Below are 72,089 nucleotides of genomic sequence, written 5' to 3'. Positions count from 1 at the left end.
TGTGGGAGGAATACACTTTACCCCTATCGCATTTACTGCAGGTCTGGTAAAGAAAAAGAAAAGAGGCATTTAGAAGAGAACGAAATATTCTCTTTCATAACAAAGAGCAATATATTTTTAGACTTTAAAAATGATATTATTTCTACATGTCAATCTTTCAGAAAATTTTTTATAATAGATATCTATTTCAAATGAAGTCACTTCTTTTTAAAAGTTTTGATATTGTGCATTTACTTTTCTTACATTCTGTGGATGTTTATCCTGTAGGCAAGTAATATGCTGCATTAATCACATTATAAGTGTCTAAAATTGCACATTTCTTTTTGTTTATTTAATAGAACACTACTCTTGAGCCCTATGGCTATAACCTTTCTTTCCACTAATTAATCTACAGCTTTAATACTATTTTCAGTATTATCAGTCCCCCAATTTACAAAGTCTGTCAAATGACAAAAAAAGCACTGAAGAACCTCCAGGTACACCAGAACTCCACTAGCAGAAAAATTTGTAATTATTTAGAAGTCAGTAACTTATAGTGCATTATTTTGTGAGTAAGTCGAGCAGTACTTTCTATGTAACTTCAGATTTCGGCCTTGTTGAGTGGAGGTTGGGTCAAGTGACCTTCAGAGGTCCTTTGATATCAGAATTTCAATAATTACAATTTAATCTGAATAAGCAAGTGGTTACTGCAGGTATTTCATCCTATCTTAGTATTTTTTTTTCCTTCTTGGAAAAACATATAGGGAGAGAGAAATTTTCCTTTAAACTGTCCGGCCTAACAGCCCTACAATCACCACCTGTGCTCTAAATCAGAAAACATACAAAGAATTTACCACTTTCTAGACAGAGTAATAAGAAAGGAAGAATTGTAATTCTAGAAAGCATCCAAGATATTCTTCCTTCATTTGCGCTTCTCCAAGGAGCTTTTGAAATGCAACGTGATAGAGGTGGAGCTGCTTACAGTATGTCTTGTCTTGACTGAGTGGGGCTGTCCAGCCAGTGAGTAAGCTGTCCTGATGCATATGTGCTCTATGGAGATCCAGAGAACCCTTGCGTGACAGAAGGAAATAAAGGCTCGTCCCTTTACACACATCTGACAGCCTCTAAGTCTCCTTCCAAACACTACGCCCTTTATTAATGTCACAGCTAATTGGGAAAAGTACCATCCGCCAGGCTCCTCGGAGCACAGGAGCTTGCCTTGCCTGAGGATGCATTGCATCTTTGCAGCCTCTGCTGGTGTGCGACCCCAAACCTGTGGCCACCCAGTGTCCGCCTGTCCCCACAGGGTGATGGGATGGCTCTGAAGCCATGGCACAGCATGAGCAGCCAGGGAGACACAGCCCCAGCTGCAGCACACAACCCCCTCATGCTCAATGTGTGAAATCTGACATCTTGCTGCCCGTGCCACTGGGCAGTCTGAAAAGATTAAATTTTCACTCAGCAGGGTGCGAAGAGGAAGATATGGAACCTTTCTTATGCAAGAGGCACAACAAAGGCATTTAAAATAAAAGCTATATTAATCCAAGTAAAAAACAAGAGTATATGAGAAAGAAAGGATGTTTTAAAAAATCATTAAAAACAAAGGAAATAAACATACCCCTACAGTGCCAGGAATTCAGAAAATTCCAGAATATCTTTGGGAATAAGAAGATCAATATTTTTGAATTCTCAGAAAGAAAGCTGAAAAAAAGCACTAAAAAATCCCAAAACAGTAATGCCAGAGAAGAGCCCATTTTACTGTATTTACTTCCAGTCTATACATTAATAACCTGAAATATTATTAGAAAGAGTTTCATACTCTAGAGGTCTGGGAACTTGATCTAGTTTCATATTTTAGAGGCAACGAAATGGTGGCACTGAGAAGGGCTGGAGCCCCTCCCCGTGTCTGGCAGGGAAGCAAATGTCATCCAGCTGGGAAGGGAGGGTGGGTGTATTCCAGAGACTATTTGAAACGACCCTATGGAAATCAACCAGGTTGGTGGGGCTCTTACACTTAAATCTGTCTATACTGACAAACGAGCCAAGGCCAGGGAGTGAGCTCAAGCATGGGATCACAGATCCACCATGCAGCTTTAATGGTTGGCATGCTCCTTGGAAGGGTTTTGACCTATGTCAGCTAGCACAGCGCCTGGACGCCGGGGCAGTTCCCAGTGGGAGTATAGACAAGGCTGCAACCTGCCTAGCTTCCTATGCCCCGCAGAGTCCTCCAGCACTACATAGCAGGTTTTTCCCCAACCAGCATCTCCTCGTGCCACAGCCCAGGGCACACAATGCCCTGCCCCATCTTCCTGCTATAAAACCATCAGGCTGCAATGTGGACCAAAGGGCCTGAAGTCACCTGAGAGCAGACCCCCCCCTCAAACCACCACTCAGACACCAATCCCGACGTCCCAGGACCAGTGGCGCACAGCACGGGCTCACGTCAGATGCAGGCCCTTGGGCTATGTAACACGCACCCGGTGGTCTGTGCCACCTTGTCTTGGGGCTGGAGAACTAGCCCTGAGACATTGTATTAGCAGTACAGAGGTAACCTGAGGCAATTTTACTCTGACACCGATGAAGACTGTATGTTCATCAAATAACGGGGTTAGGATTTCTTCATAAGGGACATCATTTCAGAGATCTCTTCATATAAGGGATATCATCTGCCACGTTCATTAAAAGGGGGGAGGGGGAGCACTCCTCCCTCAATTTGGTAACAAATTTCTAACTGATTAAATTTCTGCAGGGTAAAACAGCTTTCACAGACTGCTCTACAGAGCTGTCAATGAACACCATTACAAAACAGATTGACAGGTGCTAAACAAAGCACTTTTCAAGAGAAATTACACCCAGTTTCCAAAATATCCATAAAGCTACTCATCATATGAACCTATTACCACAGTCTGAGGTCTACTGTTTAGTTTTCCTTACTCTGCCATCCACAGGGAAAGCATTTCAAAGGATAAGACTAATTACCCCATTTTCTATAAAGCTTTCTGAAAGATTTCAGGGTATTTAAATTAGTAATAAAAGACAGAGACAACTAACACAAGCTAAAGGACAAAAAGATAAAGAAATATGCACTGGTTGTTAACTGTAAGCAGTGTAATCTAATGCTTCCACCAGATGCCAGCAATAATGATAAAACCTGCCCACAAAAAGGATAATTCCCATTTTATGGTCTAGATATGGTTGACATTCACAATATCTAAGCTGTCAGTATTAGTGATGGAAGGGGGAGAGGATAGCAAAAACATCTGGAAATAGAAAACATTGAAATAACTAACTTGGATTGACAATGATTAGAAACTCAAGGAGAGAAGATTTTTATTCCCTAGATCTGCAAGTCTAGATATTTAGAAATGAAATTAAGACAGCAGATTTCTGTTGCAGAAAATATTCACAAATGAAAGTATAAAAATTTAAAATAGATTTTTTAAAATAGATTTTCCTGTACTGTACCAACTTGAATAAAAAAAGTCCTTAAATATTTAAAACATTTAATTTAAAGTCTACTCCTATTGATGTATTGTTATAACCTAACTAAAAGTATTTGGTCTCTGTATCAAAACCTGAAGTTTTTAAGTTCCATGCATTCAACTACTATGTTAGATGTAAACGATCTTTGCTAACTTCTGTCAGCCTCATCCACTTGATCTCATTTAGTCAAGTAGTTTTTATAGCTTTTATTGTTCATCAGTCCAGAAAATGGCTGTGTAAAAATTATGTGCAAAATGAAATATTCTCTGTACATACATACATTCATACTCAAAATGAAAACCAACCTTCACTAGCAGAAAACAAATTTCTACTTCTAGTAATCTTGAAAAAAGCATATTTTTACTGTTCTATGCATTGAGAATATCATCAACTAATTACATAATTATACAACAGAAAAAGGACATGATTACTTAGCAGATTTTTGCTGAAGGTGGGCAGGGAATCAAAGGTGTTTTGTTTTGTTTTTCTTCTGTTTTTATGCACTAAACTACAGGAAAGCAGAAAGATAATAGCAACTCATACCCATATCCTTAACGTTGAGTATCTCAAATCACTGAGAGGTCTAGTTTGGAGCTGTTCTGAAAGAAGATGTTTGCAAACATCAGATGTAGCTCTCACACAATTTTTGGAGACAGAAATCCACACAAGCCAAATACTGTATTCTGTGAACACTATTCAAACAGAACCACCTGGAAAACATATTTTTGGACTATAATAAATACAGTAATTATTCTAAAATCATCAGCAAACGTCATGTCTTACAAAATTAAAATAAAGATTATAAAAATTTTGCAAACTTCTGAATTTGCATTTCCTTAAGACCAAACATATTATTAAATTAATTTTAGCACACTATTAAATTGTTTGTTGATTTAATAATAACATTGAGATATTCAGCTATGCTTACTATTTGCAGAAGATTCTGTTGCATAATCATTTTATGCCAGAAATGTATATATAGCATTTGTTATATAAATATAACAAATGAAAGAAAAATAAATATTTACCTAACCAGGACTAATGTTTTCTTTATCCTGCCACCAAACCCTCTACTGATGACAATTATACAATGAAATCTGAGTAGAGCATAATTGGGCATATAAACTATGATGAGATGATACCACATCTCCAAAAGTCATTCTTTGAAACATATTTGGAAAATGTATTGCAATTCTGAGTTCTCCATTTTTTCACCTTTGTTAAAAGAAGAAGAAAAAAGGCAAATTTACTAAAGAAGTTCAGCTGAGCTATTTGATGCTAAAGAAATGAGATGGAATAAAAAATACCAACATGCATTAGTTCCCTCAATTTCTGTTGAGAACTCTTTTTATGATGAGATTACATAAAACTTGTACCTTAGAAACACAGAGAAGTGCTTTAATCAGTCTCTTTCTGCCTCTGACAAAGTTGAATATATCTTTCTTCAACAATGCAGCCCCTTCAGATCAGCCCTTCCAAGTGGCTTTCTACTGCCCATACCCTCCAAGTGGGCCTCTAGTAAAAATGGAAAAAACAAAACTTAGTGGTTCTGAGGTAAGAAGGAAAATAGGAAAAACAAAAATAAAAGACAATAAGATAAATTATTTCAGGCATTTATACATTATTAAGCAACTCACTGATGTTCTCAGTGCCCCAAAGGAAAAACTTGCAGCTCCTTTTCCAGATCACTATACATATTCTGAACCTACATCTGCTCCAGACTCAAAATCAAGTCAAGATGGTTTAGATTTTTATAAATGACCCCACCAGCTTTTTTTCATTTCCTGCCTGCCTTCTGCTCTTATGCAATGCACTGCCATATACATTCATATTTTCTCATTTCCCAAATGAAATGTTCAGATATCAGAGAAATCTGCTGTTTGGGGAAATTTAGTGACAAGTTTCCCAAGTCATTTCAAATTTTCCATGCACGTATGATTAAAACATTAAGATTTTTGAATCCAAAGTGTAACTATATTACACAGTTAATAAATACTCTCGAAAGCTTTCTTCTAATTCTAAAGAAGAATTTAATCAAGGAGTGACTGAGCGAGACTGAGAAAATTGTTGGACTCAGTTTGGTTGTTTTGCAGACAGGCCACTCTACACAAATCATTTGAGAAAATAACCTTCCTTTAGAGAGAGAGAGTAATTCCCTACCAGGGGTATGCAATCAGACCGCTGTTACAAGTTACTTACTAAGTAATAATAATCTAGCAGCTCCAGAGACATTCAATATTCAATAACCTGGCAAACTACAAGTCTGCACAGGTTCAGATCTGTTTAGGACACTGAAGATTACACTATAAATTGAATTTCTGAAGAGTCTGATGCTTGTTTTATATTTTGATACTTAAAAAAGACAGCTCTGAAAACCATAGCTCCTGGGTGGAGGCTTGGAAATGGCTGAATAGATAAACTTTTGTAAAATTTACCCTTACTTTCTCACAGTGCAAGAGGATGAGACAGTTTACAAAAGCATTTGCTAATGAATTGGAAAAGGATCTAAGCCTTGATCCATGTTAAAGAATTCTGCTCTCTATATTGAATATTATATTACAAATATATTTATATTATATATTACATTACATTGTGTCCTATTCTCAGATTCTAATAACTTGTAGTTTTTGAATTCTTGTTTCAGACCTAAATTTCAATGCATAGTTGATCACAACTTAATACGAATTTGGCTTTTAACTTTAATTTGAGTTTCAATTAGTGATACCAGATCTCTAAAGATCAAAAATCATTTTTGTTATCGATATCCAAGCAGTCAGGGTGTGAAACCCAAAAGAAAGCATAAATGCATAAATTAACCTTATTCAAGTCAAGTTTCTTCTACTTAGCAAGGAGCATTGAGGAGGGCACTACAAGCACTGATACAGAACTACAAGTGTTTCCTACCTTTAGACATATTTCTAGTCTTAGGATTGCCTATGCCATCTGATTTTCATAATCACTAAGGAAGAATACTCCTAAAGAATTCCACGTCATCCACATCTTCCTTTCCTAACATCCACTATTAATCAGTTTTTTTCAGGCATTTGTTTCCTGTTCTAGCTTCCTTTCCAGCCCCCCTCCTCCCTCCCCCCCCACCCCCCCCCCCAAAAAAAAAAAAAAACACGAAGCATCTGAGAGAAAGAAAACATTGAAACCATTAAGTGAAAAAGACTAAGAAGCCAGAGAAAAACTTAGAAGTGGAAAAAAAAATACAAAGCTACAAATCTTAACTCCTTTTAGTGTATCCCCAGCTTCTTCTACCAAGCTTGTGCCACTTCTGTGCATGTCCCATTAAAATTTATAAATCATTTGGCTGCATTACATGCTCGTGCTGCAACAACTTCTCCTACCAGAAAAACAAAGATTGAAATGTTTTACAATTATTTTGTTTGCATTTTGTGAAAATAAAATGCTTCATTTTAACACACACCGTATTTAGAACTTATGTCTGACTCCCTTTAGGTTTTAATATAATGAAATATTTAAATTCTTTCATACAGCATTTTGTCAAAACAAGGTACTGAGGAGATAAACAAGCCAACAGGAAATGGGGCACATTTTCATCAGAATTTTCAAAATCACCATATTTTCCATAGCAAAAACCTATTTGGAATTAGTAAAATGCCCTGGAAAGACCAAGTGTTTTTACAGAACTGAAAACTTGATCTGAGTAAAGTTTTCACAGCAAAGGCAGTTTTGCACTATGTAGAATCATCATGGAATCATTTAGGTTGGAAAAGACCTTTAAGACCATTTAGTGCAACCTTAAAATTTGCAAAATCTTATCAACATATGTGGAGGATTCTTTGTCATTTGGTGCCTGCTATTTAATTCTCAATGTCTTTCTAAAGAGCTGCAGCAGCACAAAGGGAAATTATGGACTTGAGACAGGAATCGGAAAACTCGGTTTGCCTTATGCAAAAAATTGGACTAAGGTATTGCCCTGGATCATTTGGTTCTAACACTGAAAAATGACAGTACAAATATTTTTCCCTGTATTTACAGATAAATGAGTGACCCCTCAGGAAAAGAAATACACACAAAGAGATGAAGACTCCTAGCAATAGCTTATAACTGTGGTGCACATAATCCAGGGATCTCTAGACAAATTTGAAAGCAAACAAAAATGCAAGTGCTAGAAGGGGTTGTGACAAAAGGTGTCTGTAGCTCTACTTAAATGTCTTGAGAAGACCAAAAGCAAAAATATTTGATAGCCACCAGTTACCACTGCAGTAACAGGTATCACGTTATTCCATAAGTCTATGCAACACACAGGTTTTTACAGCTGAGATTTATGGCATCCAACATCCAGCTCAGCAAGTCTGTTCCTGGGTTCCACCAGCACCATGGCCAGTCAGTTGTCTAAAGCAAGCACTGATTTTGCCATCTGCTCTTATTGTGCTATTCTGCTGTTTTCCCAGAGCTAACTGCTACATTTTCATTAGAATATGTAAATATCTATAAGTATGTATAAGGATATACATACATGTTTTATATTTTGTGTAATTTTTTTTTAAGGAAAAAAAGTCTGTCTCTGAACAAAACAGCTGTAGAGACAATGTGTTAGTATGGGAACAAGTTGCCTAGAGGGGTTGCACGGTCAGTGGATTGAGGCCTGAGCTAGCTGGTCTCATCCAAGAGCTTACCCTGCTTTGAGAAGGAAGTTGGACTAGGGACCTGCTGAAGTCCCTTCCAACCTGAATTACTCTATGTTCCTACAAAAAGGCACTGAAGAGATCTGGTCACCTTTCATTTCACACCTTTCACTCCTCTCAAGTATCACTAGAGTATGTCTTGCTATTTAATTTAGAACAAATTCCCATCATATTTACATGTGTTTCTATACAAACATAACGACTTCCAAGTTGATTGTAATTTTTTTTTGATTTTTTTTTTTTTTTTAAGAATTCCAGGAGGTCTTCAGAAAAGTTAAGTATCAAGAGTCTTGCAGAAACAATTTCAGGAGCTGCTAAAATATTGGTGCAGAGAAATCTAAAGGCAGGTTGTGTCTCATTCCCATGATTGCATCCATGTAGCTTTTCAGAAGAACAGGCTAAAACTTCCACCAAAAAACTGTAGGGATATTTGCTTGCAGATTGATTTGAAAAGTTCAATGGAAACAGAAAAGGAATAGCAGGCTTCTGTGCATTTATTCTCTCTGCATTTTCCTACCCTTTCAATTTTCAGGCTGAAAGGGTAAATTCTTCATTATTGCAGAATTTGATACTGTTAAGAAAGGAACACCTACAACTGAAATACAGCATCAGAATAAGGCAACTACATAAACACTTATCAGAAATCCTTGTACTTTAGCTGCCTCACCCTGCATTTAGGGGACAAAAGAATCAAGAAGCTATTCTGTTTGTTGTCATCTATTACAGAATGAATACAGCCTTCTCGTAATGTTGTTGATTTGCTAAATGTCCCTGTCTAGCACAAAAGCCTGCCATCCAGTTTGCATGCCCACAGGTGTTGCAGCCTTATGGCATAAGGCCCAAGCTACCATTTTGCGACATTCTGGTAGTGATTTCAAAGCATTCTCCGAGGTCTAAATACGTTTTTGTTGCTTATCTCTGTAAAGATACCATTTCATTTTCAGGCAGCTTCTAGGCCTGTGTTTCTCAGCACAATATACCCATATATTCTCCACTTGTTTTTGCATTCCTACCTTATGTACTTATTTTGACTTAGTGGTCAAGCAGCTTGCTGAACTCATGCCTATCAGCTCTTCTGGATGTGTATTATTCAACCTCGATAACTCATTTTTTGCACTTCTAAGTGTCTCTGTGACGTACTGCAAGCAGTTCTGGTTACTTTACATCTCTGAACATCAGCTGCACAGTCCTATCGAGCTGCTCCCTTGCTTTCTCTCTCTCTCTTTTTTTTTTTTTTTTTAAATCAAGCTGCTGAAGCAAAGCCTGTATTGCTATGGCCTTGCTTCTTTTGGATTGCTATGCAGCAATACTTCACTCAGCTGGTTGTTAAAACAGGCTGCACTTCACAGCATGGACTACGTCTCACCTACTTCCTGCAGTATCCTGTTTCTTGTTTTACTTGGTAAAGACATATTTTTCTATGTCTGCATTATTTTCTTTTTCTTGTTAACACAAACGTCAGTGCCAATGGAAGTGTTGGACTGGCAGTTTAGAGAGAGCAAATGTAATGACCAAGCACAGTCTTAGAGTCATAGAATATCCAAGAACATCCCCAGTTGGAAGGGACCCACAAGGATCATTGAGTGCAATGCCTATCTTTCTCCTGCCTCGCCCCTGGCCTCAAGTGGCTATCTTTGGGGGATGATGAAGCTCTCACAGCTCCCACTGCGCTTCCCAGACCTCTCTGGTGCTGAGACAGCCCAAGAGGACTCAAGGAGTGACAATACTTCTGATGCTGAGGAAGGACACATCAGAGTTGGATTAAGACAAGAAATAGGTTGGTTACAAATTGCCAAAGCTCCTTTGCATGACAGTGGCTTTCAGCTACAGTTTGCTAGGCCAAACTTACAAGAATTAAGCCATCTGTGACCGCAGACAGAGATCACACCCCACACACCCTCACCAGCTCTGAAACCTACACAAAATTTTCTTCTTTCTCTACCACTTTGAACAGATGAAAACAAAACCAAAGTGCCCCTTCATCACTAAAAAAATGTCTCCTCCACTGCAGGAACCAACATCAGCAAACTGGAGAGAACAGGGCAGTGATGAAAAGCTGGCTACAGTTCTCCCCATCAAAAGGGTGGAAGTCTGTGCTGTGGGCAATATCAGCAGGGAATTAGAATCATAGAATACCCTGAGTTGGAAGGAACCTACAAAGGTCCCTTCTTTCTCTCTCTCCCCTCCACTCTTGTGAGACCCCACCTAGAGTACAGCATTCAGCTCTGGGGCCCTCAGCATAAGACAGACATGAGCCTGTTGGAGAAAATCCAGAGGAGGGCCATGAGGATGATCAGAGGTCTGGAGCATCTCTCCCTGTGAAGACAGGCTGAGGGAGCTAAGGTTGTTCAGCTTGGAGAAGAGAAGGCTCCAGGAAGACCTTATAAAGGCCTTCCAGTGCCTAAAGGGAAGCTACAAGAAAGCTGGAGAAGGACTTTTTACAATGGTTTGCAGTGACACGACAAGGGGTTAGAGATTTAAACTAAAAGAAGGAAGATTTAGATTAAATATAAAGAAGAAATTCTTTACGCAGAGGGTGGTGAGGCAGTGGAACAGGCTGCCCAGAGAAGCTGTGGATGCCTCATCCCTGGAAATGTTCAAGGCCAAGCTGATTGGGCCTTTGGGCAACCTGGTCTGGTGGGAGGTGTCCCTGCCCACAGCAGGGGGTTGGAACTGGGTGGTCTTTAAGGTACCTTCCAACCCAAACCATTCTGTGATTCTATAATCATTGAGTCCAGCTCCTGTTTCCACATAGAAACCCCCAAAATCAAATCACATTTCTGAGAATGTTGTCCAAGTGCTCCTTAAACTCTGGCAGGTTCAGTGCTGTGACCACGTCCCTGGGGAGCCTGTCCCAGTGCCCGACCACCTCTGGGTGCAGAACCTTTCCCTAACCCCCAGCCTGACCCTCCCCTGTCCCAGCTCCATGCCGTTCCCTCGGGTCCTGTCGCTGTCCCCAGAGAGCAGAGCTCAGCGCCTGCCCCTCCGCTCCCCTCGTGAGGGAGCTGCAGGCCGCCATGAGGCCTCCCCTCAGCCTGCTCTGGGCTGGGCTGAACAAACCAAGGGACCTCAGCTGCTCCTCACACATCTTGCCCTCTAGGCCCTTCACCATATTTGTTGCCCTCCTTTGGACACTAATAGTTTTATGCCCTTCTTATACAAAACAGCACGGTACACAAGGTGAGGCTACACCAGCACAGTGGTCCATTCAGATACATCAGGTCCCTTTAGATCTTTTCTTACAATACTGGAAGTTGCTGAGTGGCATTTTCACATTACAAGTTTCTTTAGCTGATTGTGACATCTTTGCTACCCTACCCCCATCCTTCTGAACAGAGGATAAGCCCCAAAGGCCACCTTTTCCAAAGGTGGGCCCAAAGGCCCACCACTCCCAAACCGGAGTATTTTCTTCTGAGCCTTCCGAGGCTGAACATTATCACAGATCTGTAGCACGAGCGCTGACGTTAGCAGCAGCCCCTCTCATGATGGAGGAGGTTTCAGCTTACGTCTAGCCTGCACTTCAGATTTAATCGGAGGTAGCTGGTGGCACTTGAACTACATCTCTGGAAACCTGCCCACTTTCATGGCAACAAGGGAAGGGGCAAGGACATAGCCATGTCTCTCCTAAGTGATGCTTGCTATTCAAACCGCTACGAGGTGGGGAGTTTAGGGAGGGGAGGCAGCGAGGGGGAAAGAAGAACCATGTACAAACAAAAGGTGCATGCTGACGTTAATCTCCGTTAATGAAGCCTTTACAGAGCCTGTGTGTTCTGAGTCACCCAGCTCAGCGGCAAGCCGAGAGAAAGCTCATGAATCAAACCGCACCACGGCAATGAAACGGCGCAGAGGGGGACAGGAAGGAGAGCAGGGCAGGGAGGAGAGCAAGGCAGGCCTTGCGTCAGACCCACAGCCTGTGCCCCTGCCTCTCTCTCCCTGCCCAGCTCCTCTACACGCCTGGGGTGTTCCTACCTGCCTGCAGCATAGCCTGCCGGTCACATACCCTGCCTGCCACTGCCACAGCACCATTAGAGCCTCTGTAGAGGCCCATGGAAACAAAAGCTCACGGCAGTGGAGCAGATTGAGGAGGGCCCAGCAACCACAAGACTCGTGCCACCGCCGCGTGTCAGCGCTGGCACAGGCACATGCCATGCTCCCAGACTGCTCTCAGCCAGAATAGCGTGCAGCTCAGTGCAGGGCAGGAATCGAAGCCAAGGGCCTACAACAGAAATTGCAGGCTTCTGTACTGGCAGGAGCAAGGGCCTCTGCTCCCAGCTACTCAAGCTGCTCCTTGAGGGGGAGAAAAAGAGATTACACTAACAGGAGATGCACTCAAAGCCTACATGCCCTGCAGAACTGGCACACAGCACAGAGCAAATTGGCTTTCAGTAAGGACTGAAGGACCGCAGTCAGGTTTTTCTTTTGTTTTTCTTTCATTTCTTTCCTTTAAAAAAAAAAAAAAAGAAACTAGGCCGTCTTGCTGACTGGTACTGAGGGGCCAACTATACAAACTCCATAGCAAAGCACACCCTGGCAGCCAAAACAAATGTGCCTTGGGAGCAGGAGAAGCATCAAGAGCTCTTAGCTACTGTTTCTTGGCAAGGATCTCAAATGCCAGTAAATATTACCCTCTTCCTGAAGAAGGGCACCACAGAAGTTATCGGGAAGGAGTTGGGAACTCTTCTGTGTGAACGTGGTGCTTTAACACTCACCTGCAAGACCTGCAAGTGTTTTTTGTGACTACTAGCAAGCATAAGAAGCCTTGCTTGGGGGATGTTCGCTTGATAGATACTGGTTTACTAACATTTTCAGAAGACACAAGCAAGAAGGAAACGGACTGTCATGAAAAAGCCTCTTCTCTGCAAGCATTTGAGAGCCGTTAAGACAGTGCTAGAAGACAACCATGTGCATTTGAGATCAAAGGGCTCCAGTGTTTAAAAGGGCCTCTCTCAGGGGGAAGAAGAGTTGCAGTTGCACATGGAAAAGAAACACAGACAAGAGTACATGAAAGCCTGCTTGGGTTACCTTCATGGAATGGCAGATCCTCAGGAACAGCTATTCACATATAGTTTTTAACTGTCTGGTTTCAGTGCATTATTAAAATCAAGTAATAGCTGCATGGTATCATTTAAGTTCAACTTAATCTGCAGACAGAGATCACTTCACTCTGTCCAGTCCTGAGCTTGCTATAAGATGTTTGGCTCAGTTATTGTAGTCTCCAGCAAAAACTATATGCCCTACCTCTCAGACAGTTTTGTTAACCGAGGCTCAGTAGTTCACTGACTGCCACTGCATGGCTTTCTTGTAGAATGAGCTCACATCTGTCCCACAGATCCTGCAGGACAGATGGGTCCGGCTCACTGCTCGTCCAGGACAGCAGGAAGAACTGCAGGTATCTGAAATTAACTGGACCTAATGGATCAACAGAGTTGATCTATAGCATGGATCTGTCTACGAGCCAGGGTAAATGAACATGAGGGAGATTTAGACTAGAGGAACGCAAAAGATGTAGCCTCATTCCTGACAATGACAGTGTTCGAAGTGAAACTAACTGCAACTAAAATTGATAAGGATTTTTCCAAACCTAGAAAGTTCTGCAAGACATTAAAACTTTCCTCCAATTTAACTGTGACAGTTTGCCCAAGATTTGACACTACGAGACAGAGGCAAAAATAATTGAGCTGCACTGCCTTAATAGGGAAATTAAGTATTCAGAAAGCAAAGGTAGTCAGTGCCATCCTCCTGGGCTTAAAATCCTTATCAGCTTGAAGCTAATTCTGCTTATTCCTCCTACAGAGTCGGAATTTTTACTTAGACAATTAATGTTCTGTACCTGCTTCTGCTCTGAAGCTTTGAAACAGAGACCTTTCATCTCTAGAGATGTGGAGAGCCTGCAGCTTTCGCTCAAGCCTGTTTGCAGCCACCAGGTTTTGTCAGCTTTGGAGTGGAAAAAGCTGAGAGAGGAAAAGAAAACAGAAGTGGTCCAAAAGTGACTTCAGAAGCTTACTGGAGTTTGCTTGCTTGCTTGTTGCAATCTGAAAGTGAAACTGTAAATCAGGGGGGAACAGAAAGACTATCTGAACTGCTACCACTAGCTTCTTTTAAGCTTTTAGTTATCACATATTTGGTAATTTCACACCACTAACTCATCAATAAACTGACTTTCCAGCATTGCTATAAACAGCAACATGCCAGGCAGACAAAAGCTTTGTCTTTATGGGGGAAATGGCCAACACAGCTACAGCAAAACAACTTTCTTCTCCAGCTTTTATTCTGATACCACAGTTAGCAGGGTTGTGGGTTTCTTTTCTCTGCCTCAAGCAGACTCTTGCCACAGAACAGTTAGAAGACAGGTAGGAAATTTGTCCCACTGCAGCCTGGCTAGAAAAGACCAGGTTTCCTCCGCTACAGTGGCAGGGAAAAGCACCCTGGCCAGAAAAGCTGTGCTAGCTGAAAAGGAGAATCTACAAGAAGTAGTTTTAGCTCCAAAAACCAGAGGCTTGCCAATACGTTGACTTCACGTTGCTGGCATTCAAGCAGTTAAACACAACTGTGAACCCTGGAAGTTTTCCCACTCTCACTGAAGCTCCTCTCCAGTACACTGATAACTGGTAAACAGATGGTACAACAGACACAGTGTCAGCTCCCTCCTTATTGGAAATGCAGCTATCCAACATTTCGTCAACCTGCCTACAGTGAGAAGTGACTGAATTAGAAGTAAAAACATGCTTGCATTTCCCTTTCGTTTTTAACTACTGCACATACACAGCCTGTGCCTTTTGAATCTCTAACGGAGTCCAAATTTGATTTTTCAAGGCAGTTTTCTCTAACTTTCCCATCCTGGCTGTTATGGCAAAAGGTGGTAAACTCCCCCTTATGCAATCTCCTACAACCAGTCTAGGATAAACAGTCATTCAGCCTGGCAGCATTCTCTTCCTCTAAGCAGCATCCAAGGAATAATATAGACACTGCAAACAGTGTCATGAACTCCAACACTCACGAGCCAGCAAGACTGCCAGAAGCATCTGGCACTGTTTTCAGGAAAAGTTTTCAGTTTGTTTCTAGTTGGGCTTCCTCCGTGCTTTGCTGCCATCTCTAACTTCCTTCCAGCCATTTGCAGGGGCTTCACCAAACTGCTTCTGGATAAACACTTGCTGAACTCTCCAGCAACTGCTTTGCTCTCTTCCATGATGATTCCTGCATATTTCCCAAGCTGCACTCACTTTCATCAGCCTCCCGTCATTTTTTTTTTGGTCCTCTTACAATGAGGCTTCTTTCTCCTCCCTCGATGTAAGACTTTATGTTCATTAGTACTGCACTTCCCTCATTGCCCGCTTCCCCCAGAGCGCTGTCCCGGAGCCAAACAAAATTCGCATCTTGTTCTGAATTCTGCACTTCTAGCAGAGCATACATTTTCTCTCACAAATGCCTTATATCAAGAATCAACTATGATTTGGGACAACTTGCCAAGCAAATCTCCCTTTTCTTTATGTACCAAGCCATTTAAAAGTTGCTTGACGTGGATAAAAAGCACAAGATTTTAAACAGGCTCTATTATTTTTGCAGCAATGGATACAGCAAGGTTTGAGGATTTTTATGTGTGTGTGTTTTTAGTTCCAGGCTGAGTCAATATATTATGGAAAACAGACCTGCCTCCAGTTACCTAGAGACTGCTTAACCATGGGGTTCAAGTGACACTGTAAAACCACTCCACAGGAATGCCACTCAATTGCTTAATTCAGCAAACCCTGTTAGTGGATTTTTCTCCCTTATAAATCACACTTGCCTATTCATTATTTCCCATATTGTACAAGAAAAAGAAAAGGAAAAAGTTTTATTAATTGATAAAGATTTAGACCCTTATTAAGCTGAGATTTAAACATATAATTAAGTCAAGAAAGTCAGAATTATGGTTTTTTTTTCTGCTTTCCTTGCCTTCTCCATTATTTCTCTATAATAAATTTATGCCTCCTCTCCTATGAACATTGCCATCAGGCACACATGCAGCAAAAGTTTTGTTATTTCCAAAATGCCACTTGCAATACGAACTTCAGTAACTCAGCCTCATTCTACTTCTGTGATGCAGCAAAGCATTTATCGCTATTTTCACATGAGTGAACTGTGCCCTCAAAAGGGTAAAGTTACTGCTTGGGTGCCTAAAGCTTCGCTTATTTTCCAGAAAGGCCAAATGCCTATAAACCCATTCCCTTCTCATGGAGCTGCACCTCTACAAAGTAAACAACATTCATGTGAAAGCCTAAACACAAATCCAAGTGCCTATCTTTAGGCACCCGTGTCTGGAGGTGTTGGCCAGAGTGAATAGACCCTGCCTGCAGCATGAATCACTCTACAGAGCAAGGTTAGGACAGAGGAGTTCCCAATTCTTAATTTAATTCTCTAGACCATCCTGCTGCTTAAATGAGAAACCCAACTGGGAATCTTAATTACCGTAATATACTCACCAAACATATTGTATTCATTTACTTGAATTACTTTAGGAATGGCATCACCAGCCAGGAGAACAAACACAATCCTGCACAAAAATGGATTAAGGCCCCACAGCCTGGCATAAAAGGAGATCTTGGATCCTACTACAGTTGGATCCAAGGACCCCCATGGGCCTCTTTAGACACTAAGCTGTGGGAGCCCCAGCAGCAGGCAGCTAGCGATGCCACACTTCCAGACCCACTCCCTTTCTCAGATTTTTCTCAGCTATCTCCTCTCCTACCTGCATTCAGATGGCCAAGTCATCAAACAAGACTTGTCATCATTGTGGGTGCACAATTTTACACTGTTTCCATTCCCATCCATGCTGCCCACAGGTCCCACATGCTTCCCTCATTCATCCACTCCAGTAAAAGAGCATGCTAGAGCTGACACTCCATTCAGATTATCCTTCAGAGTAACCTTCATGGTATGGTAAAGGGGGGCATCTTTTAACCTTCTTCAGTTCCTTCCCATCTCCCAGTAGACACAGACCAGGAGAGAGGACAGTGTGGCAGCTACCAGAAACTCTTTGAAAAGAGCCCACTGACAGCAGAGGCATGGCTGCTCTCCCAACCCTGCAGAGGCAAAGCTTAACTCGCTCTGCACACAGCCTGGTGACAGTCCATAGCCAGAAGTAGTTCACTTCAATAGAAACTGTCAGACCGTCTTCCTGATAGAGATGAACCAACTGGAAATCAGACACACATTTGCTAGCGAAAATGTTGCAGATCTGAAATTAGGCCTTTTTCTTTTTTTTCCCCCCACAGGTTGGTCTGTCAGCTCCCATTTTCTCCAGGAGCTGCCTTTGGGGACACCAGTTTCCTCCTTCCCTTACAACTGCAAGAGGCAACCCCTGCAGAGACTAGAGAAATGTGTAGAAAGTCTTTGCATAAAACCCTTCCCAGCCAGCGGCTCTCTGAAGAGCCCACAAAGAAGGACTATTTGAACGATATCATCAGTTTGCTGGGTCTGTCAAGGCAACACAATCACTTGGACGTGACTGTGTTTGTTTGTCTCACTGGTAGCACGGCACTGGATCCTGCTGTCACATGCCTCTAAACACTTCAGGCCAGGGAATGTCTCTCAAGATTGTTGGTAAATTCTTATCTGTATTACAGTTGCAGAGGTGACGCTTGCAGACGTAACCCTGAGCAAATCTGAGCCAGGCGGTAACCCTGGTAATTCGCAGGGGGATGGGGAGAGCAGCAGCCGCCAGCTGGGAGCTGATCAAGATGCCTCACGCACAACCCTTCGCCTTCTGCAGCTGCTAGGGTTCAAGCTAGGACCTGCAGGAAGCTAGACAGGCTACGAGCACGCAGGAGAAATATGATCGCTGGCTGCAAAGAGCTGAAAATGCTCCTTGCACCCTTGACGTCGTAAAAGAAATTAATACTTTGTTTAATTCCTTTTTCTTGGTCTGCACCACTCACCACCACTACGATTGGGCTCGATTTGTATTGATAGCTAGCTGAAATGTGGGACGAAAGAGCGCGTGTGAAAAACACGCCCTTTGGGTTCACTTCAAAAGCTTCCCAACCGGCTGTCATGGTGGCCTTTATTCACACCATCCCTAAGGGCCGCCGCGCATTTCGGCAATAGGAAGATCCCTCTCTGATTACTGGGACTCAATGATGTCAGCTGAGCGTGTTGAGAGTTCGCTCGCAGCTTGCCGTGACCATGAGGGAAAACACATTAGCATAAACCTCAGCAAAAGAAGCTCAGACAAATTTGTCTCACCTCTTGCTTGCCCCAAGCTACCAGATCAGTTGACTACTTTCTGCAACTCAGCGAATGTCTAATAACTCCTCCAGCCGTGGTAACTCAACGATACACGCGAACCCAGCCAGGACTGGGGTGAAGTATTTCAGCCCTTTCACAATAAGCACAAAACTGACACAACTAGTCTACATTTATGTTTACTTTTTCTCCTTTGAACCAGTTTTGTTTTCCCCCGCCTACACGTTGCTCCTTGACCTCTAAAGATCTGAGGAGTGGAAGACACCATTGAGAAACCTATCTTCATTTCACAGGGAGGACAAAGTTTATAAAAGTAAGTGGTGAGTACAGACAGACTTGGCTATTTTTCTTGTCATATACAGCTAAAATTAGCCAAAACCTACAATTTCAGAGGAAAGGAGGGAGGGGCACAAACAGGCAACCATTCCCATTTCAAGTCACATCTCATGAAAATGTTTGGCCAGGAAAAAATGTTTTAAACAACGTAAGGTTTTCTTTCAGCATTTTCTAAGCATAATCATTCATTTCAGAAACGCTGAAATGTTTCATTTTCACTTTATTACATGTCAATGTTTTGCTATAAGACAGAATTTTTCAATTCATTCAAGTTTAAAAGAGGAAAAGAAGATAAAATATTAAATTGAAAAGTGAATGTTTCATTTATGGTTACACAAAACATTTAGAATTCCCACTGTACTTTTTTTTTTTTTTTTTTTTAACTTGACAACTAATCCAGGAAATCCCAGATTTCACTCCAGCAGCACACCACCGGTTGTGGGAACGTTGTAATTTATGCACCCAATCTCTTTGCTGAAGTTTTGAATTGAATGTGGAATCAAAGGGTCTGTTGACTCCTCTCCCTGGGGTCACTTCACCTCATCTTGAACATAGCCAGCAAACAACAAATAGTGGGGTGTCTACCAATACACCTTAGGTGAAAGGTTACTAACCCAATTCACTCGTATTGGTGTTAATATTTGTACCTGACAATAAAGTGCTCTCAAATCCAAGCACAAACTGTTTCAGAGCACCACTTACTTCATGCATCTCTAGAGAACTACTCTGGGAAAGCTCCTCTGGGGTTTTCAATGAAAAGAGACAAAGTACAGCACTTAGTGAGACTTCGCTGCTATGTCTGGGCAAAGGACTTCTCACCAGCTGGGATTCACCAAGAATTATTACCTTCAATTCTCTCCTGAAGGAATAGGCAATTTAGGGGCTAAAAAAAATCTCTTCTTCCTACCTAATCACCTATGCAGCTCTGTGCAAAACAGACAGTGGATAATATGAAATGAAACTGAGAACAGTTCTCATTTTCATGAGTAACTGAAGTGCAGTTTTAAGCCTGGAACAGACATTTTACCTTTACCATTAGCAAGCAGAATATATAATATACAAGTGCCTTGATACCCTCTGGGCACTCAAGTTTAGTCTTCCATTAACAAACTCATTAGCAATAGGAGGTACACAGTACATTGCATTCTGAAAAGGATCATAAATCTGTGCTTTTGGGAGCTACAGTATGCAAGCTGTATGTCTTTGTCTCTTTGAATTACAGACTCTAACCGTAGGTAATCTAATCAAAATGCTAACGAACCCTTTTTCGTATGATCGCAGAAAAAAAACTGTACATTAAGAAACACAAATGATAAGCAACAGATACTCAAAATGTCCTTTTATACATATCAGAGCAATGCTCAAAAAGACATCTGTATTCTGAGGTGAGCAACAGCAAAATCCCCAGACATGACTGTAATCAAGAAATCGCAGTCTAACACTCACTGAAGCTGGTGTTAGCATCTCCAGTAGCTCGAGTGGGCTTTTGATGAACTGTCAATCAACCCCTCCTTCATCCCCACGTATTCCTTGCACCAAGGAATGTTACACAGAGACAAACGTTAACAGCAGCTGAGCGCCCAGAAGTCCCCCTAAGCCAGTGATAGCTGAAAATGGTCAATATCTAGTAGGATAAGGATTGTGTTTATAGCAGTTGGATGTTCCTGGAAACCTGAAAAACTATCTTAAATTACAATGGCAAGACTTCCCTTCTAAGAAACATTAAAAATGATAGATCAGTAGAAAAAATTTTGGGTGGTGGGAACCCAAACCAAGAAGAACAAAGAGCAACATGGGGATTTATTTATTATATTTTTTTAAAGTTTTCTAGTTGAAAAACAGTGTAAGATCCTAGTGCATATCTCACAAGCTTGCACTTTAAAGCACAGTGCTTATAGGCACAAAAATCAGAGGAATGAAAGCTCTGAGGCAATGTTTTTCCACCATAACAACATGAAGAATAAACTATTTCTCTGAATATATTTAGGGGGAAAAATGGCTCTTGGGCAGGCTGTTCGTGTGCCAAGTTTAAATTCTCTGCAAATCATGATTGCAAAATTGCCCACCTTTGAAACAACAGTTCATAACACAAGTAATGCATCCTTCACTGTGACACTGAAAACGGTGATGCTGGGAGAGAGAGTGAATGCGTGTAAATTAAAGACATATTGCTAGATTTAATCAGTCCTGTCCAGTATTTATAAGTGTTCTTAAAACACAAGATCTGAGCCGACATCATACGTCTGAATACGTTTGTTTAAAGTTAAAGGTTGTTTATTAAATGTTATTTATACGCTGTTAAACCTCAGAGGGAGAAATATTAAACATGTCTGGGATTCACTGAGTACACAAAACAGGCACTAAATTGTACAGTTTGATATATAACTTCCTATAGTGGATAAATCCACCAACATCTGCTAAATATGTAGAAGATATATTACATTTTCAGAAGGTTTACGTACTATGTAGACTTCACGATTTGACAAACAAAACCTGAATATGGCAAAAACTGTTATTTCATTATTTTAAACTACTCTAATATACGCTTTGGAGGATGCAAGAACATTCCTTCACTACCCTCCCTGTCGCCTAATGGAGGGTATGGTCTCTGAGCTGTTGAGCTGGCTGGGAAAGAGAGAACTTGTGTCTCGTGTCTTGTTTATAGGATGGAGTCTTTGTGCTTCTCTTGGCAGTTCCCAGAGCAAGGTACAGTCCTGTATATCATCTCTCTCCAAAACTTTGCTGACAGACTCACAGAGTCAACAAAGATCCTAGTGCAGTGCAAAGACCCTCCCTCCTGCTGCGGGAGAGCTCAGCAGGCTCTCCTCCCAGGGAATAATGAAGTCAGACATTTATTTTGGCATCTGGAAAACTCTTTTTGAGATCTGCATGAAACTTGGTAAGTTCCCATAGGCTAGGAATCTTTGATGAAATACTGTAATTTTTCTTATAAATAAAAATGGAAAATCTGGGCACAGTGAAATCCTGTTTTCAGGATATAAAGGAAATTGTATTGCATCCCCTTCCCCCCCTCCAACCTCACTTTTGCGTTTCTGTTCATATAAATTAGCAGTCAAGCTTCCACAGCAGCTTTAGAATTGATTTCTCTGGTTTTAGATGAAAAACCGAAAGTGAAAGAAGCTCAGAGCCCAGAGAAAACTGAGATTTTTCCCTATCAACATTAGACATGTGCATCTGCAGTATCTAATGAGAACATGCATGAAAACATATTGGACAGAAGACAACTTACAGAAGTTAAACTAGGGGTTGCTGCCATTTACTTTACTGCATGAGCAAACTGAGCTTTTAGGAGCAGATTTTAACCCAAGAATTACAATAAATACAGGTAAAATATTCCTAAACAAAAATGATAGTTTCCCTTCTAGCAAGCTCACCATAGATATCAACTTACTATCTTGGGCTGATAAATCATTTCCATGAACTTCCATAAGCAATCCTTCATTCCTTGTTTCTGTGCCTCACTACATTCCTTTAACCCTTCTAAAAAGTGGGGTGCAGTGTCAAGGAAACATTTGTCATCAGGAATTTCCAAGTGGTTCCTGCAGGAAGCAGAATGCAGGTACAGGTGTATCTTGGAAGGAATCCAGCCAGTTAAGGTAACCCAACAGTTCAGTTGAAATGCTGACTTATTGGTACAGACCTCCGCTTCCACAGTTGCTTCTTTCTGGAGAGTTATTACAAGGTAATACCTTTACCTGTAACTGGTTGCTCTTAGCCATATGCATGCTTAATGTAATGCATATTCAATTCTTCTCTTAGACCGTTTGGTCCAGCTACACCCAAATCTCTCAGTCATGATTTGGTGTCATAGCACACCATTCAAGTTTTACGGGACAAGGACCTATTTCTGTCATTTTGCAAACATTTACTAGGTCTGTGTGGACTGACTAGTGTCAGAGACCGATGAACAAATATGTATACTGATAATATAGACTGCCTCTTGCTAACATACTTAACTTCTCAGCATCCTAGTGAAAAACATGCCTTTGAACATATGAAGCACAGATTCTATTACTGTATTTATTATTTAACATTTGTGTGTTCGAACTACAGATGGGCAAGTGACAAGCAATAGATATTGGGGGAAAAACATTATTACTCCTTGTACAAATACATCCCCAAGATAAGTTACAATATTCTCCTGCCAAAATGGAACAGCTAATGATTTTCTTGCAGTCTGAGAAGTCCCAGATCACAGATGGCCAGCTGAATAGTGGCTCAAGTAATGCTAAGCAATGAACAGCTGCTAACAATGAGGAAATTGTGCTTGTAAGGACTGATTCAATGCCCACTGAAGTCAATGAAAATCATATAAACAGCAGTGAGTGCTCCAGTACTATTCTTTGGCAAGAAGCCAAAAGGCAGATAACAAAATAGTGTCCAGTTCCCCCCACCAGAATACTCACTCAATGCTTTTACAGAAAAAGTGAGACTGATCTCCAGGCAAGCCTAGACGCATCGTAGTGAATGCAGCTGCATTTAAAATGCTGATGTACACTAAAATAACAGACTGTTATATATCTTACAGAGGAGTAGGTCTTTATTTAGAATGGCTGTGGACATTAAGAGGTATAGTTAATTTTCTCCCAGATTACAGCACAATATAGAAAGCCAACACAATTTTTGTAGACCACTACCTGCAAGTCTGAACTTTCAGTAAATGCTTGCTTTTCAACACATGGAATTATTATTTGCACCACAGGTACTATTCCTAATAATATGCATCTATGAAGCACGTAAAAGAAATCAAGTGTCTGCCCCAAGGATTTTGTAGTCACTGCTTTAGCTGGACTTAATGAAGGTTAACAGCTGAAAAGGAAGAAGGTCAGAGAGCTGGGGACAACTCAGTTTTTGAACAACATATGAAATAAAAGTCTTTTATGGGTTTTCTTAAACCAAAAGTATGAAATAGCATATATCTGATTTATAAATAGCTAAAAATGAGAAGCTCTGAAAATCTAGACATATTTATAAACTTCACAACACAGTCTGAACCTGAAGCAGTGTGGACCTGAAGTGAACCTGAAGCTCCATAAGCCCACTGAGACAACTGCTTACCTCCCCAGGAGCTCAGGACAGCAGGGACCTGCCCTTGATGGGTGTGACAGAGCTGGAACATGGCAAGGCCTGGGCACTTTATGGGAACAAAACAGGAGGCTCTTTAAAGCTTAGAGAGAACTCATTAAAATTCATAAATGTGTTGCTGATGAATAACGTTGGTGTTAAATGCATCTCTCTGTCCATTACCTCCTTGATAAATATACTCATAAAAGAACCACTGAATTCAGGGACAGACACTTCTTACAGTCACTTTCCTGATCTCACAAAAGATTTTTAACCATCCGATGCATGCTGAATCTTAGCTGCTTTAAAAGCAAAGAAGTACTGCTTAGAAAGAAGCAGAGATCAAAAGACAACTATTTCTAAGGGAGTGTTTTTGTTTTTAAATATGCCTGAAAAGTGTCTAGTAACACACTCCAAATGTATTTCTCCAGCTTGCTCAAATTCTACCCTCTCCTGGGTGTCTTTGCGGTCTCAGAAACAGAACAGGTACTTTTGTGCTTCTACTAGATTTTCCACTCTACTGTAGAGTCTGTTTATGTTCCATAAATGCACAGGTGCACACAGTTAAACATGAATGAAGTCAGGTTGTACGGAAGCAAGGAATCATTTCTCCTGCTATTTGCACAGGCTAGAGGCAAGCATAGTGCAAATAATTCTTTGCAGCTGTACCAACACACTCCAGTCTACTCACACTGTCCAAACGATCCTGCTCTGAGACACCTCTTCAGAAAGAGCTGGAAGACATGGCCAATCACCAGTTTTACTAACAGCATTGCTACAAATTTTAAAAGATTGGAGTGGGAACACAGAAGGGACTAGAGGAAGCCCTGCAATGACAGCCGTGATGGAGCTCGGGCTCCCCGAGGGAAGCATATTAACCCACATAAGGCGGGTGCTAATACCAAGGGAGCGCTGCCGGCATTTCCGACTGTCCCTGTCACTCGCAGCGGGCACCTGCCCCTCCTCACACCCAGGTTCCTCACCTGGGGCTGCCAATTTTGGTTCAGAGCAGCTTGGCCCAACCAGCGGCCCATGGCGTGGAGCCAGCTCATGGGGCCCCCCAGGCCACAGGCCTGCCACTGAGGCCCTAACACTGTGCCCAGCAGAGGCCCCAGCCACCTCCTGCCCAGCACAGAGCTGGCCTGAAGCCTTGCTGCCATCACCACCATGCTCTTATGCCTGCAGGGAGAGCTTTCCCAAAACAGAACACTTCCCCCAGCTTCCCATTTGGACTGCCCCAGGCAAAAAGGCCAAGAGCGCAGGCCAGAAGCTCTGCTCTGGCCACCGCTTGCCGTGGAGGAAAGAGCACCTTTCGCCGCTCTACACAGACACAGGCTGCTCCATTTCTAGTTTCCAGTCTGCCATCAGCTCAGTTCAGCTTGACCTCTTCTTGAGGGAGCCAGACTGATGATAAGCACCCTTAACAACACTTTCAGGGTACTTTCAGGTATCCTGAACTCTACTGAAGTTCCTGAGAGTTAATCCTCTCTGAAGGCCTTACACCAAAAGCACCAGGACATTAATGTCTGCAGGAAGCCAGTGGCACATCTAGGGATTAACCCTGGGCCTCCTATGTCTAGGAGCACTGGACCAGCCTCTCTTGCTAGAAATTAGAAGTTGAATGGCATTCCTGAAATTACAACCAAATTTTATTCACTTAGACTGATCACTGTCTAATTCTGAAAGTAGTTACATGTGCTGACAGCATGATTACAGCTTTATTCACTGGTTTTCTACTCAGATTTAAAATAAAATACACTGAGATTGTATCACATGATAAATTGCAGTCAGCTCTGAAGTCTACTTCTCGATTTAACTCTAACACTGTGAGGCTGTCAGCCTCACACAACTCAAAAGAGTAGTGTTACACTTTGCTACACCAGAAGCTTGACAAAGGGAGACATAACTACTTGCTTTGAGGCCTGGCGTGTCCCACAGTAACAACTCTAAGACCACAGTCTGGCAACAGATTCATTCCAAAATCCACTGACAGTTCAGAAGCATCCACTTGCAAATTCACACTTACAGGCTTGGCCAGGAGAGGCTAACATAGCAATAATTTCACGGATGGCTTAGAAAAGTCTTCAGGTTTAGTACCAATAATTTATCCCTGCAATTCCATACGACCAAATCTCATAACAGAAGAACACCATTTTACAAGTGAAGAGAACCAGACAGTCAGGTAAGTAAATGGTGCCATATTTCCCTGTCCTGTTTCTAGAACAATCTTTCTACAGAGCACAGCATACAGAAATAAATACATCGTATGAAGTTATTTTGATCGCTGATAGTTCCAAATGAGCTGCTTAATCCATACAATCCCTCATTCATACATAAAACAACTGTCATAAACATGCAGTGGCAACACACTGTCAACACGTGGCCTTGCATTTAAAAATAAGAACGCAGGTGTGTACCTCACACACGTCACTGACACAAGTTCACACAGTACAACTGTACACACGCTGCAAGCGTGAGACACTTTCATCTGTGCTTTCAAACTCCTAGCACATTTACTTTCCCTTTGCTTTCCCTGTGAAATTTTGTGTTTGCTTTTCTAAGCTTGGCTGTATTTAGACTTGTTTAAATGTTGGCATTGACAGAGCCCGAAGAGACGAGACGACTATTAGAGAGTTTGTGCCCTCTGGTGTTCAGCCCTGGGTAGCAGCCCCCTGAACGTGCCACCTCTTTGTACCACCGCAGCACCTTCTCTCCACCAAGCCTTGGCTGCCTGTAATGCAGCCCACTTTAGCAGGATAAATTATTTAGCCCCGACCTGCTAATTGTACAAGTATTATCTGCAAAATTGTAGGCAGAGACTGGTGTCTCCTTTTAAGACCATCTGCACACTTAACAGGCAAGATTTTAGCTGTGGGTGCAATTTCAGCAAGATCCACACCAACTCCGCAGTTTCCAAAATGGAGGATAGCTGTTAATGTGGCACACCTCTGTGTTTTCATATTAGTTCAAATCAGCAAAAAATAAATTAAAAAAAAATACAATGCATAACTTCATAAAACTAAAACACTTATCAACTGAATCCTCTGAATCTCCAAATCTGGAATAATTTGTGCAGCCAATACTAAATAAAATACAGAAGTGCCCATCCATCTAGTTTTCAGATAGTTGGTTCACATTGCTTTTTACCATGCCTGTACTACACTTTTCAAAATCCCAACTAAAATCACGCTCTGTTATGCCCACAAGCACTTAATCTGTACCAGAGACAACTCAATTACAAATTTAATCAGGCAAATTCTGAATAGAAAGTTGAGCTTATTCTGCTTCTGAAACCCATCCAAACTTTCCATGGTTCACTCTGAAGATGCTCTGATGTGGCATTGTTCCCTGTGGTGAGATTTAAGGTAGTTTGCTAGGATTTTAGTGATCAAACTTTTCGATCTGCAGACACTCTGCTCGACCATATAAACTATATACTTGCTGTGCTGCCATTTCTCAGGAGCTCTTGTTTTGGGAGAACTGCTCACCTCAGCACCCATCCCCAGCTGAGATACCAGGCAGGTCTACCTCTTACTTTTGGGAGTAGCCAAGAGCCAAGACCAGTAGATGAGGTTTTCCACGGAGTCCAATGGCATTTATACTGATGACCTCTCAGATAGCCGCTTCTGAACAACCTACACCTCCAAATGCACTAGAACAGCTCCTCTACGCTGTGTGCTGACAAGTGATGAAGCTAGTTTAAACTCACGTTCTGACCTAAATAAGCAAAGTCCTTTTATTTATCCTTTGGGGGAACCATTTTCCTTTGATTCCCAGAACCCTCCTGCCTGTGCTGACAGTGCCATTTCTTCTTAGGGTATTAGAGAAAAAGACTATGCTGAAGATCCCATTTACAAACGTGACTCTGTCAGCAAATGAATCTTTCGTGATGACATTCAAAACAGCGTACGTTACTAGTTTCCATCACTGTAAGGAACTACCCTAAAAAGAAAAAAGCTCTCAGAAATGCCAAAAAAAAAAAAAAAAAGGGAGGGGGGGAGCTAACAAAGGATCTGGATTCAATAAAGCGTTTCAGCAGAAAGTTAGGAGCCTAAACACTGAATCTGAGCCTAATAGTCCTTTGCTACAATTATATTCACTTGAATGTTGAGGACTGTGTCATTAGATGAGAGCATTCAGACAGCACACTGCAGTAATAATTCACAAAGTGTTTACATTTCAACAAAGCCTTCTCTTCTCTGTTCTTCTAACCATAACAGCACGTTTAGACATTTTATAAACACAGCAGATTTGTTTTTAATTAAGGAATTTCACAGCAGCGAACTCTGATCACTTAATATTTCAAATCCGAAAACATCACTATTACAGTATGCTGGGGATTATTCTCTATATACTTCATACTCTAGGTGAGTAACATTTGCCCCAAATACCACCCTGCCAGCAGACATTGCATGAAGAGAGCAGCAATGTAGACCTCCCCTGGGGCTCTGCAAGAAAGTGGTACCTGGGGCACAAGACAATACGCACAGAGATGCTGCTATCAGGATCAACGCTGATCAGCTTCCGAGTCTCTGACAAATTCTCTATCTTTTAAGCAAACCATAGCTGAAATCAGTAGCCTGCCAAGAAAAGTGGAAAGACTTCACTTTAGTGCTGTGGGATTCATTTTCGTGACTGTCAATCATATGGTACTTTTCACAATTCCATCGCTGCAGTCTAACAAGTGCAATAATCTGTGGCCTAGACTTCTTGCCAAGCAGGAGTGATCTAAACTGAAAGACTGTGACACAGAAAAGGAGGAAGGGAGTGCATGTTTTACCCGATTTGACCAGTATGCAATTTACACTTCAGAGGAAAACTGGGGAAAGCTCGATCTGGTAAAAACTGTTGGCAGCAGGGCCTGTTTGCAGCTAAGAAGCCAACAGAAGGATTGTATGGCAACAAGACTTCTAGTTCCTGCATGAATTTCAAATCACAGCATTATGTTTAACCTCAAAACATCTCAAAGGAAACGATGAACAAGCATCAATCACTGACCAGCCATTATTTGTCGGACAGTCTGTGGAAAAAAAAGGGTTCTGTGTCAGACCAGGAATTAGGAGCTGTAATGACTACCACGGGACTTTCCTAAGCAGCCTCTAGCTTTTCCGCTCCAGCTGGATGTGTCCTGCATTGTAAAGCCAGCCTACGTGCAAGGTGGAAGCCTTACCCTTGCAGTGAACTTTCCGGTGTCTCACATCAACTGGGGCACAGGTTCTCTGCAGGGATCACAAAGCCTAACAGAAACAGCACACCTTCAGGAGCATTTTATGAAGGAATACCCTCTGACCACTTCATAGGCAAAGCTGTTTATAGCTGCCTTTCAACAGAGTGGCTTGCAAGTGTCCTCAGTTTCTTATTAAGTTTATGGCCAGTTTGCAGCAACAAAACGAAGAAGGGAGCAGAGCAAAAATCTCAGATCAGCCTCACTAATAGCAATATGAAATGGCCCTTCGTGGCTTTACACCATGCTGGTAGAGATCAGAAACAAAGCTGCAGCATACACGGGTGGGATGCAACTCCCAGGCAGCACCCAGGATAGAATACCAACCCTAAAATACAGCTGTAATATACCCCATATGTATTATACACACTCCCCAAACATTGTGAAGGCAGATCTGAGGTACAGGACAAGCTATGTGAAACACTTAAGACTCTTAACTGCTTTTCAACACATTTGCAGTATCGTTTGCTGTGACAGCCGATGTTGCCTTGCTCTGTAAATTCACACAGATTTCTGCTCACTTGTTTCCACAGAGCAATCAGTAACCCCTCCAAAAAGCAGCTTACTTCCACTGCCAACCTTGCTACCAAGTCAGCAGGATGTTATTCATCTCAGCCCTTCATCTGTCATTCACAAGCATCTTGTTCCTGAGTCCTGCATTGTTACAAATAGGCTCTTTCATCCAGGATTATGAAGTCTTTCAGGGAATTTTAAAACCAAATCAGGAAAAGGACATGACAGGGAACTTCCAGGGAACTGGACCCGTTGCTTCACTCGGAACAGCAGATATGAAACAAATCAACCCTGTGAGCAACCAACAGGCTGAAAGTAATTTACAGAGAGAGATCGTATTCTGTCTCTGTAACAACTTTGGTCATTCCCTCTCAACTTCTGCTTGCTTAAAGGCTTTAACAATAGATTTGGCAAAAACACTCCATTTAAGCTTAAGCTCATCCTTTAATAACACAGATGGCTTATTTGACCTTTAACATCAAATCTGGATATCACTGACTTAACGTGTGTCCTCTACGAAGTCCTAGCACTGTGTGGACATGTACACAGCACGATGCTGACCAACGGTCAGGAGCTCTTCATTTTGCCTTCTGCAACTCAGAGGTAGTTTAAACTTTGTTCCTAAGAATGTTCCTAGATCTGAAAACTGCTTCTGACACTGATGAGGAACTTATAGGGAACACGGATACCCCAGGAGCACATTCACAGCAAATGTTTGTGTCACTGTTCAAAATAAGCCTTTAATGCATATTACATTATATAATTTAATATGATATAATAAGCTGTAATAAGATACTTCATGTGTAATATAAACTGAATGTGGTATAAGTGCCAAAGTAACTAGAATTGATTAAACTGGATACCGTTGCTCAATGTTTACTGCTAAAACCAAGGGTTTTTGTTAACATAACATACAGTCCTGATGATACTTCAAGATAGTTTTGTTTACATATATTTATCAAACAGTCAAAATCATACATTACCTTCTATTTTCAGTGGTTAAAGTGATCAAAGTAAAACAACAGATTTCTCTAAAATAGAAAAAATAATTATTATAAGAAGAAGATTTTAAAATATAATAAAAATTCTATCAAGTGAAAATATAAAATTGTATAACATAGAAAGCACATATGTGACTCTCTGCAACATCACCTGACAGCCAAATCCCATGAGATTTTCCATATCCACAGTCATCCTGCCTGTGTTTGGACAGAAGTTGTTTCTGTAACACTTCAAACTAAATCTGTTCCAGGAAGATTCTGGAAGAGGCAGTATATAATAGAGTTTCATAATCACACATTTATTACAAGAAATACGAAAATTAAGAAATGTAAGAAAACAAGACGGTCTGTTATTAATTGCATTGGAACACAGAAAAGCCGTAGTATGGGCTCTGAACTGAGGAATAAAATTGCACAATCTCCCCTCCGCTCTTATATGAGAAGTTTAGAAAATGCGTCCGACAGAACTCCATCTGCAAACTATCACAGCCAAGAAACCTGCAAGCGAGGCTGCGTCTGGTCTGACAGAGCAACGTAAAATGGATAATATCCACGAGTCCACGCCACGGAGACAAATGCAGATAAGCTGCATTACTCCAATGGGTACATTTTGTTTGCTAATATAGAGCAGTTGCTTGTACAAGTTGCCTGATCCTTTTCCCATACCTAACTGCAAAAGTTGTCCCACAAACTAGGCAAGATTATTTTTCTGCCAGTTTGTGCCCTACACCATTTAAGGCTTTCTCACTCCCATGATAATACCAAGCACTCTGTCTCGGGTGTAAGAGGCAGTATGTGTTGTGGCAGCTCCCTGTCCAGCCTGAGAAGGGAAGGGCTGGCCGGCTGAATACTCTAATACAGCACAGAGAGGTTGAAGTTTGCCCAGTTTTTCTTCTGCCAGGGCACTAATTTAGGTCTTTCTCTTCCACCAGCATTGCAATGGAAACTCGTGAGGTTAATTCTATTTAAAACTTCTATCCCTTTTTAAACTTCAGTTAAATATAGCCTGAGAGTCCAAAAGTCAGGGGAAATAGAGAAAAGGGAAGTGGAAAGGGCAAAGGGAGGAGAGACACAGACATGCAGCCATATAGCCAGATAAGAGATTAAAAAATTAGGCTTAACTACAGCTGGATCCCTCTCACCTGAGATGAGCCATTGTTGCTTAGGGCTACTGCACAAGCCTCTCCCTCAGGTAAGCGTCACCAGATGACTTCAATGGGACTACCCTTGCTGAACAACTTCTCAGCAGCCAAACTACGTGCACCACAAACGGGACTTTCAGACAGGGCCACAGCTGCTAATTACGACAGCCAGCAGCAAAGCCAAGCAAAGTTCACATTCTTTTGTGGAACTGAAGAACGAAGGGCTCACGCTGGCCACCTTGGCAAGTTTTGTTTGCTGGCAGCGAGCCCACATTAAGGCAGCGAGGAGAGCACACAGTAGGCACACAGAAGAACAACAGTGGATGCAGGGAACCAGCACTGTTCTCCCGCCAGCTTGTTACCAAGCGTATGGCGCGCAAGCTAGGTTGGAAACTAATGAGGCTCAGCAAACGCCTAACTGAATGAGATGCATTTTAGCCTATCAACAAACAATAAGCAAGTAAAGGTATGCTGAAGAGTTAGCTATAACAGCAAGCACAACTAAGAAATGGAAATTCTTAGGAATGGAAGGAGAGGAAAACAGAAAAATAAGGCCTTTGTATTAGCTTTCTTCACAGGTTGTATTAGGAATAGTGTAGCCAGCAGGAGCAGGGAGGTGATCGTCCGCCTGTACTCTGCTCTGTTGAGGCCGCACCTCGAATACTGTGTTCGGCTTTGGGTCTCTCACTACAAGAAGGACATCGAGGCCGTGGAACATGTCCAGAGAAGGGCTACGAAGCTACGAGTGGCTGAGGGAGCTGGGGTTGCTTAGTCTGGAGAAGAGGAGGCTCAGGGGAGCCCTTATTGCTCTCTACAGCTACCTGAAAGGAAGATGTGGGGAGCTGCAGGTCGGCCTCTTCTCACAGGTAACTGGTGATAGGACTAGAGGGAATGGCCTCAAGTTGCACCTGAGGAGGTTTAGGTTGGAAATTAGGAGACATTTCTTAGAAAGAGTAGTCAGGCATTGAAACGGGTTGCCTGGGGAGGTGGTGGGGTCACCATCCCTGGGGGTAATTCAAAGAACGGTTGGACGTGGTGCTTAGGGACATGGTTTAGCAGGTGACATTGGTGGTAGGGTGTTGGTTGGACCAGATGATCTTGGAGGTCTTTTCCAACCTTAATGATTCTATGATTCTAGGTTTCCCCCCGACCACGCAGCAGTCCTACAGATTTATTAAGTTTCACCTCAGAACCAGTATTTTTTTTCACTATTCACTTATATGAGCTACATAACCTCTCTCAGTTCCAAAGGCACCTGCAGAGAGAAGTGTGATAGCTGTCCTGTTCAGCTATGAAATAACAGACAATGTAAAACAACAGACCTCTAAAACACTTGAAAACCCTCTTGGAGACTTCTCCAAAAGGCAAAAAAGGCATATTTCCACACATACATACAATATATATATAAAATGTCTTCCTCATCCCTTCAGTTCTTGAACTGCTCAGAGAATAACCATACGCAAATATTTGTTAAATTATATATCCACCATATATGTACACAAATTTTCTATATTCTGCAGATGCCTAAATTATTTTTGCAATTTTTTCAATGAAATCTTTCCCTTAGGCATTGAAGTAAATGAGAATAAAACTTGAAGAACATTTATGCAGCACCACTGCAGTGGTTGCTACACAATACAAAAAAAGGATGAGTAACCTACAGAGAGAGGAAAAGAAAAAAAAAAAAAAAAAGACAATTGCATTTGGGTCCACTCATAAATTCACTCTCCCAGAGCCAGGGGATCTGCCAGAGAATCTGTCTTTTGTTTTAAATGTGGCATTAGCTGCTGTAGTTCACTATAACTCCACATTACATTTATATCTTCATGATCAGAAGTACTTTCTGATATGACTTGATTGGCAACAGGCGCAGTATTGTCTGAACATAGCTGAAATGACAGTGAGGCAGAACCGGTCCAGCTCTTAGTTATAGTGATCTGTCTCACTCATCCTTCACTAAAACTCAAATCTTTCTCACCTACCTTATATGAAAAAAAAGGTTTCTCTACCATCTGCGTAGTAGACGCCTCTGCCTGGGGTGACCATGCCATGACCATTCAGCAAAATGTGAGGGTGACCCCATTCTAGCCAGATTAGATAGAAAGTCGTGAGGAATTAGGTAACTGAAGAAGAAACAGGGAGTCCACCACTTCGGGTCAAAACCTGAAGGATTGGAGTGCCTTACCAGCAGGTCTCCGAGCTTTCTGAGGACTGTCTGCTTTGCTAGAAAGGCGTTGTTTGTCTTATGTCCCACACCTGGTGCTCGTTTGGCCTCAGACAGTAGGTGAATTTAGAAAAATTGCTATTCAAACAGGAGAGCCACAACCAAAGTAAAGTTTTTTCAGAAAGAGTATTTCTTAATCTGAACATCCTTGATGTTGGGATAACCAGCCATTTTGAGAGACTTGTTTAAATGCTGAGCAAGGTCAAAAAAGCAATGAAACTTCCTAAAACAACTGTAGCAGCAAAATAACCTCAAAATAAACTGAATTTGCCAGCATATCAAGCTATAGTTTGGCAGAAACAAATCCTTTAATATTCTAAATTACTTTTTCTTAGAAAAGTAATTTCTTAATCTAATCTGAGGAGAGAACGTACCCTTGACCAATTCCCAAGTAATGCACAGGAGAGGAGTCCAAGAAGCAAAAACAACCAAACCACTAAGTAAGTGACCACAACATAATTGCTATATTCCCTGTGGAGAAATTCATAGCACTGTTAAAAAGTCTGGAAGGGATTCTGCGCAAATAGAATGGTTAAAAACAGCACGAAGTAGCAAAATGAACATTCTTAGGCTCCAATTTCAATGCTGACGCAAATGATACTCTCAACTAAAGAAGCTGCTGCACCTTTCAGCCCAAGGGTTCATAAAGGGTTCATACATACTCATAATACTTTTTGAAAGAACTAAAGGTGGTGAGGGAAAATCCTGTGCTGAATTCACAGCTACACGAGTTAGCGTACCTCATTTAGGAAATGGTGACCAAATAGAGCTAATATACTTAGTTGTACATGACACTCATGGGATACTGTACATGTAAATTATTATCTCACCTGCTGAGTTAGAAGTGAGAGACAGGAAAGTGAAGCACTCTGTCCATTACTTTTTCCCAGTTTAAAAAATTAAAACCTACTTCCAAAGAGAGAGGAGGAAGGGGATTAGATAAGAACACCCCTAGCAAACTCTTAAAAAACTATACTTTTCACAACTAGCTAGCTTCACCTCCCTTCTTTGGTTACACGATAACATGTCAACTGATATGCTTGTCTTGCACTCAGACTTTGCTGCCATTTCTACCTATGCATTTTGTATATAAGTCACTTACGAATAGCTGATTTAAAATAGCTCCACAGATTGACTGCGCTCTGGAAGAGTGTTAAACCATAGTAAAATGAAAAGATGTGAAAGACAAAGACGTGAATAGCCCTCCTTTGAAAGTGATTCTTTAAATATACTGTGACTACTTGCACTTCTTTAACTCAGTATTTTTCAAACTATATAAAAGCCAATTGCACGGTTACAGAATGCATGATTTTCATGGTTCCAAAACCACCAGCAGAGCAGCATCCCGGTCCCACACGGGGCTCTTGGAGGCTATCAGCATTAAACTAATGTCTCCTCTGACATTCACATGCACACATATATTTCTTAAGTCTGAAGTTCTTCCCTCTGGTTCTGCCATTTAAAGCTACTGATACAAATATGTACAAGTATCTATATTTAAATATGATTGTTGATGTGAGGTTACAAATTATAAAGTTTAAAAAGAAGATGTTTCCATGGATTTAGAAGACCCTGCTATTAACAGGCATGAAAGAAAACTCATATTCCACAATACCTTCAGATCAGATCTGTATGTACACTTCTAAAAATAGATACAAAAATCACGTCCCTTGTGGCAGGAGACAGCTCATAAAACTCTTTGCATCTATTAAACATATTTTCAAGTAAGAACATTTTGCAAAACTCTTTTCAGTGCTGCTCAGGATCAACCTGCTAGCCAAAAGAAGAATTTACTGACACCAAGGAGAAATTAACACTTTTCTTACAGCTGCTGCTGTCCTTGAGGTGAATTGCATGTAGATTTTCCACTGGTGATATACACGTTTAGATTCCTCAGACCAGCAGAATTCACTGGGAATCAAGTTTCTATACCAGGTTTCTGTACCTTCAAAAAGATATCAAGGGTAAGGAGATCTTAACTGTTGCTCTCTCCAAGACGAGATGCAGAACTCAACTGCTTAGCAATAGATTGCACGGTCACAAAATACAGATGGACAAGAACACCTCTGCACAAACCATTTAGTGACACACAAATCACCACTTCTGCTAGTGCTACTTAGATTTATTTTTTTCTCTGTATAAATGCTACCACTGCTGATCCACTGTAGCACAGGAGACATGCACAGGATCTGAACACATTGTAGCACAGCCAAAAGTATCATACAAACCTAACTACCCATTAAGGAATGACGGGTAATTTTTTTCCATTATTTATTTACTGAGATTCCCACGTATCTCTAGCACAACATCTTCAGTTCTCTAAAGACCTATTTTGCAATGGATTAACCTTTCACATTCTTCCCATAAATTAAAAACAATGGGAGAGATTTAAGTAGATAACCTAATGCAGGTAAAAACAGAATTTCCTGAAGAGGATAGAAATTTTGAAATTTAGTTTTGTCCTTTTTTTCTTCCTGTTTTTAAGGAAAAACACAGTATAGCTCCTTAATCTCAGCTATAATATTTTCCTATCTATAAGGTAAAATGTGGTGAAGATCCAAAAAAGCAATTCACCTTTATAAAATACCTCAGATGATGTTGCTCTCCCTATATTCCTCTCTCACCTACCTGTCTTTCTGCTACAGTTTCTAACATAAAGACTGTTTGGCTGAAAACAATGAAAGTCATAACACAAACTCACAGTTCAAAAAACTGGGCCCATTAATCCTATGTCAACATCATTTAGAACAGAGGAAAGGAAGAATAAATAAGTGCGCTCTCTCTCTCTCTTTTTTTTTTTTTTTTTTTTTAATAAAACAGTTACTCTTGCATGAAAAGATGCCCTTAACTAGAGACTGGGAAGCTGAGTTGGCAATTATGTGAGCACTGGGAGAGCTCAGGTTCCTCCAGTATTATGATATGATGACTGAGCTGGAAGAGAAAAGATGAATGTTGAACCTGATTATTTAAAAAAAAAAAAAAAAAAAAAAAAAACAGCACTAATTGCTAATTTGAATAGTTGCATATTGTATAAATAAGAGAAGAATCTCTGCATGCCAAAACAAAGAGCTCTTAGCTCCCAAAGTGGAGTTTCCTGAAAAATGGACATGACATACTCTTAACTGCCTGTATGCAGCCTCTTGCTGATGTAGAAATGTGTCACCAAAACCTCTAATAATGCTGAAAAGAAGGGCACTCACTTACAGAAACTGGTGTCTCTACCAACATAATACCTTGATTGTAAAGGTATTACCTTGCTGAGCTGCACATACCTGGAAGCCGCAATCCTTGAGTCACAAAAGAGTCTTTATCAACTCTGAAAGATTTGTAAATAGGTGAGTACGGTTTGAAGTCTTTCTTGGCCTACCATCACCACTGCTGTGGTGCAGAATAAAGCTGCTCCTATGAAGATTATATTCCAAACTGAAGAAAGCATCAATTTCTCTTCACTTTTAAACCAAAAACAGGAAGAAGAAAAAAAAAACCTTCAGAATCTATAAGTCAGAAACTGTTTCAGAAGTGTCCTATAACACAGGAAAAGGAGGATCTCTGTTTTCTGATCCAAGCTGCAATAATAAACATTATGTAAATAATTTCTTTATTTTTGATACATTAAATGACAACATCCTGAACTGCTAGTGGAAATCATTTGGGATTTCAAGTGGACCATTTCCACAGACTGCATGAACACTACATAGAAACAAGCATCTCAGAGGCCAGCTGCAGTGTTCCTTCCAACTAGAGCTGAAAGCCAGGATTGCCTTCTCAGACTTAATGCTTTGAACAGATGTGAGAACTGGTCTCAATACAGAACACAGTGTCAAGTCGCCCTTCCCAGGAGAGGGTGAGGGAAGTAGGAATAGAAGGAAAGAAAGAAATGAAATGACATCAGAAAGCAACTAAAAGAAATTCTTATTTTCCCTGTGTTCCGAGACACATGTTCATCTGCTGAAGGACTCCAGTGGGCCACACAAGATGTCAAGTTAGCAAAAGAGGCAAAGTATTCAGAAGCTTATACGTCAAATATATCGGCCTGAATGCACATACACATTGAGCATCTTCTTGTTATCTGGATCCAATGTAAGTAACTATTCAGTCTTGCAAGATAACAAGACAGTGACAGGATATCACAGCTTTACCTAGCTAGGATTCCTCCTCAGAGTGAAGAGTTGTCTTCAATTAGTGTTGAAGAGGACAAAGATGAACGGTGAAATGCCTTTGTGTGGGACACAGGAGCAAGCCCTACTGGAATGCAAATATCAGCTTTTACGATGACAAATTCCAGTCAGTGCAGTCATGAGAATAATCAGAAGACATGTCCTTCTCCGATCTTGTGCACCAAGGGTAACAATTCAGTTCATTATGGCCGTGGCAGAGAGCTTCCCAATGCCTGTGCATGAACGCACACTGACTATACTTTTGCACTATGATCAGAAACACAGCAAGCAGGTTTCCAAAAGTGAAAGAAGAAAGGGGGAGAAGGAAGAACAAAAAAATACGTAAGAGATCCAATGTTTCCCAATAGGAAAATATGAGCTAGGACAAGGATAGCCTTTATATAAGTTCTGAAATGATGCATAAACAAGTGGGAAACAGGGAGTTCAAATGATGAAGATGGATCAGATCACTTGAATTCAGAAAGCTTGCTTTTCAACTCTCTAATTTACTTCTAAATTGTCCTACTTCTTAGTACATTAAGATCAATTGTTTGAACAAAGAATTCTTACTGAGCTTTAAAAGTAAGAGAGAAGAAGAGATACTGTGTAATGTTTCCAATTTACATTAAAGTCTATGCATTATTATCTTCTTATTATCTCCTAAAGATTTTTCCAGGCATTTAATTAACATATGACAAGATACCCAAGTTGGCAAGAAAAAAAGTCACCATTTAGTGCACTATCTATAGCCTCTCAGAAGTTAGTTTCCCTTTGTTTTTCCTTCTAATGCACTACCTAGTGAACATCTATTATGCTATTTTAATAGTGAAGCTCTGTCACAGAAATAAAAGGAATAAAGTTCTCAAGGTACCTACACTCCATTTTCTAATTTGACTCCAGAACAAGTGTCTTTCAAAGTCAGCGAAACATAGGTAAAGTTTAGAAAAAAATTACCCAAGGACTCTGCTACTGCAAAGCAAGCTGGTATCAGCACACTTTTAGGAGTTCTCACTGGGAGCTTAACCCCATAGAAATCCACAGGAAGCATGAACTTTAAATGCATGTAAAGCAGTCTCAGAACATCTCTAGGAAGGTGGTGGAGAATTGCCAGAGACGCAGGGGGGCTAGGAGCTCCCCGCAGGTCCATCAGGGCAGGGCCTGGAAGCCCAACCCGTCCCCCCACCCCACCAGGAGCAGGGCACAGGGGGCACCAGGGCAGCCCCAGCACCAGGCACCTCCCTGGGGACACGGCTCATGGCCAGGCCAGGCAGGGCCAGGCCCAGCAGGACTGTGGGGAGCTGGAGCCCGGCCCTGCTGCGGTCTTGCTGGGGCAGGGGCTGCGGCCCCAGGCTGATGTGGGGTCCTGGGCCTAGGGGGGAGCCAGGGACAGTCAGGGCTGGCAATGCCCTACAGGATATCATTATCCTTGACAACAAATACTGCGGGCCCTGTTCTCAGGAGTCCTCTGTCTTTCCTACACGTTCCCTGAATGCAGATCACTGGCCTCTCCCACTTTCAGCAAGTCCCAATCCTGCCAGAAAAAGCACCCTTGAACAAGTGGCAGGATATTCAACATGCTTCATGGTTATGTTTTATGCATCCCCTTGCTACCAAAATCATGCAGCCATTGGTGCTGCTGATTTGAGGGAGATCTGTGAGTACTGCTTCACTAATATGGCAGAATAAGGCTGCAGCAAGTAGAAAAAAACAAGACTTAAGGATGAAAATATAATGTTTGATACAAATTCCCCCATTGAACATGAGTTTCTGTTTCTTTGTGGACCCATATCTAGTACCTTCCACAGCATAAAATCCCTCTGCTTTGTGTTTTTGCCTTGAGAAAGTGCTTCTTTCAGCATTTGCCAGCCACTCAGCTCAGCAGTCACAGAATCACAGACTGGTTGAAGTGGGAAGGAGTCTCTGGAGATCACCTATGTCCACCCCCCTCACCCAAGCTACAGCAGATTGCTCAGGGCCACATCTAGTTGGGTTTTCAATATCTTCAAGGATGGAGACTCCACAACCTCCCTGGACAACCCGTCCCTGTGTTCAATCACCCTTAAATTTAAGAAGTATTTTACTTACATTTAAACAGTATTTTTTGCGTTTCAGCTTGTGCCCGCTGCCTCTTGTCCTGTTGCTGGGCACCATTGAGAAGAAACTGGCACCACTGACAAGAATCTGGCTCTCTCCTTTACTGCCCTCCATCAGTTATGTATAAACATTGATCAGAGCTCCCTGAGCCTTCTCTTCTGCAGGGTAAGCTGCCTCAGCTCTCTCAGCTTCTCCTCGTATAACAGATGTTCCAGTTCCTTAACCATCTTCGTGGTCCTTTGCTGGCCACACCCATGTATGTCAATGTGTCTCTTGTACAGAGGAGCCCAGAACTGAACCAACACTCCAGGTGATTCTCACCAGCATGGAGCAGAGAATAACCTCCCTCAACCTGCTGGTAAGGCACTCCCCTCATGATGCCCACGATGATGCTGGCCTTCTTTGCCTCAAGGGCACCTTGCTGACTCATGTCCAACTTCTTGTTTAGCAGAAACCCCAGGTCCACGTCAGCAAAGCTGTTTTCCAGCCAGTTAGCTCCCAGCATGTGCTGGTACTTGGGACTATTTCTCCCCAGGCTCAAAACTTTTGCATTTCCCTTTGTTGAACTTCACGAACTTCCTGTCAAGCAATGGGAATTTCAGCCAATGTCTCCAGCTTACCTGAACAGCAGTGCAACCATCTGGTGCACCAACCACTCCTCCTACATTTGTATCATCTGCAAACTTGTTGAGGATGCCCTCCATCCCATCATCCAGATCATTAATGAAGATTTTAAATAGTATTGGCCACAGTGTACCCCAAATGATGGGCCTTCAGCTAGACTTCGTGCCACTGGTCACAACCATTCAAGCCCAGCAATTAAGTCATTCCTCAGTCCATCTCATCATCCACTTATTTAGTACTTCATCAGCTTGTTAATGAGGATATTATAAGATAGTTTCAAAAGCCTTGTTAAAAATCAAGATAAGCATCACCCACTGCTCTCCCTGCAGCCACTGAGCCAGCCATCTCACCACAGAAAGTTATCAGGATGGACAAGCATGATTTCCCATTCACAAATCCATGCTGACTACTCTCAATCACCTTCTTGTCCTTAACACTTGGAAATGGCACGCAGGAAGATATGCTCCTGGAGTGCACTTTCCCATCTCATCTCTTCCTAGAGAGCTGGCTCACTGCTAGGCTGTCGTGGATCTTCTGTGTAGGGCTGTTAACATTTACTACCTCACCCAGTCTTTGCTAGAACTAATAAATGTTCTGATCTCCACCCTTTTCACCTAGAATAAGACAGACAAAACTTTTTCCAGTCACAACAGCCAACCTTGCACTAAATCCAGAAGCAACAAGTACTTTGAACAGCACTCACTAGAGAACAACATGTTCAGTACTCTCTTCTCAGTTGAGAAGGGGAAATCTGAATGTCTCCTACCTTGCCAGGAGACATTTCAGTCTCTTGCTTCTTGAAAAGGCAAGAAGGAAAGAGCAGTCGTGCAAACCTCACCAAGAGGAATAAGGGGACAAATCTTACAAGACTAATGGCAGGTAACAGAAACTTGATACACACAGCCAAACAGTTCTAGACTCAAGTTTAGTGCCATTTCTCCTAGATCCAATTCTACAAGATACCACTTTCCTGTATATGACCGAGCCTACATTTGCCTCAGGAAAGGCACAGACTGCCTACTTCAACATCTAAAATCAGAACAATACTATTCATGGATTTTGCATTTATTGTCACCCTCTAGAAATTTTTGACCTCATATTTCACATATATATACAGTCCTTCACTGACAGTCCATATTAATCCATTTATCCTGAAATGCTTTATAGTATTGGGGACCACTGACTGGGTCATGGTATGATCTAGGAGTCACAAAGAAATCCTTTGACCTGTCTAGCATGCAAGAAACTTCAGAGAAGCCCTGCCCGTGCTGATCCTAGCTATGAGGCTGTAGGCTGGACCCTTAGAAGGGCCAGTATTTTTCATCTTTCAAGTGGTAAGAGCTACATACAACTGTGAAATATTAAAAAAATAAAAATAAATACTACTTTTATAACTGATCTGAGTTTTTATTTTAAATTATGTCATCAAATTATGAAAATTTGTTGAAACCAAAGCCCTCTGCAAGACCCATACCATTCATAAAGCAGGCTTCCTGGACTCAGGTTCAATTCTATTGTTAAAAGCAACATGGAGACATTCCTATCCTCTGTCATCCTTAGAGTACCATCCTCCTAGCAGAGGTAACAATCACACAAGACAGAAAAGATCCTAGACATATCTGCTGGATCTTGCACTGTCCATGTAAGTACATGAGACACTAAGAAACCAGCTAAAGCCCTCTTTCTCAATTTGTCACAAAAACGGGATCTATGTTTGCCTTATAATTGCAGATCAATCCAATATAAGAACCTGGCTTTCCTGCTCAGCAGCGTTTGCAAAGCTCCCTTCTTTGTAGCATTGTGACTTTTTTTTTTTCCAAGCATCTGATACTTGACAGAGCTTAAAGCATTTACCACTGCAATAACTAAGCTGTAAGAGGGAAGGTGTTAAGGATTTTTTTTTTAAGAACCCCTCCCCCCGCCCCCCCAAGAAAAAAAAGACAAACCTGAGACATTCTTCACATCTTCAGAGAAGACACATAAAACTTTTCTTTTTCTGTTCTTGCAGTGGCTCGTAAGTCTTCTTTCTAGTAGCTGTCAGAAAAACATGCACTCTATACTGCTCAAACTAGCAATAAATGAAGACTGTTTGCCTTCTTTTTTCCCCCTCTTCTCAACATCCCTACTGCTTTCTTCATCCTGTATGTTTAAACATTATCCATTTATGTTACTCTACAAACATTTGTTTGCGTATGTGTGCCTCTCTCCATGTACCACAGGATGGCAGCATACGTTAGAAGATAAAGAAAAAAAGCTGAGGAATAAAAAAACAATACATATCACAACTGATTTTTATATATATAATATATATGTATATATGTATATTATTGTTAGTTAAAACAAAAAGACTAGTTTACAATGCATAGACCCAGACACACATCCTCAGGCACATAAAAGTAGTAATGCTTGAATCCATACCATAGCAGGTCAAAGGTGTTCAAAAATTATTGTTAAAGGGAAACAAATTATACGGGATTCTATCACAACAAGTAACTCAGGAATTAACGAGGTGTTTAGTTTGATCCAAAGTAAATAATACTTGGCAAAATTGAGATTGAGAACAAATTTGTATGACATGACAGTAAATCGTAACTGAAGACTGTACCCCTTAAATGTGCTAATGGCAAAAAGGTGTCCAAAAATGAAACCAAAATAAAATGCAAATTTTGAATTTTTCAATATTTTCAATATTTCAATATTTTTCAATAGAGAAATACTCTTCCAGCTTTGGGTACATTAAAAATATACATAAAATAGTTGAAGTAGATGGGTTCGTTTGTTTGAGGGCATTTGCTACTGGCAATGAAAAGACCTTGTTTATTTTAAAAATTAAGTAAGTTGTACATCTGTCTTGCATGGGAATTCACAATTGGTGCCTCAATCTTTTAATTTTTCTTTAAAGCTTTCTGAGTAATGAGGAGGTTAAACAGAAGACAGCAGAAAATAGAATAAAGTACATGAAAAAAAACACCAGACAATCTGATGGCAGCTTTTTCAAATTTTCATGTGAGATGTTGACATCAAAAGATGGGATTTCAAAGTCCATATTCATAATTAAATTAAAAAAAATAGGAAACTATAAAAAAATACAAGCAAGTAGGAATATTTTTAGGATGGAATGGGATATGGTTATATTTTTGCAGAGCAACCTTTAACTGAAAGTTATCGAGTACTTTCACAGGGAGTCGTTCATAAAGCTTCTAGGGATGAATAGCTTTACAGAGGGATGCTTCTACCATGCAAGTTTTTCCTCTCTGTGCCTTCAAGCAGTTTAACAATGTTATGATAAATTTAGATGAAGTATTTATTTTTAATTCATACCACATATGCTTCTTCTCATATTTTTTTCCAATTTCTTCCTACCTCACCACTTTGCTTCTCTGTCCAATGCCAAACTAATCAAGAGACATGCTAGCACAGCTGGTACATCATCAGGATTTTGAAGTTGTGGGCTATGTCAGTTGTTTGCAATGACCTCCTTGGTAAAAAAGACTGACCAACCCCCATCAGCTTTGAAGAAGCCATAGCTGGCACAGCTCTGTTTGCTTTCAGGACTCCAGGTAGTCGAACTTGGGATATTTGCACTGTATTGGCCAGACTTGACTCTCCCTCCTGGCTGCTGTTAAGTGTCCCCACAAGCTGCATGATTAAAGTTGCCCTATTCTGGACATAAAGTCAGTGGGACCAGAATTAGGGTGACCTAATCAGGAAGTTCTGTGAAAAGAAAAGCTGGTAAAGATGACCACATCCTTTTCTCAAGCACAGAACAATTCATGGAGCAGACATCTTGGCTGAAGAAAATATATGTCAACCTATTTTGAACTTCCTAAAACAAGAATATGTCATATATCTGATGTACACGGAAAAAGTGATATCTGGATGTTAAGGGTAGTTCTGTTTCTCTGCTCCATCTGCTTGTGTTACAGCTGTGGCCTTTTTCCCCCCCAAAAAATATGGGATGACCATAATAAATGGCTGTTCTAATTTGCTGCTAACTCCTGGCCATACAGCGAGGCAACTATAAGGGCACAGCTACTAACCAAGCCAGTACAGTATTTCTTCCATTCAGGCCACTGTCATCCCACAGATATGAATAAAGATCTGGAAAATAAATGTTTTCTATAGTCTTCTGCAACCTTCTTGCTGTAAAAATAGATTGCAACCATGCTTATGTCATGTTGTTGCTCAGCAACCTTTTTTTTTTCCCCTTAATCTCCCTGTTCTCTAATATCTTATTGGTCTTCACAGTGATCAGTCTGCAAACTATGACTCACTAGTCAGAAACAGCGCTGCCTGCTAAGCTTGCAGGACATTCTGCCCTCCAATGATTACATAGGCTTAGGGAGATGTACCTTATAGAGTAACCAGAGACAGGACATTGACCTAGGTGGTCAATGAAAAACATGAGGGACAGGGAAAGAAGTTGAAGTTTATTTTTTTATTAAAAAATAAAAATAAATAAAATTAAAAAAATAGATGGAAATACTTTAATACTTTTTCCCTAATACTAATACTTTTTCCCCTTCTGTCAAGGTCAGCAAAGAGGAATCAATGACCTTATCACAGTCTCTCCTTTTCCCTGATGAGCTTTGGAGGAGGATCTCTCTTAGACAGAAGAATAAGGACTGACAAGCAAAACAGCAAGGACTCAGAGCTCTCATAGCACCTGAAAAATTTATTGCTCAAGACAAAATGACAGGAAAGTGAAAACCCATAAGCACAGCTTTTGCACACACAGTCATTTGTGTGAATGGACTCAGCAGATGAGCATCCAACAGAGCAGTGACAGACGATAAAGGGTAAAGCCCAGATCCACAGCACTACCAGAGACAGACTCAAGTGCTTAAACTTAGATATATAGGAGCATTTTATAAGTTATTCAGCCTGGCTTTCAGCTGCTGCCTTAGAGAAGGGTGCGTCCCCCATAAACCCTGCATCACATCCACTATCTCCTTGACAATGTCTCAGATACCACAGAACATCTAAAACATGCATGTCTGTTCTTTGGTCCCTGAATCACTCCTCAAGAGTCTCACTTCTATCCAAATATTTTAATCTTCATTTGTTTTAATTAATGCCAGGAAGAAGCATTCTTCCAACAATTAGTGTTTAACATTACCTCAGATATCTTCATTTAAGCACCTGACAAAGGGGCACCTTGCATCTGTTTTGTTCTTATTTTGCTGTATCATGACTCCACCTTACCATGCAGTTCTGATCAGTATCCAGCAAGGAAAGCTTGTCCTGATCTATTGGTGCTTACTGTTCTCCACAGTAGTTAGAAACCTAAAAAACATCTACTTGAAATCATCTCTGAGTGTTAGGCTAAATAAACAAACAGTCTTGTTCTGGACCAAGATTTTCTACCTTCTTTGTGAAGGTTTAATCCTTTCCAGCGAGCCTTGTGACTAATCTGTTATTTCATCTCTCTACTAACCTCACAACATCTCAGCTGACTTGAGGCCACAGACAAGAGATTACCTGCCAGTGGTTAGGTTAGTCAGAACCTTCCAAACCAGCAGCTGATGGGAATACTGCCAATATCAAGCTTTACAGGCAGAGTTAATAGCGAGGTAGTTACTGAATTACTTTACATTTCCAGATTAAAGATTCCTCAGAAAAACGTACAAAAAATGTCAAAGGAGAAATCCTGATGTCCATTTAAGTTAGCAGTAGCTTAAGCACAAGTAGTGAAATACTGCAATAGTCCACACCATCTTCTCAATATACAGGAATATATCCTTTATATTATGTATATGTCAATATACATCATCTATTTTTGTTGTGCATATATTATGAGTTGATCAAGAATGAAGTCAGTACGTGGAAACTTCAGCACTTACACTGAGTACATAAAACTTAAACAGATGCAAAGTCATGAGCTGCTCTAAATTACTTTCTTCCATATTGTATCAGAAATTAATTTCACCATTTTACAGTGAAATAAATACACAACCTCACTGTAAAATTATAGGTTTTGTTCAACAGCATTGGCAAGGAGTGATAATATTAACAATAATAAGCCTTCTCAAGCAATTAAGGAGCTAAAGATGACAGATTCAATCAGCTATTCTGATCTCTTCAGTTATTCAATGCAATAACAAAGCCATACCTAGATTTGATTTTAGTAAGAAGTAACGCTATTACAGAAAATCTGGATGTATAATGTGACCTTGGACAGAAGAATCACAGGAGCTCCGTTTAAATTAACTGGAAATATAAAGAACCCAAGTCCACACTAGATTTCAACAAGGAAAACAGACAGCTTTGATAAACTCTATTAGTAAAATCAGATGGACTGAGGATGTCTGGGACTTCACTGTAAAGTAGGTCTGGAATTTCTCCAAGTCAGAGGTGCCTAGAGTATAAATACTGAAATTATATTTTCAGTAATTAGGAAGGCTTGTATTAAGGGGCATCATATCTAATGGATGAATGAAGGAAAATAGTAAGAATAAGTGGAGAACCTAGAAAGGAATAGAAGAGAGAATAAAATGTTAAGGAATGCAATCTTCTTAATACCAGAGACTGATAATTTTCACATATCCTTGCCCTGCTTAAAAATCAAGCCACGACATATTTTGCTATGTGTTAAAAGAAAACAAAAATATTTTGCTATATAAATAAGAGAATAAAGAGAAAGAAGGGGCACAATGCAGTTGGCACAGTGTAAAAACTGGTACAGGTATGATCTCAAATCTAAGTGAATGCTTTGTCTGAGTTACCAATAAGAATGATAACAAAGATGTCTATTATAGCAGGATGACTAAAGAGAATGAAGATATGGAATCAAATTTTGCAAGCAAGCCAAAAACTCAATGTACTTACAGATGTGTGAGTAGGTGGCAAAGAAGGAGACAGGTAACCATGCTAGGATTCTGAAAGATCCAAAAGCTAAAACTGACGGTTCAGCTCTACACCTTCCTAATGAAGTTAGGCATAGGAAAATATCAGCTGAAGAACAGAATACATAGGACCTTTATTTCACAAGTGTGGTGGGGAAGAAGGACCAAAGATGATGTGGGATTCTTATTTGCATGCAAAGCTTTCCAACAGATCTCAAAATGAAAAACAAACAAAGATATGGAGCCAAACAGAAAACAGGATAAGGATAGACTAAGGATAGGCCATGCTAGTGTAACTTGACAGAGATTTTTTAAAGTAACTTTCTAGAGAAAAATAAAAAGAAAAACAACAAAACAAAAACAGAAGTGGTACTTCTCATCTGCTTGAGAAGTGTTTGATACAATGCCACATAGGAAATAATTAATTAATGGAAGAACATGTCTACTGGAAGTATTAAAAGGGAGGAGAAATAGCTAGCAACAAGTCATGCTGAAAAGCACTACTGTCTCTAGAAAAGAGGTTGTGTTCCTCACAGGTTGGCCCTAGCATTTTCACGAAAACCTCAGTACAAAGCAGCAGGGAGTCCTTATGTAAACATGGAGAAAACATGAATTTCAGAAGTACCATTAACACCAACAAGACCTCAGACAGCAAAAAGACACCTGAACAAACTGAGAACCCTCCTTTCCATACAACCTCACTAAAGCCACGCAGGTGTGGGACATAACCCCATACAAACAGCAGCAGGTGCTGCGAGGCATAAGCTCTCATTGCTGCCTGTGCGCTTCTCAGCAAGAAGCCTCCCCTGAAGCTTTTTCCCCACAAACGACAAACTTCAGCACTTGCTCCCTACAAATCTGTACCCATTGCGTTGACTGGCCTGGGCCTCTGCGCATGCACAGGTGCTGCCAGTAGGACTGAAGGAAAGATCTGAGCAGGTAACAAAGAAAAATACCGTGGAAAACAAATACTGAAGAAATGCTGAAGGCAGCATGTAGCAAGCACGTCTCCGTTCGTGCTACCACAAAATGAAGGGTTCGTTTTCCAGTTATTTACATGGTTACAAAACAAAGCTACAGTTTACAGCTGGAGACTTTCAGAGTGATTCAAACTATGTAAAAGGATCCAGCAAAATAATTTCAGGAGCTGTCTGATGATTTAAGCCAACTGAAGTGCCATACACTTCATTAAAATTACCTTCACAGGATCTGGAACTATTTTAAGAGGCAGCGGAGTCTTTTAGTTAGTAAAACATTCAGCCTTTTTTTTTTTTTTTCTTTCCCCAAAGGTTTATTTCCACTAAGCATCATGAGTTAAATATATGCCTTTCCCCTGACTGTTTCAGATTAAATAACAAAGCACATTTATTAAGGGGGGAAGAAAAAAAAATAAAGAAAACTTAGGGGGGTGGTATCTGAAGAGGCCTTTTTCCAACTGTCAACGCTCTGAAGCTGAGTAATAATGCAGCCTTGGGGTTGCCATAGGAACACGTTTCATTTCCTAGGTGACAGCGATCCTATGTCGTCACCAGCGAACCGCGCCAACTCTGGAAACGTGGCAAGCTTCCTCCGGGTGCCGGCATCCCGGCACTTGGCCCGGGCGGACCCGGGGGGCTGCCTCCACTCCTACGCCTGCTGCGGCCTGCACGGCGCCAGCCGCCGAACCCACACAGCTCTTGCTGCCCTGGGGAGCACAGCCTGGTTTGGCCAGAGCTCCTAGAAATGTCGATTTGGAGACCCTCAAAAAGAGCAGATCCTCCTTTTCCTTCCCTAGCTTACTCCATTCCCCAGCTGACCTCGTGCGGGCTTGTTTTCATCCTCGATTTGCATGGCCCTTGGTAAGGCCCATCAGCAGGGCTTCTTCAGAAACCTCAAAAAACTTTGGGTCAAGGTACTAAGGGACACATTATTTACATCGATTCCTTCTGAATCACCTGTACTAATAACCAACCTTTAAAAATAACTGTAGGGCTCAAAGATCTGTTACACTAAGATGGCTTTTAAATTGAAGCCTTTGGTTGTGTGACCAAAGACGTCTCTTGCAGCACATTCGGTCCCCTGCACAACCTCGCGGCATGACCAGCAGGATTCATCTGCCTGTGAAAACTAGGGAGGGCAAATAGGGTAGAATAACTTCTCCACAACAGCTCCTCAGTGCTCATACACTAGTCCAAAATAGGCAACTCTGATTTGGTAACAATTATGCTGCTCTGGAAGCACAGTGATTATTTTATTCTGGGATAATTACTCCACTTCCAAAGCGAAATAATTGTTACAGAATAAAATCATTTTTATTTTGGAATATTTCATCCACGTGTGGGAGTTATTCTGGAACAGTTAAATTATACCCTAATAGCTAGAAGTGAACAGTCCTGCCAGTCAATTTTCCTCAAGAAGGCGAATCCGTAACCTGTGGTGCCACTAGCAGGCACAGAACAGAAGATCTTGTTGCAGAACTGGAGACCCCTACTGTTTCATTTCAAGAAGAACCTGCATTGGTTTACAAGGAAAATGGCTCATAATTCCCCTAAATCATCTACACAGAACTCACTGAAGGAAATCACAAGTACATAAGGGATTTCCAAAGAATGCTATGGGTATTAGAGCTGACAGCCATGCCTCAGCACAGGATATGCCATACTACTGATGCTGTTGAATGTCTTCTCCTCTACATTTTTCTGACCATAATTTCTATGGTCAGAAATTGTTGCCAAGATTTATACCAGAATAAATCCTGCCTGCAGAGGTAAACGTTGGTAGCAGTACACTGTACCAGTACTTGACTTCTGCAGGAACTGGGGGCATGCCCTGAACTTTGCATCCATCATCTGTCCTAGATAATTAGCTTAGCTAGCTGTACAATTTAAAACCCTTTACTCAAATACATACATTCGGAATCTCTTTTGACTTTGCCCTGTGTTTTCCAACACAACCTGCTCTTGGAAAAATAAGAATGGAGTTCAGTATTAGCACCATTTTTTCACAGCAAAAATTTTAAATTGGTTAAACTAGCCAAAGAAGTCAGGAGGCTTAAAAGTTTAGGTTCCCACAGCAACAGTAATTCAGCCACACTTAAGATATATAACAAAGCATAAATTAACAGTTATTGAAAATACTGCATATGTGCAATGTGGCCATGTTAACATTGCTATGGGAACATTAACTTTTGAATAGATAAGCACTCTACCAAAATAAAAACCATACAAGAGAAATAATCATTACAGATTTTGCTGGAAAAGACTACAGCCAATTCCTCATCTGCAATCTGTTGATGCCGAGCATAAGGACTCTAAAGACTCAGAAAACCAAGCAGGTGAAAAAAACACATCACTAAAAGCACTGGGTGCCAGGGCCATAACCATGGCTGACACTGACACAGTAGCTTCACTTTGCATTTGAATTTATGATCAAACCGTATGTAAAATTATTCCAGAAATCACAATAGGAAAAAAAAATAGAAGCCCGTGTATAGCTATCACCCTTTCCTCTTTTCCTCTCATATTTTTGATACAACAAATATTTTGGAAGAACAGACTGTAAATTTGCTACTTGCTTTAGTCTTTTTCCAGTATATTTCAATTTAAAAAATAATTTAAAAAAATCAAGCTGTGTTCTAGTATTTATTATTTTGATATCAGCAAGTGAGCTTTGTCTTTCTCGTATTATTTTAAGCAACCCACCAAGTTTTCATTTCAAAAAAAGTTTGATTTGAGATTTTTCATGTTTTTATACAAACCGGGGTACAGCAAGGCCACCAATAAGCGATACTCTCCAGTGGACTGGATGTTTCTTGGGAGTAAAAAAGGAGCATTCTGCTCCTGGTTCTACCATTCCCTCTGATTCTCCATGCTGCATGACCTTGTGCAAACAAAGCTCTCTTCCCTACACTCCAGTTCCTTGATCTGTGAAACAGGAATAAGAACACTCACCTTCTTTTTTATCCACAGGTCTAGAGCTTTAACTAAGTATATTTTCCTCTCCTGTTTAGAAGAACAACAAAACCTTCAAAGTGGTCCTTTCACAATATTTGAACAGAATTCCAGCAGCATCTACAACAATTGTTCTTCAAAGAATTCTGCCAACTTGCCACCTACGGAGAGAGAAACAAACCAAAAATCTCCTCTCTGCCCCTCCACCCTGTTGTTGCTGTCTGGCGTGTATGGTTAGTCCCATCCAAAATCCTGTAGAACAAATTTCCTCCTCAGAGTGACCACAGGATCACCAAATAGTGTGAACATCAAACAGAGCAAGTTCCAGAGTCCTGGAATTGTAAACACTAGATAAATAAGTGTTCTCCGATTTGAGTCACTGTGACAAGTCTTCTCTCTGATATCCTGGCATGCACACTTGGAATTGTACTGACATCAGCAGGATTTCCTTGCTCATAGGAAAAGCAGGACATTGGCACTGAAACAAGCCACACAGTTCAAAGGGATTTTAATCTAAATTATTTGAGGTGACCCTGATTTCTTGCCATTTATAGCATATTCTTTATGAAGATTATGTGGGCATATCACTTATGTGTAAGAACATGTTTTCTGTGTATCAGTAAGATTTTACTCAGGCCATAAACTTGCTTTTCTGTAGAGTGATTTAGGGAAAAAAAAAAAAAAGAAAGAAAGAAAGAAAGGTTACAAGCTAAAATGCCAATACGGAATAATGCTGCCTTTTACAGAGACAGAGATACATGCTTAAAACAGGTACTGACATCCTTTACCACTAAATGGGAGACAGGCAGACAGCAAATTTTGCCTGCTACATGGACAAATGAGTTTCTCAAACTTTACTGTTTTGTCAAATTGGAAGCGTTTATGTTCCTTGATACAAAAAAAAACACTGATGCCATATATTCTTCCTCCAAACTCTCGCAGGCAGAGTACTGTATTTTCTAGAGCAGAAGAAATGAGACTGCTATGAATGGAGTTCGTGAAACAGAAATTTTAGGTGGAAGAATTGTATTTTCAAGCCCTACTTACGAGTTTGCCTGAGAAGGAGAGAAAACATGGGTTTATTTGAAATTCTTGCCATTTCAAGATGTTTGCAAATACCCTTGAATGAATTACAAAATGCTTTGACAACCAGCTGCTTTCTGCATTTAGTCATCCCTCCTAAATGGTAACCTGCACGTTTCAGCCTCCACACCTATGAGAAGTACACTGACACCACTCTTTCGCTGTAGCCAGGACCTGCACTGTCCCTGCTTGCCTTGACCCCAGCCCAGCCTCAAAGTGCTCAGGACACGACTATTTGGACAGCCCCTGTTGCTGCCAGATTCCCTCCTGAGACAGCTCTCTTCTTAACTGCTCCTCCTACATGGGTGATCCCACGTACTCAGAATGTCCTCATGTATTGTTGCATCAGCTGTGATTAAGTCCCGTGTTCGTTCGCTCAGTCCACGGAGTGAGAAAAAAAGCCATCACATCTGATAGTAAAGCTCGTTAATAACTTCAGTTAGTCTGAAGTTACTTAAACTACTCTTCATTCATCAGTAGATCTTAAGTGATTTCTTTCAGGCAGTAATTTTTTGAACAAACACTTTCCCATCTCATACTTAATCCTAACGTATCAGTAACATTCCTAGACTTAAAGTCTCACATTTACAACAGACAAGAATTATTTAGCTTGGTTTTCTCTGACAGCAACACGAGTCACTGACAAAGAAGATCCTTCCATGTATTTCATGTTTGTATGACAACACCCATCAGTTTGTCATGATTTTGTAACTACTGATACCACTTCACCTGTTCCGGTGTGTTTTCAGCCATTACTCCTGCTCTCCTGATCTCCGCTCTCACTCCGTTCTCAGAGACATCTTCTGATCCCAGCACATATAAAGCAATTTTCTCTGCTGTCTGACATACTCTGGGAAGCATGGTGTAATGACACCCTCCTACTAGTCTGCAAGTCCCCTGTTCACTTCAGCATCCAGTGCTGGTATGACTTACATGTGTGTTTTTTTTTTTTTTAAAAAAAAAAAAAAAAAGATTATTTAGTAAACTGCATCCAGATTCCAGTACTAATCCAGCACTGCCCTCTGTCCTACATATAACATTGTGACTTTTGGTGAAAATGACTTCCTACTAGCTCTTGCTACCTCAAATAACCACCTTATAGCATGCAAACATTTTAAATAGACAGCGTCATTTTTTCTCTTGCCCTTAGTTTTCTTTTTCCTTTCAACCCCATCCCTTGTTAAATGCAAGCTAAAAATAGCTCATGACTGTTTCAAGCTATTCTCCCTCTCAATGGCATAACATAGTAAGTACCAGAGCACTGTTAGTGAAACAGATTATACATGCAAACGCAGTGCTCCATTGGTTAGATGCAGATGGGTTTGATTTTTAACCTTGTCTAAAAGCCACATATCCTGTATGCAAACCTTTCTGTTCATTTGTTTTATTGAGTATTCAAATTCACGACACTAAAATGTTAGAAAAAAATGAAGTTGTTTTTGAAATGTCAATAACGTTAAGCTTTGCCAAGATAGTACTAAGTGCACAATGACATGTATCTTAATATACATGAGTTCTAATGAGCATCAGAAAACTAGATAAATCCTTGTCATCTTACACGTAAACTCAGTGCAGGCTTGTTTCCCTTCAGCTCTCATTCCATATTACTTCGTAGTGCTTCTACCATAATAACATATTGCTGTTCTAAAATTCTTCTGAGAAATTAGCAAGGATTACACAAAGTCCAGATAAAGTTTCCATTCTGCATATCATTTAACTGTATGTTTCTTTTATCAGCTGAGATATCTAGCCTACTTTTTATTTTGTTATCAATGCCAAAGATGGCAAATATGGAAGTTATGTTTATTTACCACCTGGTCTAATTCTGTATCAGCCAACAACAAATTCCAAAATACAGTGCACAACTGGAAACAACCCCAGAAGGCTCTTAAAGTGCTCAGAATTTCAGACAACAGAGAGAATCACTGACATATTCAGGATAGTTTCATTAATGTCTGGTATCCAAGTTTCTTCATTCTCAAGCTCCAAAGATGTAAAGGAAAGGGAACACTGGAAATCCTGAACAGTTTTCCACAATCTGGCTGTTACATGATCCAAGTCTCAAATAAAGCTTACAAAATGTACAGGAACAAGTGAATGACAGAATTTTCCTTCATGAATTAAATTATTTTTACGTCATTCAAGATGTTTTCCATCATCTAAAAGTAATGCGATATTTCTTGCTCACTCTGTCCCAAGAATAAAATTTGCTTTCCCATCTTCCCTTACTATTGTGGTTGGTGTTTATAACTGTGAAAGAGTAATTAAATAAAGAGGACATGAATAAATCCACACAACTCAAAAGATGATGTACCATCACCAACCAAAGTCAGTCCCAAAATCCACTACAAACCAAACCACGGCACTTTGGCAGCAGCATACCACTAAATTTATTAAAATCTATTTCTGCTTTAAAAAGAACTACACTAACTACCATATCTCAGACAGCTAGGCCTGCAGACCTGTATCTGTTACATGTTTACTTGATGAGAAAAGGACCAGAAAGAAACTTCAAATATGACCTTTCTCTCTGCATTATTAAATTTTATCCCATTTCTACTGTTATTGAAGCCCTCAAGATAGTTCATTTATCTCTGTGTGATAGCCTAACCCTCCTCTGTATTACAGTGCTTCTCAACTTGTTACCATCATCCAATTTCATCATTACTCACGATTTTTGTGCCTGAGGTCAATATCAAAAATTACATGCAGGAGACCCAAGACCAGTCCTCAAGGAATCCCACTAGTAGATCCCCAGCAAGGACTGATGCTTCCTTCATAACCGCCTGCTGCCCTCACAACTTTATTGAGATCCTGGTGCATCATCTAATACCTGTTTCTTCCCATTTCCTTCTGACTAACCAAAAGTTCTGTATGTGGCACTGTACTGAAACTTCTACTTTACCGTCTTTGGAGATGGCAGAAATGTTTTCCTCTCCTTTCAGTGAGGTTAGATATCCACCTAGCCACAGAGCAATAGACCAAGACCAAGTTGCTAGTTCCCCCAGTAAAAGCACTGCCTTCCTGGCGGAGGGCTCACATGCAGGAGGACGACCACGTACAAATGTTCCCTTCACCGAAGGGCTCACACACACATCACTCTGCACAGCCACAGGGGGTGACTGCTGTGAGCTGGGTGGGCAGATGGGGGGAAGCATCCCCAAGCACAGCACCCAGCAAAACTCCATTCACTAGTTATAGCTGCCACCTCACCTGACCCATCTTCCCCTCTTTTTGGGAACACTAGTGCATGGCACAGCAGCCCTCACTACACAAGAGCTGCAATGTGTGATCATTTCCCTGCTTCCCGCCAAACAAACAAACAAAAAACATAACCTAAATCTTCAAAGCGGCAACAACGCAAGTCTTGCCCCTGCTCAGCGTGAGATGACATCAGCTCCAGGGAAGGTTTAGTTAACAAACAGGATAAAGCCAGCCACCAGTAAAGCAAAACCATCTAACCAACAAACAGCTGGTCCTGCCCAAGCTGTCAGTAAACAGGGGGTTGCTTTCAGCTCTTGTAGGCACAAGGCAGGATCAAGCCCCCAGACAGCAGCATCAAAACAGTGAGACAGTTGTTTTTAATTATATACCCATTCTAATCCTCTTTATTGAAAACATTTTGAGGATTAGAATATATGACATTGACCTAGCCATGAACTACAACAAGAGTAGATTACTCACTACAGTTATATTTTCACTGCCAATATCATTTTCAGAATCCTTTTATGTTATGAAATGTTTGGGAGTTTTCACCAAGCCAAAAGAGAATTTTCCACATCCATCCCATATAAACGATCGCTTATAACAGGGATAAGCAGTCTTACCTTGCATAACTTTCCATAGAATAAACAAATGTCTCAAAACATCAGTTTTGCAAAATGTTTTTGTTACAAATCAAAACCAGAAGACTACCGGCCAAGCACACAGAATACGAAGACAAACCTACCCACCTTACAGAGATCTTTCCATATGTTTGTTTAACACTTGGAGTGTGAAGGCATCCCTCTTCCGATTACGCTGAAGAACAGCCACAGACTCCAAGCAAGCAAGCAGCGTTGCTCAAAAAGTTATTCTACATCTGTCCAGTAGAGGGCAATGACATACACACAGAGAAAAGTTGCATTTGAAATGCACGTTTGGAAAACCAAAAACAAATAAAAGCTTTGTAACTATAAGTATATATGTTTTTAATTGTTTTCTTTAAAATATTTATCTTTGTGGATACATAGATCCCCGTCCCCAACTTTAATTAATGCCTCAGAGGACTTCAAATTTTAAAATTATATATTAAAAATCTTCGTTTTTGCAAAACTAACCATACAGCAATAGAATGTATCTTTATTTTTACATTTGACTGCAGGATGAATGCCAGAAGAGTTTTCATCCGTTAGGCAACACAAGTTCTGGTTGAAAAAAAAAAGCCTTAGCTTTTTGTTTAAGCTTGGTCCAGAAGGATACTGTTAAAGCACTTTCTGTCTGCTGCACACCCACCTACTGCAAAGAATGCTCACAGCCATTAAATAAGATATCATGTTTACATGGAAAGCTGCTGCAGCAATCCAACTGTTTCTTTTTACAGTTTTCATAGATCTGCGCTTATTTTCTCAATAACGCTTAGAAATAATGCAAAATGTCTTCAGAGGTCTGCAGCACATCCTCCTGAGTTGCATGCACAAGGTGGTCGGGGTGTAACCCTTGATGAAGTCCTGAGCCACCCCTGACAGCCGCTCACTGAATCCTAATGAGGCATGACCATAAGCAGTGCCCAGCAGCCCTATTTCTCCCAGGACAGAAGTTGGAGACAAAAGACATGGCAGAAAACATGATGGACACAATATAAGGACTCTTCACACAAGCCCCCACAAGTGGCTGCTCATAGCCGGTTGTGACTTGTTTCAAATGCTGTCGGTTGTGGTTATCCTAGCTCCTGAAACTGTCTGCTGCAGAGCTTGGCATGACCTCAAGTCAGCTTCCTAGGATTCCTACCTCCCAGTTGCAGAAATGGGGAAAAAAACACTTGAGAAAAACATACCCCACTAGCAAGCATGAAAACGAGAAGTTGCTCACAAGTAATGACATGTTTTCTAATTTTCCTACTTTATTTTTCCTCTTTTTTTTTTTTTAAATCTGGGCAATGAATGGCTCATGTCAACACGTGTCAACAGCTTAGCAGTTTTGTCCAGGGTATCCAACTCAGTTGGCTAGTTGCAGTAGTTGCTAGGACAGCTGGTCAGGACTCACAACTTGCTTCAAAGAAACCCTGCAATGTGCTCCCTCCTTGACAAGAGGAGCAAACCTCCCAAAGCCTGAGTGCACTGGCTGCCGCCAGAGTTCCCAGGCAGCTGGCAAGGAGCCTCAAACTCCTGATATCAAGATGTTGATCTCATGGTCTACCAGTTCCCAAGCAGCTGCCCCAGCTGGAAGTGCGAGGGAGTCCCCAGCCTGGAGAAACAGCCCTGGGACAGCTGCCCAGTCTGCAGAGCATGGAGGCCCTGGAGTCTGCAGTGCAGACAGCAAGCCAGCAAGAAACATGGGTTTCAGTGAAAGCGTGTCAAAACTGAAGCACTTCTGGGACAGCCTTACATTTTACACCGTTTGTATGCGCCTGTGCAAAAAAGGCATTTTAGAAGATACACAACTTGCTTTAATTCACACCTCACGGAGTTACTGTTGCAGATTATATGGCGACCCCTCCTGATCTGGATACATTCAACTCACTCTTTTCCACAAAGACACCTCAAAGTTGTTTTGTTTTTAACAAAAACAGATGCTGGAAGAACTTGATCATAGTTTCAAAGAAGCACAGATGTGGCTATCTACATATGCCAAACTCAACTGATTTAAATTCTTGGGTACAGTCACATACAAAGCACCCATGAAATTAACTAGAAGGAAAGACAGGAAAATTATCTTACTATTAAGAAATGATTTCATTTAAAATAAAAGGGAAAACCCCTAATATACATAACATTACTGTTAAATTCAAACTCATTGAAAGATTTACTTTATATATACGCAGAAAAAAAAAAAAGACCATTTTTTCATACATTAGATGTTGACTCAATCTATTTTAGGAGAACTTTTTTTTTTTTTTTTTACACTACTGTACTCTCTCTCTCTGGCACTGTTACCATAAGAAGTATTAAAGTCTTCACATGATACACATCTTAAACTGAGTTAGCTACTAGAATGCTGATTAAGTATCATCAATAACTTGAAGGATCAAGAATTTCAGAATCTTGAATGAGGGATATACCCCATTTTAATAGAACAGTGCAACTTTCACTATTGCAGGCTTACATTATCAGGAAAGCAAAGTAACTAGATATATCTAGAAAGGCTATATCTAAAACCTGCAACTGATCATCCAATTTCAATCAATTCGTATTTGCCAACAAACAGAGTTTCTGTATGCTTGGGATTCTGGAAGCTTGACTGAAGGAAATCCCTTCAAATTAGGCACTTGAGCACTTCTCACCTGTACTGCAAAAGCACCTGTGCCTCTCACTCATGGGCTCAAATCTCTTTTTGTGAGATACTGTGAAAACACCAAACAACAGATGAAGGTCCTACACTTCAGAGAGCTTTTGGCAAACTATTAGGACAGAAAACAAAACAGCAAACAAAGTATGTCCTCTGTGATACACAGGACCCCTGCCAGATGGCACCAATTAGCATGAGGTGCAACAGCTAGGCTAAGTACATCACAGGGTGGAATTAAGGTACAGCTTGCTGCGAATGAGTCAACATGCAGAACATGTGTAGTAGGAATTTCAAAACATACAGGTTAGCCAGACAAGAATGCACAGGACAAAGCTCAAATGCATGATCAGGGCAGGTGTTATTAACAGTCTGCAGCCAACAACCTCGTACTGCACAAGAGGTCCTGTATCAGGTACGTAGAGAGTCACATGCAGCCTTGCCAGGCAGTTCCAGTACTGTTACTCAGAGGTAAAAAAGCTAAAGCCACCAGCTAGGAAAGCTATTTTATGTTTTGTTTCTGAATGGGAATTTTTTTGAATGGTGAAAAATAATTCTGCTATACTGCCAGAAGCGAGGAGTCTCTATGTGATACTGTATACTGTCCATGGGTCCAGCAAGAACATTTCCCTAGGCAAAAGCCCAGTGAACCATCTGTTCTTCAGGCAAAGATATTTCTGCTATAATTAACACACCTCAGAATAAGCTTTCCATATATTCTAGTGAAGTCATTTCTTTTCCAAATGGGCAGCAACATACTAACTCTCATAAAGCTGACTCCAACTAAATCTCATTTGCAAGGTCATTTCCCATCCAACCCAGATGAGTACTGACCCCCATCTCAAGGTGAGACCTGGGCATATATTCCCTCTTGCCCCAACCTTGGCTTCCCTAGGAAAAGAATACGGGAATGCAGGCATATATGGAGCTGCAGCAGGATACATCTTCAGTCTGGGCAACCAGAAGGCCCACACCACACCTGATCCATGTCCTAGATGCAAACATGTTGGCACTGTTTTAAAGATGATGAAAATACAGCTTTGCTACAGCATAAACGTGCTAACAGGCAGCTATGCTAACAAGTGAGCAGGTATATGGCTACAGTTTTGCAGAATGGAGATTTGTAGCTGGCTTGCCTACAGCCTCAGGAAGCTCAGTCAAGTGGTATTAACCACACAGCTTTGGGGAAGCCAAGAAATCCTTGAAGCTGAGAAATCCTCCAATTTCTAGGCAGTTTGGAAAGAGTCATACACACGCAGCACTGACCAGCTAAGACTGATGAGAACCTAACTAAAGAAACTGCCTTCCCCTTCTGAAATTTGTCACCAGGGTCACGAGCATCCTTATAAGACTTTCATGGCCTACCAAGGTCTGCCAAGCCTCCGAGGCAGTGACTGGTACAAAACATTCTTTCTGGGGCTGATTTTAGCCCTTTAAGACAATTTCACATACCCACTGAGTGAGGTGAAAGATTTAGGTTGGTTAAAAGAGTAGAAACAGCCCTTTTACTCCTCTCCAACACTTACATCTTCTCGCTCTAGCTAAACAACTTTGAGTATGAGATGCTGGATGGTGTTGCAAAGAAGATTGATAGACAGCAAGGGCCCCCTTTGGATCAAGACTGAACATGAAATTATGTTCATCTGGGCCTTCATTTTAAAGCATGCAACATGTGTAATTCCACACTCAAGTATTTAGCGCTTACTTCCTGAAATAACCCACTAGCCTTAGCCATTAATATCTAAAGAACCTATTCAACTGCTTCTCTTTTTATACCCCGCTAACGCTGAATCAACGAGATTGCAGAGATATGTCTGAGATTGTAGTAACTGCAGAGCTGAATTTAGCTGGTGGAATTTTTGTGTTAAGGAAAAGTGCAGAATGGAGAAATGCTGTATTCATAAGTGTTTTGGACTACATGAAGGACAAACTCATTAGGCTGAAAAGCAATATTTCTATCTATACCCAATAAACGTATGGACAGCATCTTAACCAGTTCATCTGAGGGTTCTTTCAGCAACTAATGTTTTCTAAAGAGACCTTTTTATAGGCCATATTGCAATAAAAAAAAAAAAAAGGAACACTGAAATTGAAATATACTGAAATGTATTAAATATGACATACCTAAATGTCGTATTTTCACCCATTAACATACTTTTTCCTCACCTCTCACTCAGTATTTTAAACAAGAAAACATAGAACATAGTTCCTGCACCTATGTTCTCTCCCCAAAGGGAAGAAACAAAAATAATTGTAAAACATGAGATGAAGGTGATATATGTAACTCATCAGATCATATAGCAATTCAGGTTGTTGGGATCTCTGGAGACCTCTACTACAACCTTTTGCTCAAAGCAAAGTCAACTGAGATCATATCAGGTTTCTCAGGGCTTTATCCAGATAGGTCCTGAAGACCTCCAAGGATGGAGGCTTTGCAGCCTGTCCTGGTTCCAGTTAGGACAGAGTTAATTTTCCTCCTAGTAGCTGGTAGGGTGCTATGTTTTGGATTAGGATGAGAAGAGCGCTGATAACATGCTGATGTTTTAATTGTTGCAGAGCAGTGTTTACACCAGGCCAAGGACTTTTCGGCTTCTCGCTCTGTCCTGCCAGCGAGCAGGCTGGGGGTGCAGCAGGAGCTGGGAGGGGACAGACCCAGGACAGCTGACCCAAACTGGCCAAAGGGGTATTCCATACCATCTGACGTCATGCTAAACAATATATAGGGGTGGCTGGCCGGGGTGGGGGGCCGGCTGCTCGGGGATAGGCTGGGCATCGGTCAGCGGGTGGTGAGCAATTGCATTGTGCATCACTTGTTTTCTTACACATTATTATTATTAATACTATTATCATTATTATTATTATTGTTATTATTATATTCCTGTCTTAGTAAACTGTCTTTATCTCAACTCACAGGCTTCACTTTCCCATTTCTCTCCCCCATCCCAGAGAGGGAGGGGGGAGGGTGAGCGAACGGCTGTGTGGTGTTTAGCTGCCAGCCGGGTTAAACCACAACACAGCCCCTCTGGGCAACCAGCTCCACTGCTCAGCTCTCCTCAGTCTGAACAAACTGTTTCTTATATGTAAACTAAACCTTATGCCTATTAGCTCCCATTCTCCTACCATGCACTACTATGAAGAGCCTGACTGTCTTCTCAACAACCTCCTGCAGAAATTGGGAGGCTGCCAACATTTCCACCAGACGTAACCTCTTTTCCAGGACAAACTAGCCCACGTCCCTCAGCCTCTGCTCACCTGGCCAGCACTCCAACCACAGCCATCTTGGTGGCCCTCCCCTAAACTCATTCCAATTTATCCATGTCTATTTCTTACTTGGGGATCCAGAAATGGATGCAGTACTCCAGGGGCAGCCTCACAAGTGCCTAGTAGAGAGGGATAATCATGTCCCTCCGCACCACACTTCTGGTAATATAGCCCAGGATGCTGTTGGCCACTGCCTTCGCTGCCAGGACACACTGCTGACTCACGTTCAGTTTGTCGTCTGCCAGACTCCTCAGGTTCTTTCCTGCACAGCTGCTCCCCAGCCAGTTAGTCCCCAGCCCGTACTGTCACAAGGGGGTGGTTCTTTCCAAGCGCAGGACTTGGCCTTTGTCCTTGCTGAATTTCAAAGTTCCTGCTGCCCAATCCCTCCAGCCTACTTCCATCCCTTGATGGCAGCTCTGCTCTTTAGCATATTGACTTGGCCCCCCAGTTTGGTGTCATCTGCAAACTTTAAGAGCCAGCTCTAAATCACCTCCTGCAGGTCATTGATGAAGATGTTAGACAGGACAGATCCCAGGATAGGCCCTCGTGGCACTCAGTCCAAGCAGGCACATTACTGAACACACCCATCTGGTACATCCAAACTGAGTATTTAATAAGCAGGCAGGATTCCAAGGCTTAAGAACACAAGTATAGCAACATATCCAAATTCCACAGTTATTCAAGTCATAGAAATCAGCTTTTAGGGTGGTATTTACGTGACTTTAACATTTAAGTCTAGTCACCATAGACTTCCTTTACAATTAGCAGAGAGAAAAAAAATCAATGCAAGAGAGGGACCAGTAGGTTGGCAAGACTGCAGAAAAAGACTTTGATACAACTGGGTGTTGACACAGTAGAGAGAATCCAGCAGGGGATCACTAAAGCACTAAGAAAGTTGCAAGTTACTTAAGCAGTTGGCGGTACTGGGAGATATACAAGGAAAGACTGAAGTAACTGGGTTAAATTTAGTCTGGAAAAAAAAAAAAAAGAGAGAGAAGGTTAAGGGGGAACAGTTTCCCAATCACTGAATTCAATGAGCTAAAGGTGAGATGTAGAGAACGTGGCACCTCTCAAAGGCACACAGCAAAAGGACAAGAGACAACGGTCACAAATTGTCATGCTGGAAATGCTGATCAGACAAAAGGAGAAAAATGAAGTGAGAACAGTTCAGCACTGAAAAAGGTGCCTAGAGAGGCTGTAAACTCTCCGCCCTTGGACATTTTCAAAACTCAACTGCACAGGCCCTGATCAATCTGATTTAGCTTGGAAGTGAGCCCAGCTTTCAGCCAAGGCTTGGACTAGTGACTTCCAGAGGGCCCTGCTAGTCTAAATTTTTCTGTGATTCTGTGAGAAAGGCCCCTTCACTGGGTGATTCATCATGTCTTAAAATAGGTGTCTAAAATAAATTAGATGAATCACCATCTGGTGGTGCCTGTGTTTCACTGAACTTCACTGAATATATTCTCCACCGAATACAAAGGCAACCTAAGCTGACCAGCTATGATTACACATCTTGAAGTGATACGTCTGTAATTTGAAAGAGATAGGGCTCATCATTAGTGATTTGTGCCCCAAAAAGATAAAAATCTTGCCTTATTCTTATTTTACCATTTTAAGGATTACTTCTTAACAGTCAGCCTCTTAATTTTGGGTGAAGGTGTATGAGACCTTTGCATAACACACAAAAAATTAAAAATGAGAATATCTTAGAATTTGACCTACGCAGTTCAATATTTTGTTGCAGTAAGAACAACTCCCTTCATAATGCAATGGCTACAGTTTTACAATCAGTTATACAGATTATAATATGTAGTAGATTTGTCTTTAAATACTGTCTTTAAATACAGCTGATTAATTAGAAGCTGATGGCATCTTTTTCCTTAGCATGAGGAAATTTCTAGTTTGACAGCTTTATATTAAGACCATAATGGATAAAGGAAAAATGGGTTTAATGTTCATGTCAGCTAGAAAAAAAATACATTTTTCTTATTTTATGTACTGTAAATTATTTAAGAACTTTAGAGCTGTCTGAAAATTTCTTTGACAAAAAAAAATTTACTTGAACCTGTAGAAACAGTTGAAGTTCTAGGCATAATTTTTCCTTAGAAACAGTCTTCAGTTAGAACACATTTCTTCCTTTGAACTTGGAGGGAAAGAAGAAATGTAAACAATAAAGAAAAATTTAGTCTTCTTTCAGACCAATCAATTATTCCAATTATTATACCAATCAATTTCAGACCAATTTTATCATCAGAACAATTCCATTGTCTTTTATCTGAAAAGGTGAAATTTAATGGTAAGTATTACACTAACTAAGAGTCAAATTAAGTTTGCTGTTGCTTTTCATCTTCTCTTTTTATCAGTATTTTCATCTCATGCCCTGCAACAAGATTGTATTAGAGCCCTGGACACCACCCATGTGAATTCAGTCACAAAACATAAAACAGGCAGTATTTATTTATACTGTTAAGTGTTTTGTTACAAAGGACAGGGAAGGTCAGAGAGCATATCATGGGATATACACATCGATCGAGAAGCAAAGTTAATAAATATTAACTTTTGCTTGTCATTTCTTCAGTTTTCCTTCAATAGGGTTTTTACTTTTGATAGATAGACTTGAAAAACGCCTCAGCGTTTATATACAGCAGTTTGAAATGATAAAGCTTCCAAACAACATTGAAACTTTTGAAAAGCACTTATATGTTGGAAAGGTAACTTAGCCACTCAACTCCCAACAGCAAGTGTAGAAACCCAGCCTTATTGCTTTTCATGGTTAAGAGGCCATAGCAACCCACATCTTTCACTAGGAAACTTCCCCAGACGCCTTCAGTCTACAGTCACATTTACAGCACTGTCAAGCATTCACATCTAGGGTTCCATTTTCTGGATAACTTGAAGACAGTTGAGAGACTACTTTAACTCACACCTTCATCAACAGATTCCATTAGCAGAAATGGCAAGCAGTAGCAGGGCCGAACTTCCCTGTTAGCCATGCCCTTCCTTTGTAAAGGCAACAGAAACCAGGATGAGCATATCATGCCCTAGTTTTCCAAAGACAACAGGAAGATAACTCTCTTTAGGCAGCCCATAAGGTGAGTCAGATATGAAAGCTGTATTTTTCTATGTAGGCTTTCTTGTACTGACCCTGAACCCGTACCTCAAAAAAGCTTTCTTGAGCCAAGATCTTCAACTAAGATAAACATCAATACATAAGCAAGAGTTAATTTTCCCCTCTTTAATATTGAAAACTTACCAGAGGCAGTAAGAAGTCACGTTCTGTGACAGTGGGCAGACATTTCCTCAGAACAAAGTATACAGATAAACAAATATTTGTGGTCTTGGAAAAAAGCAAAACACATCTAATTATTATCGGTTTTTTTATACCCAAAGCAATGTCCCATTCCAATAGATAACTAATTCCTCTACACCTTTTGACTTCTACAGGATTGCAATATGCTGAGACTCAGAGTATACAATGGAAAAGAGGACAGCAAATACAGTTAGACATTTTGAGGTAACCACATGCAGCGAAAAATAGTGGATTTTTGGATGGATGCTTTGCAAGATACCTCCATAATTGTTGTAACAACTAGGATACTGTAGCTGTGGTATATAAACAGGATATAAACAGTTTATAGGGAAAACAGTTATCAGACCAACCAATAAAGACAGAAAACGACACAGCTTTCACATACTCATTTTTGTGTTCTGAAGGTGTTTCTGCTGGAGCAGAAGTCCTTTATAGTGTACAGAAATGCAAAATAAATGTTAATGTATATAGTACAGAATTAATTCTCAAAAGACACTAATGTACTTTTGATACATGGCACATCTGTAGCCATATACAGACCCATTACTAGTCAGTTATATAAATGCATGAACACACATTTATATTGTACCACAAGATTTTAATTACCAGGTATTTGAGAACCCAGGAGGCACAGTAAGAACTTCTATTAAGGAAAAGGAGTTTTAACACACACAGTAGTTCTATACTTAACTATGACTTTCTTTTAAAATCTATAGATACAAACCTTTCAATGTATACTTACTTTGCAACAAAATTCTCAAGAAAATAATATTCTTGAAATTACTAAAGCAAGTCTACATATTATAGCTGTCAACTAATAAATACATAGGGACACTTCTGTGCAGGGTAAAGTATTCGTTAAAAATGTTCTATTTTCAGTCATATCTTTCCCATTAGCTTCTCAAAGGTTTCAACTCATATCTTCCCCAACAATGGGTGGGCCTACATGCCCCAGCTTAAAATTGATTCTTAATTTTTACCCCCAACATAAAGAACTCCATTCCACGTAGCATAATAAAAGCATGAATTACCCCAGTGCACCCTTCATTTCAGATCTACCACAGCAAAACAAGATGCTTATTTGAGAAAATGCCCTCCCATGAATGCTTATGGGGAAACAGCTAAACCCTAGCTAATAGCAACCCTATGCACGCATGTGTGCATTTTGCCACATATGATGGAAATTCAGGTCAGAATTAACAATTAAGGCGGCAGAGTTAAGAGAGCCAAATCTGAGACCTGCTCACAAGTGGGTTTTACATTCAAACAGATAACTGCAGCAAGGTTCTGCAAGATGTGTCCAGCTTTGTCCAGCACTCCTCTTTTCCAAAGAACTTACTGCAGGACACAAAAGAATATCATTCACTCCCTATCTAACAGACTGCCAACGCTTTCGAATTAGCTATTAACCTTATTAAAAAAGTAAGAAGTTAAATGGACTTCAGTTTTGCCAGAACAAACCCAGAGGGAAATAGAAGGTATTTATAATGGAAAGTTTGAAGGATATTTTGAATGAACCATAACAATTCTTATGGGGTAAAGTCCATGTCCTGAAAGTTCGTACAGAATATTATCCTCACTGTAAAACCTTTTAGGTTAATTTTAAAAGAAAACCCATAAAAATAACATTATTTTCTACTGAATAATTAACGTCATCAAAGAAAGTCTATAGAACTGTATTGGTTACTTGTCTAATAAATTCAGCATAACTTTTTCCTAAAGGAAATGTCATCTTTCCTATACATACTAAAAAGTTCCCTTCTCCACGTTCCAGAGGCGATTCTCCCAAAGCCATTTTCCCTTTCATTAATTGGATATCCAGCATCCAGCTGTTTGGTACATCCCACAGAGGAGAGGAAGTTCCCTGGCCACAAAGAATGACCCAAAATTAGAGCATAACCATGGAACACTGCAGTTGGAGAGAATGTTCAAAAAGGTCGACAGCGACTAAGGACAAAGATCCTATAGAAGTCTATGACAAAACCACCAAAAATAGGATTTTACAGTTGACTGCTCTTTCACCCTTGGAAGGTTTAACATTTCAGCTATGCAAATATGAAAACTTTATTCTTTTACAATTAACAAAGACCAATACACACATGTTTATTCTCAGTAAGTACCAGTCTTTACTCCAGAGGAGTTCTGTTGGCTAATTGTAAAATAGGAAATTACTCAGTATGAACAAAAAGATTTCAGAGTCTGGGCTTTATTGTAGAGCATTAAGACTTCTATATTGACACATACCCAATACTGTCAGATCTTATTTTTCTTCTGAGCAAGGAACTATGAAATATTGTTTCCTATGTGAGAATGTGCATAACACATCTGGTTTTAAAAGAAATTTGCCCATGCTTTTCCTACAAGACCAAATCAAAAACTACAGGGGAAGGCTCTTAGAATTTTGAATGAGTTGTAGTCTTGCGAATATACTCAAGCATGTTCAGACAGTCAGATTTAATCCTGTATTCTGGGAAAATATTTTTTCCTGTATTGTTTCTAGTACTTTGTGCTGACAGCTCTTATGCTTTATTATATTCTCTGTCTTACCCTGAAATGCCATCCTATTTTGCATGACTGAAGTTTTGAAAGCTCTAATTGATTCATTGTAACTGCAGTTAAAATCATCACATATTATGTTATGCTATGAGAAGTCCCCATTTCCCTCAAATAGAAGGGAAAAAAAAAAGCCATAATTATGAAAGAAGAAGAGAAGAGGCTTATATAAGGTTGCCTTTTACCTGGCTTGGCTATTCAAAACTTTTTCCACTGTAATCTCACAGATCAATCGAAAACCCACTTTAGGGCTTCCTTATAATTTCTAGTGGTTAAACATTAGCAAGATCCCAGTACTTGCTCTCTAAATGGGGCAATTTTGTGCTATAACTTAACAACAAAGTCATCATCATTTCACTTCAGCGAATTTTACTAGTCCTGATTGTGGGGGAAAAAAATAAATAAATGGTCCAATCTGAAAGTTAAAACATTTGTTTAGGTTTGGAACAGTAAAATGACAGAAAGTTCACTTAACAGACATTAAAAATAGGTAACAATACTCAGAAATAGTTAAGTAAGTAAAACTGCCATTTATCAAAAAACACGCAGACAGAAAGACTAGCTGTAATTCAGACAAGCATTTCAGAATATCAAATATTACTTTGAGTCAAAAAAAAAGAGAAAGTACCACCAGATTTTCAAAACCAAGGTCAAAACCAATCTTTTCAATCTGCATGAAGTCCAGAGGCATATTGACATCCCAGTTCACGACTGCAGCTTTTAAGCACCACTGACACATAAATAATAAACCACTGAATGCATACAGAAGGCAGAGGCTCGAAAGTAAAATGGAGAGACTGAGCCATTCAGCAAAAGCTTTGGTGATTTTCAGACCAAGGCCCCAACTCTCTACCCAAACTTTGCAGAAAATACTCCAGCATTTTGGCCTGTCTTTAGATATGTAAAAGAGCACGATGCTGCAGCACAGAATCCCAGAGTAACAGGGATAAAAGCTCTAGACTTCTGTTTTTATAAAGTCACCCTTAAAAATTTACAAAATAGAATTTTATGTACTTTGTAACAGCGAAACAAGTCAGATTACCACAAGCTATGAATTTTCTAACAGAAGCCAGCACCTGACAAAGCCCCTTTTCATAGTAACAGACACAGTGGAATCGAAAACCCTGAAGACAGGTTGTAGTACCAGTACATGTAAAATTGTATGAATTCCATAAGCTATATGAAATAGTTCTGAAATGTTTATAAGCGAGCTTTAATAGGAACAGGATGTGTACAGTTAAACAGTGTAATATTTCATTAGATATTCCTTTTTTTTTCCCCAAGACAATTGGCAAGGATTGCAGCACGTTTCAGCTGCTTCCACCCTTCCTACATTTAAACAATGTTTTCTGCAACATGCATATGCTGCATCAAATATTTTAAAACAAGCACACAGGGTCTGATTCAAAGTCCACTGAAGAAGTCAGTAAGAGTTGTCCACTAAATTCAGTGGCATGTAGAAACATTGTTGACAATCAGCATTTTCATAAACTTACACCATTTTCCCTCTGCTTCTCACAAAAGTTTGATTTTGGCTTCCAATTGAGTTTTGTTTGTTTAAGATACCAGCACAGACTCAGCACCAACCAGAATTAAATAAAAGAAATGAAAAAAAGAAATTCACTTCCGTTGTGCTTTGGAAGTTGCATCTTTTGAGTCTGGGGAGGCAGGAAAAGGCCAGTTACTACCACAGAACTTGCTAACAGCAAGTCAGTTTTGAGATCAGTTAGCAAGATGAATTTCCTTCATTTCACAGTTAAAAATGGAAGATCAGAATAAATTCAGAAACCATTTTTAATCTGAACAATCTTTTCAGTTTTCAGCAATTAAAATAGATATTGTACCACTATAACTTCCATTAACGTGCTCCCAAATAGCATATAAATGCTTTTTGTCCATATAGGGCTACTTTCTGTGGTTATATACAACTCAACATGAGATGGAAGTTGCAAAGTTGGGTTGGGTCCTATTGTTGACTTTGGTAAGGGTTCACTAAGGTAGGTTAACTCTTAAAACCAAAAGGAAGCCAACCATTGATCTAAGATTTAAAAAAAAAAAAAGTCCCTCCCCCTAAAAAATAAATAAATCACCACACCCACCCACATAAATCCATTGAGTCTGTAATTGCCAACTCTGATCATCTGCACCTTCTGTCAAGAAGCAAGGTGCTAAACCAGGCAATACCAAGCACTCGTAACTAATCTATTTTGTTCCCAATGCAAGAGTGATGTGATAGGACAGGACAAAAGGCAGAAACATTTTAGTAAAGATTTAATTTTATGGCAGAAACATCTTCAGGAACTCATTGTGCATATAACAGCACCAAGGGCAGCAATTACGTCTTTAATCAGTCTTTTCCTCCCTCCCTCCCCCACCAATGCAAACCAACTCAAGAAGCTTATTCCCCATGTAGTTGCACTGAGGTCATCATGAATTTAGTATCAATCAAAATTACTAAATGTGAACAATGAGAATATTCACTCAAACCAGGCAGGAGCAATCTTTCCACTCCGGAGTAGAAATCAATCCTTTGCTGACAGGTGTCAGGGACTGCCCCCACCATCCTGTTTACCCACACAGGGACTTCTTGACTGTTCTTTGGCAGCATCCGAGTTTTCTCGAGACTGCAGTTCTATCAGCTGTCCAACACCAACCCTTTTGTCCCTGAGGAGTCGAGACCTTTCTCCCTACCTCAACTACAACTTTGTGGGAGCCGACTGCTCTCGGCAGCATACAAGGGCACTGCTGTGGCACTGACAGGAATGGCAGTGCTGTTTGTGGACTCCCCAGGTGACTTCTCATAGTACCCAGATCTGGCTCGAAAGCTTCCCACTGAACAGTTTTCCCTGCTTAGCTGATGGGGGAGCAGTATGACTGCAGCAGAACGCATAACTGTAACGTGTCAGACTATCTAATAAGTTAAAAAAAGAATAGCCTAACTTTATTCTCAACACCTCTCTCTCTAGCTGTTCTTGGCACACTATTTATATATATATATTAGAATAAAAAAGTTTACAATGTGTTCACTATGCTAAGAGCCAAAGTGAGGCCATCCTTAAAATATGTTCAGTTTCCTGCTCCCAACCTACTGCTCCTAGATTAATCTCTGCAACTAGAATCTTAGTAATAGGATGGAGTTTTAATTTTTCACAGATTTTTTGCTTTTGTTTTAGTCAATTAGAATTACAGAGGAGCAAATTCAAAGGCTGACCTATAATTAAAACAAACAAACAACCCAACCCAACCCACCCCACCCCCACAAAAGCAGAACAACCTCTGAGGAGATGTTATATTATACCTGGAAGAAGTTAGGGACTGCAGGACTGCATATATTTCTCAGAACGAGTCTAAGGTGCTGATCATGAATTAAGAGGAAGAACGCCTCAGGTCTGAAAAGGATGGTAAAATACACAAGAAAGACTGCAGCAGAAAGAGAATAACATCAAACTGATTTTGATAAGACGTACTCTTAATTTGTCCAAATGTTATTTAATTGCTTTTGCTCTTCTAAAGTATTCTGATTGAACAACACTTTTGTAAGGAAGTCGTAAAGCTTTGGTATAATCATGACCATCTTCCACAATTACTTTCATGTCATATCAGTATTGTCCAAGTAATCTAGCTAAGTGAAATGCTACTACACGCTGCTATACTTTATAACATGACTGGAAGACTCTGGATAGAACCAAAATTTCCTGACAGACTGTCAGCAATATCAGATTCTTGTTCATCATTGCACAATAAATGTACAGACTTGACTGTTTTCTTATTGTGGAAAAAAAAAAAAAAAAAGCCCATAAAAAACAGTAAGAGTTCAGGAAGTGCATTTCAATGTTACTACAATACTGTTTGGGTAAATTAAGTCACAGCCTTTGGCCATAACATGA

At 40.5% G+C, this 72,089-nt stretch overlaps 1 long non-coding RNA gene across 1 annotated transcript; it reads left to right on the top strand.

Annotated features, from left to right (window-relative positions):
• The first annotated feature begins 36,652 nt into the window (after positions 1-36,652).
• On the top strand, positions 36,653-58,694 carry LOC308193616. The gene is made up of 2 exons (XR_013949816.1): positions 36,653-39,091; positions 39,935-58,694. It is a non-coding gene; the product is annotated as an uncharacterized lncRNA (long non-coding RNA).
• Positions 58,695-72,089: the final 13,395 nt, after the last annotated feature.

Source organism: Anser brachyrhynchus (assembly GCF_964034855.1).
Source record: "Anser brachyrhynchus genome assembly, chromosome: 3".
Taxonomy (NCBI): domain Eukaryota; kingdom Metazoa; phylum Chordata; class Aves; order Anseriformes; family Anatidae; genus Anser; species Anser brachyrhynchus.
This window is presented reverse-complemented; position numbering and strand designations above follow the sequence as displayed.